This window comes from Morus notabilis, unplaced genomic scaffold (genome assembly GCF_000414095.1).
Source record: "Morus notabilis unplaced genomic scaffold, ASM41409v2 Scaffold1568, whole genome shotgun sequence".
Classification (NCBI taxonomy): Eukaryota; Viridiplantae; Streptophyta; class Magnoliopsida; order Rosales; family Moraceae; genus Morus; species Morus notabilis.
Genome location: NW_010368046.1, coordinates 347,279 through 401,046, shown reverse-complemented (window position 1 = coordinate 401,046; position 53,768 = coordinate 347,279). Strand labels below are relative to the sequence as shown.

General features: G+C 35.6%; 3 protein-coding genes across 5 annotated transcripts; 2 read left to right on the top strand and 1 right to left on the bottom strand.

Moving 5' to 3' along the window:
* The first annotated feature begins 2,751 nt into the window (after positions 1 to 2,751).
* LOC21397014 (general transcription factor 3C polypeptide 3) lies at positions 2,752 to 30,600 on the top strand. Its single transcript, XM_024176092.1, has 18 exons — positions 2,752 to 3,179; positions 3,266 to 3,368; positions 4,259 to 4,366; positions 5,572 to 5,753; positions 6,432 to 6,627; positions 6,888 to 7,145; positions 8,105 to 8,251; positions 8,842 to 8,920; positions 16,238 to 16,351; positions 16,450 to 16,619; positions 18,453 to 18,571; positions 19,026 to 19,140; positions 19,242 to 19,313; positions 19,501 to 19,624; positions 19,726 to 19,840; positions 28,871 to 29,061; positions 29,154 to 29,266; positions 30,128 to 30,600. Exons 1-18 carry the CDS (start codon positions 2,842 to 2,844, stop codon positions 30,389 to 30,391), a joined length of 2,808 nt encoding a protein of 935 aa, XP_024031860.1. The 5' UTR covers positions 2,752 to 2,841; the 3' UTR covers positions 30,392 to 30,600.
* A 4,375-nt stretch (positions 30,601 to 34,975) lies between these two features.
* LOC21397013 (lupeol synthase) lies at positions 34,976 to 40,649 on the top strand. Of its 3 annotated transcripts, XM_024176095.1 has the most exons (15): positions 34,976 to 35,176; positions 35,555 to 35,740; positions 35,869 to 35,972; positions 37,242 to 37,470; positions 37,619 to 37,703; positions 37,842 to 38,197; positions 38,278 to 38,391; positions 38,490 to 38,729; positions 38,815 to 38,913; positions 39,023 to 39,079; positions 39,186 to 39,232; positions 39,361 to 39,682; positions 39,879 to 39,959; positions 40,102 to 40,185; positions 40,458 to 40,649. In XM_024176095.1, exons 1-15 carry the CDS (start codon positions 34,976 to 34,978, stop codon positions 40,572 to 40,574), a joined length of 2,322 nt encoding a protein of 773 aa, XP_024031863.1. In that variant the 3' UTR covers positions 40,575 to 40,649. The 3 variants fall into 3 exon arrangements, with proteins under 3 accessions (XP_024031863.1, XP_024031865.1, XP_024031864.1); XM_024176097.1 differs by lacking the exons at positions 35,555 to 35,740; positions 35,869 to 35,972 and adding an exon at positions 36,868 to 37,053 and having other exon boundaries at positions 37,183 to 37,470; XM_024176096.1 differs by lacking the exon at positions 35,869 to 35,972 and having other exon boundaries at positions 37,183 to 37,470.
* A 5,134-nt stretch (positions 40,650 to 45,783) lies between these two features.
* On the bottom strand, positions 45,784 to 53,650 carry LOC112094630 (beta-amyrin synthase-like). Its single transcript, XM_024176080.1, has 16 exons — positions 53,432 to 53,650; positions 51,573 to 51,758; positions 51,002 to 51,091; positions 50,669 to 50,866; positions 50,272 to 50,356; positions 49,792 to 49,958; positions 49,436 to 49,627; positions 49,237 to 49,350; positions 48,381 to 48,500; positions 48,151 to 48,273; positions 47,947 to 48,045; positions 47,715 to 47,771; positions 47,392 to 47,582; positions 47,071 to 47,248; positions 46,024 to 46,188; positions 45,784 to 45,907 (listed from the first exon to the last, which is right to left on the bottom strand). Exons 1-16 carry the CDS (start codon positions 53,630 to 53,632, stop codon positions 45,788 to 45,790), a joined length of 2,286 nt encoding a protein of 761 aa, XP_024031848.1. The 5' UTR covers positions 53,633 to 53,650; the 3' UTR covers positions 45,784 to 45,787.
* Between the last annotated feature and the right edge of the window lie 118 nt (positions 53,651 to 53,768).

Sequence of the window (53,768 nt, the reverse complement as noted above, 5' to 3'; positions counted from 1 at the left end):
CCGAAATTTAAAAGAGAGAAAGGAAGGAAAAATTTTTCTCCAAAAATTCCACATCGTGCATGTGATGGTGTTTGTGGAAATTCGAGTGTTTATTGTAACCCGTTTTGTCTCATGTGTGCCCACACACACGTGTTCGTGGATTCTAGGAATTGATGTGGAAGACATTGGTTTTCTAAACACAAAGATTGGAGCAAGGACTGTTCGTGGTCAAAGAACTCAAGTTATCATCCGAGTCGGCTTCCAGGTATTTTTCCTGTTTGAGTTATTGATATATATAAGTTAATGAGATTAATTTATTCGTGCATAAATTAATATAATCTATAGAGTATCTCAAAAGTTTTATGAAAATTTTTGTTATACACGATCCGCCTCTTCCCCGCACCACCGCGCTTCCACATCCGGATTCGATCCGGAGACCAACACATAAAATATAAAAAACGTCATATAGAGAACATGCTTAATATAATCGAGTAAGTTCAACAATTTTCTTATTAAAAAATGTAGTCTCAAAAACGTCCCAAAATATAGGGTTATTTTTGTTTTTAATAAAAAGAAAAGGAGAGAAATAACATAATTTAAAGATCATTAATCTTTAGAGTTAGCGAGTAAATGAGATGATATCTATAAATTCAAATTAATCATGCTGTAAAATTCTAAAACTACCCCCATTTAATCTCCATTTTAAAATCTAATCTCTTTTTTTTTTTTTTTTTTTGCTTTAATCCAAAATCCTCTTTCTCTCTCTACTCGCTGATTTTTTTTCCTATTCGTTTGAACCCCCTTCTCTCTTTTCCCTCTCTTTCTCGACCTCCCCTCTCTCTTTCTCCATCATCTCCTTGATTTCTCTTCTCCATTGGGACGATCATCGTCATCTTGACAAGCTCATCATTGCAAGGTCGGATCGCGAAGCCCGCAACAATGGATCGTCGAAGAAGACTAATGGCGCCACGCTGTCTAGCTGTTATCCTCGACCGCTGTTGAGAAGTTTATAGATCGATATTCCAAAGGAGAGAGATAGAAGAGAGAGAAAGAAATGAGAGGAGGAGAAATAGGGGTATAAGCGCATGAAAATACACTTGAATTGTTCATAATTGCTAAATAAATTAAGTTTTATTTAAATATTTTTGTGGAATTAATTTTTTGTGAAAGTATTTGATTTTAATTTAAATTAATTTGTTTTGTAGGGAAATAAGACATTTGGGCCAAAACTAAAATAAAAAGAGAAAGAAGCCTATCAGCAGCCGTTTGCCGAGCCAAGCCGAGCTGAGCCGAGCCGCACCAGTCCTCTCAGCTCCGCCACGCGTCGTTTTATGGTGCGCTGCAGACATGTGGGACCCAGCTGTCCCCTCGTGCACGCGCATTTGGCGTGCACGATTTCCTCCCCCAGGCAAGTTTACTCCACGCGTGCGTCAGTCAATTGTCTATTCACTTTCGTGTGGGTCCCTCCAATTGATTTTATTCACAAGTTCTTCAAATATTTATTTTCTGATTGATTGTTTGGGATGTGAAACTTTCAATTGAGTCAATTTATGAATCAAAATCCAAATAGGAGAACAAAACATATCGAGGATTCTTAATGTCGTACCACTTTTAATTATTGAAATTTCTCCATTTTATATTGCATAATCTTAAAATTAAATTGTTCAAAAATCATTAAAACACTCATTTCTCTTATTTGTTCGATTGCTTACTTCTCTAACGCTTTTAGTCCACTAATCTCTTTTGTTTGTTTTTATCGTCTCATCGTATGATCGACCGTCTTAATTGTGCTATAATTGACTGCTTATTTTTGTATATGTTTGGGTGTAATCAATCAATATGCAACATTCCAAGGAAGAGAGAAAGAAATGAGAGGAGGATAAATAGGGGTAAAACTGTAAACTACAAAGGAACAATTTTAAAATATGCTATGTATTTTCATTGTTTTAAATTATGCTATTTAGTTAAAATGGTTTAATAGAAAATGCTATATGGTACAATTTCTTATAGATACACAAGAAGAGAGGATAGCTTGAATTGGGTTTTGTAATTCAACTTTTAATCCAATGACTCATATTAACATTTTTTTTTTTTACCTTGTATCAATGGTTAAGATTTCTCCACTTGGCCAATCCATTCTCCCACACCTCACATTTCTATATTTACAACTTTATAACTACTAGGTTGCCAATGATAATTTTGACATCTCTTTGCTTGTATGCATAAACAAGCTCGTATAGTTTACCTTTCCTGAGACACCAATTTAAGATGTATCAACAGTGTATGTATACATATATTTTTTTGAAAAGAATAGTGTATGTATTTGATGATGTAATATGGTGTATTTGAATTTATAAGGGAGGAAAATTAATATTTTTTCTTATATAAAGAATTAAATATAATTTCTAATTCTACTAAAAGAGCAAAAAAAATTTTTTTTATATAATTTCATTTTCCAAGTAAGAAGAAAATAATTAGATATAAAGCATTATTTTATATAGTACTATTAAATGATATAAATTGACACAAATATTATTCTAATCCAATGTTAAAAATTGTAATATTATATTTATTACTGTACGCACGTCCGACGGACGTGCATCAAAACTAGGGGCGAGTAAAATTGCCAATGTTTAAAGGTATAGGGCCGAGATTGTGAAAGTTAAAACTGTAAGGACCACATTGCCAAAGTACGAAAAGTATAGGGGGGGTCTCATTATTAGCGATATAAACAAACCCCTTGTTATTTGGTTATATGCTCTCTGAGGATTCATCTTTTTTGTATGCATAGTAAATGGGCGTTTAATACGGGATAATCTCGATGATAGCTAGAATTTCAATCTTTACAAACTTGAAATAGTAATGGCGGAAAGTTCGGACGCATTGGGATTGGGTAATAACTACGAAGAGGCTGTCGAACAGGACAAAACCAATGTTCCTGTTCAAGAAGCAGAAGAAGGAAAACAAGAAGAAGAAGGAGAAGAAGATGATGCAGATGACGACAACAATGGAGATTATGATGATGAAGAAGAAGAAGAAGAAGAAGAAGAATACAGTTTCAGATTCAAGGAAGGAGTGAATCCTTTGGACTTCGTTGAAGACAATGCGTTGAGTGGCCAACCTTACAAGCAATTCGAGCGACTTGAGTATGAAGCTCTTGCTGAGAAGAAAAGGAAAGCCCTTGCCGATTCCCACCGCCGGTAAACTCTTATTGAATTAATTTTTTTCCTTTTTCTGCAATAATGATAATTTAATTTGATGATTTTGAACGAATTCTTGATAATAGTGAAGGATCGATTAAGAAGGCGAGAGTTGAGGATGCTTCTAGAGCTACCATGGAGGAAATAATGAAAGCCATGAATTATGGCGTTCGTAGGAAATCAAGAGAGGTACATTATTATCTTTTTTATTTTCACTTTTTGAAAGATTAACCTTTTTTGCTCTTTATTTTGTTAAACTTTAAGGATTTTTTTTGCTAAGTTTATTCCTTTGAAAATTGAGGATTTTGTTGAAGTGTGCCTAAAAACACCCAAAATAATATACCAGAATATCTAATTAAAGAAAATGTTCAATTCAAATAGTTCTGAAGGAAAGGGAATGCATAAACTGAACTGAGAAATCAATGACTAGATTTCATATTCAATGACTTCACCATTTCTTTCTAACTGAAAGAGTATCAATTGTGATTATTGTATCTTAGATTGGTAAATTTTTTTTTTTTTTTTTTTTTTTTTTTTTAAATTTCATTACACCTGGATTTAACCGTTGTTAGCGGGAGAAAAGGTTCGAGAAGGATGACAGCATTTTTATTAGTTTTTGTTAGATGAATGGAGAGGGCGGCAACTGATTTCAAGTAACTCTGGCACATGCCAACTCTGTTGGCACACTGAAATTTCAAACCCCCGACTTTAATTTATTAAAAAAATGAAAAAATAAAGAAATTACAAAAGATTTATATTAACGTAGAAATCCAAATACATTAAGAAACCTAAAGGAAAATTCAATAACCCCAGTGTTAGTTTTCATTATTTTTGATCCAGGGAGAAAATTGGGGTCTGAAACTGAAGAAGCTCTTGAAAGTAATTCTTTTGAAGTTCATGGGGGACTATATATAGCATGTCATTGCTGTCAATTGAGAGGCAAAAAATTGATATATTTCCCGTTTGAATCATCTGCCGGTGATTGTCTAAAATTGTATTTTTCTCTTTCATTTTATTTTTTAACTTTTTATATTTCCTTTCGCTGCTTGGTTACCATTCTTACCTTGTATCTGATGCAGCCTAAGAAAAGAGGTAGGCAGAAAGGATCCAAAAACAAACCCAACCGTGAGGTAGTACAAAAGCTTGGTGAAGCTACTCTTTATTATGCACATGGCCGTTATGAAGAGGTAATATGCTCACTGAGATGAGTTCTTCTGTTAATGCGGCATAGTTTTGTTTGGTTCTAACCTGAGGATTCCTAACAATTATCTAAGAAGAGCCAATTCTTCCCTGTTCATTTGGAAAGTTTTTTCTCCCTCATAATATCCATCTCTCTCTCTCTCTCTCTCTCTAGTCTCTCCGCATTTTACCAGTTGAGTCACATGTAAATTTGTTATTTTTGTATTAGCTTTTTATTTTACTCAAATGGCATGGCCAACCTACTTGCATTTCTCGTCTCCCTTTTGCAACTATTCTCAGATTTTCATATCTCATCTTGGTTTGGCATTGTGGTCTTACTCGGTAAGTTCTTATATTTACAATTAAACCAAGTTGTTGTAAACAGGAATATTGTGTAAGAATATGGAAACATCATGTAAGAATAGGAAAGAAAGACGAACTGCAAAAAGGAGGTAGTTTAAATGCAAGAAAACGGTAACTAGCATGAATAGGTTCTCCTAGTATCGTCCTATTAAAAAATTACATATGCCCAACTTATTGCTGAATATACAAAGCTAGAAACTCTTATTTTCCTTTCTTTCCAAAGATATGATTTTCTACACTGCACTAGTTGTGTTGAAGATAGCTACCGTTTTCAAAGCTCCAGCTCAAGGTTTCATATAGACCTCGACAAACCCTTGGTGAGGGTATCTGTTAATTGCTTCTCACTTGCAACTATGGGATGAAATTGATCTGTTGTCCAACTTTTCTTTGAATAGTGTCTCTCCAAGCAATTCTTACTTCAAATATTAGTGTCCTCAGCCAAGACAACTCGCAGATTTGTTCTGTTTTTGCTCTAGTTTTAGCTCAGCACGAGATCTTGTTCCACCAGATATTGCTTTCTCCCCCAAGTAGTTATGTTCCCTCAATGAGCGTACAGTATCTCAATCAGCAAGTGTAGGAGATTCTAGTTGAGGTTGATGATTTTTATGAGAGAATTGGACTTCTTCTAAGAGTTCCTTTCAAACAATTTGGATGTTGCGCACCTTCCATATGGACTATCCATGGGGAATGCATAAAGTAACTACACTTAGAGTGGATGCATCATCAAATCTAATTGGTGACAAACTTTTTTAACAGAAAGTATAAAAGTGTTATCACTACACGTTACATATTTATGCTTGCCATCTTTGGTTTTGGGACCCATCTGAATTGTTCTGCATGCACTTTGCAGGCCATATCTGTGTTGCATCAGATTGTTTTGAAAGCACCACATTTACCTGATGCATATCATACACTTGGACTTGTCCACACTGCAATGGATGATACTGAGAGAGCCTTAGGTTTCTATATGCTTGCTGCACATCTAATGCCTAAAGATTCATCGCTTTGGAAGTTGCTAGTTTCTTGGTCAACGTAAGGTTTTCTGCTGTTGGTATAATTCTTTTACGCTACCTTATTTATCTGCGTACTCATTTGTTACCCTCCATTGCTCTCTTTTATGGTAAGATCTTTGGGTTTCTACATTTGCTTCGCAATTAGTAGTACAAGTATTTATCACTTTGCAAATTTTTGTTATCCTAGGCAAGGGAAAATATTTCGACACTAACCTATTCAATTTGTTAGGATTGAAGCCAACAATATGAGCTCTCTTATGTCATATAAGAGTTTCACTGAGATGGTGTCAGAAGTTGCTCAACCAACTGAATTGATGAGTGCTTCATGCCAATGTTTTTGTTACCGGATTTTTGACAAAACAAAGTTATAGAGTGAGAGAAAAGAATATTAAATAGTTATGAAGAATTGGCTTTTTTATAAAATACAGTTAGATACTTGATTTCCTTAGGGGTTTCTACCTCAAAAGAAATTTGGGGAATTTATTTGTCTATGAATTTATTGGATTGAGGTGTTCTTTAGTGCGTTTTTAAATAGGCTGGTTGTGCTTTATAGAGGACTCCTTATTCTATAGTATTGCATGTTTTCCTTTCTGAAGTTCTTTTTTTTTTTTTTTTTCCTTTACTCAAAACAATCAAAAAAATGAAATGGATATCAACTTCGTGAACAAACTGAATATATATCATGTATCAACTGCAGTGAAAAGGGAGACATTGCTCAAGCTAATTACTGCCTTACTAAAGCGATAACAGCTGATCCTAACGACATTCAGTTAAGATTGCTACGTGCGTCACTCTATCTTGAGCTTAGGGATGCTCAAAAGGCTGCTGAATCATATGATCAGATATATCAACTTTGTCCTGAAAATGTTGAAGCCCTTAAGACAGGAGCAAAGGTCTTACCTCGTTTCTTTTTATTTATTTTTTCTCCGTCTTTAGTTGCTGTCTTGTAGTTGGTTGATTTATGTCCTTGATGTGCTACAGACTGGTTTCGTGTTAATGTTCATATAGTTGTTTGGAATATTGTAGGTTGGACAACTGACTACACTTTTATAGTACTTGTGACTGTTCCCTCAATCCTAAAGATTCTCACAACTATTCTTGTGAATTTTACACGTTTAAGCAAAATTGATTTCTCTTGCTTTCTTTCTCTCAGTTGTACAAAAGATGTGGTCTGGTAGAACGTTCCATCCATATACTTGAGGACTATCTTAATAATCATCCCACTGAGGCTGATTTAAGTGTGATTGACCTGCTGGCTTCCATACTGATGGAGACCAATGAGCATAGCAAAGCTCTTCAGCATATTGAACATGCACTTTTGGTGTACTGTTCTGGGAAAGAGTTGCCTTTCAATTTGACCGTTAAAGCAGCAATCTGCCACATTTATTTGGGGAATATGAAGAAAGCTGAGGTTTGTTGCTTGCGTATTTAAGTATAAATTACACAGCCGTTGCATTTATTTGTTACTAGATAAGAATTGTGTTGAATTAGTAGAAACGAGTAAAAAATAGAACTGATGTGGCTGAGTATAATACGTTGAATCTGCTATCATATAGAAAATTAAAAACAGATTATATGGAAAATAAATAACAAATTATGCTTATTTCATATTTAAAGAAATGGTTACTGTCTTCCACTCTTCCTTTCTTCTGAATATATGGGACAATTTGTGGAGAGAGAGAGAGAGAGAGAGAGAGAGAGAGAAACAAGAAACCAGAAAACCAGAGACCAAAAGATACTAAAATGAAATTCTAGCAAGTTAAAAAAAAAAAAAAAAGAACAACGTTTGGGACCTATCCTTTTGGAACACAACATTTTGGCTCCAATAATGGTGAAGGCCTTGTGGAAAGTATGGTGATCTCTTTGTTGTGGGCAATTTGGAATTAAGGGTTTTTGAGGATAAAGAAATGGACAAGATGGACCTGTTTGAGAAAAATATGGTACTTTGATGTGGGCTTCAATGCATGAAACTTTCAAGGATTTTCCATTCTCATTGATGGTGTTCAACTGGAGGAACGGTGTTGGAAGTTAGTGTCTTTTTTCTTCGTTTTCTTATTTCCTGTGGTTTGTTTTCCTTTTTTATTTTTGCTTTTATTTTTTTTTATTTGCTTTCTCTGGTTTTCTGTTCTTAGAGAATTTCTCATCCTCTTTCCTTTGTACTTGATTTTTGTATCAATGAAGGGACGTTTTCTTATTAAAAAAAAAAAAAATCACTGGAAGTTAGTTTCTATATTTGACTGGCTTTTAGTTTAAGTCATTTATTTGAGGGTTCTAGTTCAGTGGCTTGCAATTGTGTATTATAGTTTATTACCTCTGTATTCGATTTGTATGAGTAATGTCTCTTACCTACGATTGTTCTGTGTTTTTTAGATGCTTTTTGGTGTTCTACAGACAGAAAATGCTGCTCATCATATTCACTTTGGCATTGAAGTTGCAGACACATTAATGAGTCTCGGGCATTATGATTTTGCATTAATGTATTATCTGATGTTGGAAGGAATACCTGGTAGTGACAAAGTAATAAATCCTTGTTTTCCTTTTTCTTGTCCTTTTTTAAGTTTCTTTGAGGATTTTCCGTGCCACACATAGACAAATGCATTTGCACATTATTTTTGCTGACAATTTGCTTGGACAATTGGAGTTAATTTATTCTTCATTGTTCTCATTAAAATGCTTCCCGTTATTAACAAATCAATAAAATTCTGTTGCATTCCAAGTCAATGGATACCCGTGCTTACTGATTTGTTTTCAGCATAAAGGGTTTTTAGCAGCTAAAGTTGATCTTGATTGTTAGTAAACTGCATCAGTTTGCAGGTCTTAATAGTAAGTATTACTTTTTTTTTTTTTTTTAATAGTAGGTATAACATGGCTTAGAAGTTTATTCTGTGATCATGAGAGATGCCGTAGACCTGTTAATTTGACAATCACATATACTTTGTTTTGCATTTTGCTATGATTAACATTCATTGCCTGCTGACATTCACATCACTTTTGTATTTACCAAGCGACTCATATTGGGATTGAACACAATTAATTCTCTTGCGTTTAATCTTAGTGAGTCTCTTGAGGACAAAGAAAATGCATGTTCATTTCTATTTTTCTTGCAGGGCTTTTTACATCTGATGATAGCTCGTTGTTACATATCCTTGAAGGATAGAATACATGCAATTATATTCTTCCAGAAAGGTGCGTAATCTCTCTCTCTCTCTGTTTGTTTTTTTTTTTTTTGGTAAGGAACATAATAGTTTATACTGAAAGAATCCGAATTCATGCAATGTCGGGCCATTACTTGGCTTAAACTTGATTTCTTAACTTTCAAACATTTTCTTGGTTACTAGAATTTTAGATTTTTTAAAACTTTAAAATTATTAATTCGAACATACTCCGCATAATTATCAGAATCAGAATAACAATAAACTAAGCAGAAACTTAATTTGGAAAATACTTTATTCAAGGACTTGTACTTATAAAAACGTACCTTGCTTAATAGTTACTTAATATGCTAAGCATGCATAAGGTACGGGTTTAGACAGTGTAAATCATTAAGATAAGAAAATCCTTAATATCATTAACATAACACGCAGCTGAATATTAAAATCCTTAAAGGTCACATAATTACTTAAAACTTAAATTCAAAGATAATAATTATCATCAAGTTTTATTATAAAACTCATCTTACTTATTTACAATAATTTATAGCAAATGACATCTTGAATATGTTGTAAACTTTTGTTTGAGAAGCCGAAATATTTAGCCTCTCTCTAGACATCGACTGACACATCTTTCAAAGACTTTTCGCTTTCTTTAGTCGCGCTTAGTTGGGAAGACATTTTGTTTTAGGGTGCAGGGATGGTATGTTTATTTCTTTGTTTTTGTTGTTTAGTCCTGTTTCGTTTTCTGTTTTTGGGGGCATTTTGCTGTGTCTCCTTTTGTTTGTTGTGGATGGATATGATAGACCTCCTGTGCACTTTACTTGCGCACGAAGGAAGAAGGGCAGGATGAATGGTGTTGCTCAAGACAAGGAACTTTAGAAAGACAAAGGGCAAGGCTCGGTTCAGGCTAATGGAGCAAGTGTGGAGCAGAAAGTTGGATGATGAAGTGGGCAATTAGAAGGTCAGCTTGGCAGGGAATGTTGGGTCAGGCTCTGGCTTGGGTCCTAATTGAGAAGGAGTGATGTCAGCTGGTGTTAGGGTCCTAGGAGTTTGGGAGAATTCTGTTTGAGATGCAACAATGGGCCGGGGTCTGTGGGCCGGCCCAGGCCCATCCTGACACAGTGACGGGCATGGCCGGCGCGGCCCGTCACTGTTCAAGGCACGACCCAGCCCATAAATATTGGTGGGTTGGGCTGGGCCAACGTATATCGGCCCATGGGCCGGCCTGACACGGCCCATGAAAAAATGGGCAAGGCTGGGCTTGGGCCGGGCTGGGCTGGCCCGTCTAGGCCCATGATGGGCCGGCCCGTCTAGGCCCATAATGGCTCGGCCCAGTCCAGCCCATCTAGGCCTATAATATTTTTATATTTTTATATTTTTTTTAGTAATTTTGTAAACATCTTATGTATAATTATCCTTATTGTACTCTTTTTTCCTTACTAAGGTTTTGTCCTATTAGGTTTTACTTAGAAAATTTTTTATTTAATAAGGTAATCGTAAATAAAATATCCCTTTCCATATTTCCATTAACTATTCAAACTGATATATTTGTTAACTTGTTTAAAAATTCAAAAATAAAAAATAAAAAAAATTAAAAATTGCATGGTTAGATAGGCTGACTCATCTAAACCCATGATGGGCCAAGATGGGCCTTGAGTGGACCGGCCCATTCACGGCCCATGGCACGGCCCATCTTGGCCCGCGGCACGGCCTAGCCTGGCCCATGTAAAATTGTCACGTGGTGTGGGCTGGGCCGAGGTCAGCCCGGCCCCCAAAATTCGTGGGTTGGGCTGGCCCGCCCTGTGGCCCGCGTGGGCCTAAGAAGAACAGGCCGGGCTGGCCTGTTCTTGCATCCCTAAATTATGTTAGAAAGTTTGTTAGTAGAGTGATGAATAAAAAAACATGAGCTGGGTTGGTGTGAGAGGCCATCGATCATTTTGGTAAGTGAGAATTAGACGGGCTCAGGCTCTAGAGAGTGCAAGGGTCTCTTGAAAACCCCATATCATGTATTCATTCCTAATTTCTCATTAGTAATATCAGTTTAATTCCAGTTTTGATTGATCATTTGCTTTGTTTAATTGCTTGAACCTGATAATTGATTGCTGGTTCCATTAAATTGGTATAAGAGTAACCGTCTTAGATGGTGCCACCAAAGAAGTCCGAGGAAAAGATCGGGGAGGGACCTAGGAGAAGGACGGGCCTCGAGAGGAGGGTTCGAAAGAGATGGAGGAAATTAAGGAGTTGCAGAAAATTCCCAAGCTGGAGAAGGGGCTAGAGTTGGTGTTGGGAGGAGTTGTTGCGCCAGCGTGAAGAGCTGAGCCAATGGCGGTCATCTTCGGTGACGGGATCATCATTGTGGATGACGGGGGGCCCAGCTGCTGGGGAAAAGATTTTTTAGAGAACGGCGGGCGGAGGGATTCTTTATAATGAATCGCACTGGGGAGACGGAAAGGCTAGAGGCTGCGGTGGTGAGCCTTATGGCATCGCCCTTGATTGGTTCCAATGGGAAGACAGAGGGCGAGCCATCCGCAATTGGGGAGAGCTACAAACGCTGATTCTTGAGAGGTTTCGACAGACCCAAGATGGAAACCCATGTGAGAAGTTCCTGGCGCTACGACAGGTGATGATCGTCAGGGAATATCGACGGCAATTCGAAATCCTTGCCTTGCCGCTCACTAAGGTGTCTGAGCAAGTGTTGGAGGGAAACTTCGTGAATGGCATGAAGCCAAAAATTAGAGCCGAGGTCCGGTTGATGTAACCCATTGGGCTTGGGCGGATAATGGAACTTGCCCAGAGGATTGAGGACCGTAATACCTGGGTGCAATCCACTAAGGCCCAATACTCAAGCTCTAGTTGTGGGCTAGAGGCCCAAATTCGGGTAGTCAAGTTGGGTGTAAGGGAGTTCTGCCAACCCTAGGACGAAACATGACCTCACTTGACAAATAGATGGGTGGCGGAAACACTCCCTTCTGGAGGGTGACGTTGGTACAGCTACAGGCTAAGCGAGACAAAGGGTTGTGTTTCCATTGCGACAGAAAATACTCAATCGGTCATCGCTGCCTGAACAAAGAATTGCAGTTATTGCTGGTCAACGACGAGGAGGATGAGTCCGATCTTGAATAGGGCAAGGAAGTGGAGAGTGAAGGGGGTGAAGTGGCGGAGTTGTCTTTGAACTCGGTGGTGGGTTTGACTGCACCATGGACCATGAAGCTTTATGGGTCGATTGGGCCCCAAGAGGTGGTCATATTGGTCGATAGCGAAGCTGCGCATGATTTCATTTGTCGTGGACCTCGTTCAGAAGCTAGGAATTCCATTGGACAAGACTGAGGATATGGGGTGGTCATGGGAACAGATCTATCAGTGAGGGGAGATGGAGTTTGCCGAGGGGTGGTGCTTTCACTCTAATCAATTGAGGTGGTGGAGGATTTTTTACCGTTGGACTTGGGAAGCTCGGATGTGATATTGGGTATGAAGTGGCTGGAGACGTTGGGAGCAATGAGTGTCAACTGGAAATCATTGCGGTGAAGTCCAAAATCAGAGAGATGCAAGTTGTCTTACAAGGAGATCTCGGACTCGGCAAGTCGGCGGTTACTTTGAAAGTGATGAAGGGGGTGTTATTGGAATTGAATTGCACCATGGTGGAGCTCCTAAGACTGGGAGGAAAAGGGCAGATAGGTGTCAGAAGAATTAGAAGAAGTTTTTGTTGGTTTTCTAAACGTTTTTAAGTGCGGAAGCATGGTAGTGTAGATCGTGTATAACAAAAAATTTTCACAAAATTTTTGTATACGCTATAGATTATATTAATTTATGCAATAATAAATTAATCTTATTAATTTATGATAGTAAATACCTTGCCGACGATTAGGACTATATCTTGAGGTCTTTGGCCAACGAATGTTCCTCGCTCCAAAGCTTTCTTAGAATACCAAAGTTTTCCTCGTCTACCCCTTGAAATTCACAAGACGATGAGTGTGGGCCCAATATATGATCATCGGATTACTCGCTAATTTAGTATTGTTCCACTATCAACACATGTATGTGAAAGAATTAGGAAAATTGAAAGATCTTTTCTTCTCTTTTCTCTCTCAAATTTTCTGCCAACTCTTAGGAAATTAGGGAGAAAACTTTTTCTCCAATTTCCTATTGTCTCCCATTTATAGACAATTAGGAGAAGCCTTTGCTTGTAGACAAAGCAATAGGAAATTAGTAGTTACTATATTTTTAGTCTCATTAAAAATACTGTTTCCCTTTTAATATTAGAAACAAACTTTCCTTTCCCTTTTGCTTATAGGGTGGGCGGCCCACATTAAGGAAGGAAAGAGAAAATTCCTTTTTAATTCAGTTTCCATATCTGGCAAACCAATCTTTAAGTCTGAGTAATTGCGGGTTAGGTAGAGTTTTATTTTTAAAATCAAGGACCTTAGGAAATGATGAACTAAATCCCAATGGAATTTTTTCCAGTGTCACGCCCCCTGTGGTCCCACCACAGTGTGACAAAATAATTAAATAATTACATTATTTAATATATAATTAATTTTTAATTAATTATTCGCTAGTGAAATAAAATCTCAATAGTTCATCTTGTCTTGCAAATAATACAAGGATGACGTGAAGACTTATGGACCTATAATTCCGAGCTCTAATAAAATTAATAATTAATTAAACTCTTTAATTAATTAACTAATTCTATTAATTCTAAAAGTTACTCAACTAAAAACTTGGAATTGCACTCTCAAAATTATAAACATAATTTACTTCTAAGAACTTGAAGTGTCAATTTGATATAGTCACTACATATAGATCGATCCTCCATAAATAATTTATAATTAGAGCTAGGAAAAATCCGTTAACCTCTCTAATTACATCTTTATCCTTGAGTACCATTGATTCTCTAATGAATAGTATATTCATAAAATACATTCATGAATATGAGCTTGTTACTTATACAAGTACCGAATCAACCCTCAAGAGAATTATTTATCTGTTTCTTCAAAGAAGAAGGAACATATTCGATCTTGTATATTAGCATTCCTAGATATTCATAAAGTATTCAACAATGCATACACATAAAAATGAATAAACTATTTTATTAATCAAATAATAAAATATCTTTATTACGTCTCATGCGTTAAGGACACCTTTCCCAATAGTTTTGAAGCATTTGGCAGAGCGGAGGTTTTCGAAATGCCAGCAACACTACCACTACCTTGGGTGCGGGATCATGCAATTGTTCTCAAGGAGGGCACCTCACCTATCAATGTTCGACCTTACTGCTACCCTCAAGCTTAAAAAGATGAGATTGAAAAGTTGGTCAAGGAGATGTTGGCGGCAGAAATAATCCAACCAAGTGTAAGTTCTCGAGTCCTGTACTTTTGGTTAAGAAGAAAGATGGGAGTTGGAGGTTTTGTGTCGATTACCGAGCTTTGAACAGGGAAGCGGTTTTGGATAGGTTTTAGATTCCGGTAATCGACGAATTGCTCAATGAGTTGTTCGACGCGACTATCTTTTCTAAGATCGATTTGAAATCCGGATATCACCAGATTCGCGTGCGTGGGGAGGATGTGCCGAAGACGGCTTTCCAATTGCACGAGGGGCATTACGAGTATTTGGTCATGCCCTAGGGTATAACGAATGCCTCGGCGACTTTTCAGGCCCTCATGAATGAGGTATTTCGGCCCTACCTCTGCAACTTTATATTGGTGTTCCCCTTAAACAATAAAATGTTAACAAAAAAACTCCATCCGTTATGTTTTTTTTAAGGGAAATTGACATGTAATTTGTTATTTTGGATATTTTGGTAGCTCTATTATTTAAAATTTAGTTTGATTTTAAAAGTAATTTAAGTTTGAACTTTTAATTATGATACATCTATTATTGATTGAATCTAGTAAAAAATTTTATGAATTTTTACTGGTATAATAAAAAAATTTTATGAAGTTTTTTTTGAATATTTAAATTAGTTTATATTCAAATTAAATTTTAAACCATGAAATTATCAAAATGCTCACAAAACCTAACGGAAGAGGCTTTTTTGTTAACATTTTATTGTTCAGGAGAACATATGTTACGTTTTAAAGATCAAAAGGCAAAGTGTTACATGGAGTATATCCTTTAATTTTTTTAAAATGTCCAAATTATTCTTGGGTATCTCATATAGTTTCCAAATTTGTGCTGGGCTATACCAATTTCCAAATACCCCTCTTATATGTTTTTTTCCTGTTTTGTTGTTGAAGTAGGCCTCTTAAGAAATTTACAGCACCAATTTGAAAAAGTTTTATTTTTTATTATTTTTTATTATTTATTATTATTTTTTTCATTGTAATAAGAAAGAGAAATCTTTTTTTGAAAAAATATGTACTTCTATATATATATATATATATATTGAAATTCTATTTGGCAAAACATAACGAATTTATTTATTAATTTGAGGTGATAGTGTATTTGTAGTGCATAATAAACCAACTTGCTAGAATTATCTAGTACGACTACGTGACAAAATGTTTACATCTTTTTTTCTAAGATTTCACTTTCTTACTAAAATTAAAAAAAAAAAACTTGTTCAAATTAAGCTGTAAATTTTCTAAGAGAGCCACTTCAAAAAAAAAGAAAAGAAAAAAAAACCTTAAGAGGGGTGTTTGGAAGCTAGTATAGCCCAACCAACACAAATTTGAATAGTATATGGGATATTCAAAGACAATTTGGTCATTTTAAAAAAAACTGAACCAGAAAATTTAAAAGGAGGGATACTTTTTGTCTTGTTTTTTTTTTTTTTTTTTTTTTTTTTTTTTTTTTTTTTTTTTTTTAACACGGGATTCTTTTTTGAATTTTAAAAATCTCAGGGATAAAAATTGTTTTTAGACAAAACTGAGGGGATACTTTTTGGATTTTCTCTATCGGTTGTGTTGAAAAAAGATGCTGGAAACTCTGTTGAAGTGTTGTCCTTATGTGGAGCAGAGAAGGTAGAGAGAGAGAAGAGAGAGAAACATGGGTGATAAGAACTGAGAAATCTTATTATTGAAAGCAAGAAGAAAACACGATTGCAAGATAGATTCGCAGACTTTCAATAAGTCTGGTAGCTCTCCCAAGAGTTTCTCCAAATTCACATTGATTAGTCCCTACCCATATCCCTTGCCAATTCCCCCTTTGTAGTACTAATTCCCCTCTAACAAACTACTAACAATTACTAATCAGTTAGACTCTTAACAACCCTTACTAACCATTACCATATATCCCAAGCCTATCATTAACGAGTCCTAACAACGGGCTGTTCATATTGGTGGATTGGTTTCTTACCTTGGCATTAATAAGATTGTTTATACTTTGCTCTGGTATTGATAAGTTTTATTTTCAGCCCTTGCAACACTTCCAGACAATATTGGTGCTCGATTAACCTTGGCTTCCCTCCTCCTTGAGGAAAGTAAAGACGACGAAGCTATTTCATTGCTATCTCCTCCTATGAATTTAGGTATCTTTTGCTTTCAAACATTGGCACCTCTCTCTGTTTCTTTTAGAAACATTGAATAATCATGTGTTGATATATCATCTTGCGGCTCGTACATGCAGAATTTACTGATCAACATTCTCAGAAATCTAAGCCATGGTGGCTTAATGAAAAAGTAAAGCTAAAGATTTGCAATATATACTTAGCTAAAGGGATGCACGAGGACTTTGTGGATGCAATTTTTCCTCTGGTTCGTGAGTCATTATATTGCTGTGAAACTCATAAACAAAAGGTAATTTCGAGGAAATCTCAAGACTTCAAAAACTTATGCTCTTTATGTTCTCTGTATTTCTCGCTGATATATATGGTTTTTGCTCTGTAAATATATATATTTTTTGAAACTTGTTCAGCAGATCTGAAAACTGGCTTGAATTTACACCTGGGTTTTCATTGGAATATATTGCAGCTCTTAAGTTGTCGGTTTTGCTAAAGATATTTTGATCATGCAAAACAAAAATAGCAACAAAATTAATGAAAACAACCAACCCCCCCCAGTGAAAAATGACCAAGAGAAGGGAATATCCTTGAATTCATCTATAGATGCCCATTAAAAGCTAGATATATGATTCTTTTGTAACGACATACTTTATGCTCCTCCGCCTAAAACATTCTGCTAGTTCTTTCGATCCATATAACCAAAAAGGTTGCCAAGACCTCGCACTGTTACATCACCGTTGCCATTTCCCTGGTACCAAAACCAATGGTTTTTTAACCAATATATAAACAGCCTTTTCAGGAAATAAAATACGTATTCAAACTCGTCTCCATCAACAGTCTGTACTCTGTACCATAATGCACTGGCTACATAACAAAGCAGTGGCAGAATGATCAGTGGTTTCAGAACTTTCTTTGGACAGCTCAGAACTTTCTTTGGACAGCACACACCAGGAAGGAGAAGAACCCAGGATTTTTCTTTGCATGCATGAAAGAACGATTTGCAGAAAAAACCAGAAGGATCACAAGGCAGCTTTCTTTTTTCTTTTTTTTTTCCCCATCTTGAATAGGAGGTTTTGGCATAAAATTTTACAGAACTTCCAACAAAGAATCAGATTGTTAGTCTCCCTATCATTTTAATTATTACTGCCTAATTTAATGAACCAGAACACAGAGATTAATTAGGATCATTCTTGAAAGAAGTTAACCCATATACCTTGGAGAGAAAGGTGCAAAATAATGAGGTCCTCCCCACACATCCACACATTCTCTTTATTCTCTTATTTTAACTGACCTTAGTGGCCCACAAAAATATAGTCGATTTTATCCCAAAGGGGAAGGTAATCTTGGTATTGGTCTTTCAACAATCATCCCATCTCTTTCCAACCCAATAGCCAAAATAGAGATAAAATCACACACCTTTAGAACCTTTACCGTCTTGTGGCCCCCAAAAACCTTGAAGGCACCATATTAGAGGAGCCTGCTGCCTTACCAAGGGCGTTATGTGTAGGAAGTCAGTTTAAATAATGGTGCATCCCTTTCTGTGTTTTGTACAATAGGCTACCACCATTTCATCTTTGCTTTCAGCATAATTACCTTAGGATTCATGGACCTAAGATTCTTCTCTATGTCTGAAAGATAACTTTTTCTTGAATATTTAGGCTTTTATTTGTGAAAGATGAATGGAAGATATTGTTTCTTATTGAGTAATACAAGGAAATAAGATTTGGCACCTGGAAAACAATATTCTATAGGTATTAGGATATTAGAATTGAGCACGATTTACTACATTAAGGAGATTCAGATTGAATATATAGTGAGCTTGAATTGTATTTTTGTATTTCACAAATAATCAGTGTATAGGTGATTGTCATGTTTCCCATCTCAGTTTTGCTTTCTCTTTTATGACCCTCTATATATTTGTGTTATTGTTTCGGTATCGCCACTATTGTGAGACTTTTTTTTTTCTAATTATTTTTACGAAAATTTTTTCATTGATACTGAAATCAGTACAAATGGTCTTAGATATCCTCAAGAAAACTATTATCGGACTCCTTATTCTTATTCCTTGTACTTGTAGATTCAATACATCTACTTATGGTGTTGATTCAAATATGGTTTATCAATTTAGGTTAAAGTGAGAAGGCGGCTCAAAACGAGAGATCTGAATGAAAGAGTCAAAGTACTAGATACACATGCGCCTGATAACTTATTTGGTGGATTTAGACCTGTAGCTTCTAGCTCGGATCTGTGAGTGGTGAATTTCACTATTTTCATTCTCTATTGCTGTAAATTTTCGTGATGCTATTTACGAGAGTAACCATCCTGGGTTAAAATTAAAAGGTAAAGAAAGACGTGATGCTTTTGTGCATGTGCTTGTATTGCAAGCATTCGAAGGATTCATCTGCTTGATTGCTAAGGTCTACGTTGTGCTATCAGAAATGCGTAGAGTTGAATCATCTAATTCTGTTGCTAATGCGTGTCTCACTTGGAGCCACTAAGTTTCACATACTGATATCGTGCATATATGTTTTATAGTTTCTTCTTTGTTGCACATCATCTGAAATTTCGTTCTCTATGTGTTGTACAAGTTTTTCATCATGGAGATGTCTGCACATTACTGCATATATGTACGCAACTTTCCCTATTTGTTATCTATTTGTTATCTGATCAAATCGTCCCCATTCAATTTGATAAAAAAAAGGTTGAAAGCCTCCAGAGCAAAGAAGTTGCTTCAGAAGAAAGAGGAGCAGAAAGCGAAGGCAGTTGCAGCAGGAGTAGACTGGCAATCTGATGATGGTTCAGATGATGAGCCTTCGGTATGCTAATTTACTTGTGACTTGTGAAAGGTCAATATTTTGAGTAGTGAATTATTGGACTTGGGCATGAATGAATTAACTTATAATTGTCATATTTTCAGTTACGAGAACATAGAGAAGCTCCATTGCCAAATATCCTTAAAGACGAAGAGCATCACCATCTTATCGTCAATGTTAGTACTATTTCCTTCGTTCGACCTTCTTACACAAAGAATTCATTATGGAATTTCTCATGCGTGTAAATTGTAATTTATGTTTTAGTGATTTGGTGTAGGATATAATAGTGATTATATTGATAGGTTGATGACAATACATACATATTTATTTACTTATTTATCTGGTTTGACGCATGCTTCATAGTTGTGCAAGGCATTAGCCACCTTGAGACGATATTCAGATGCGTTAGAGATTGTAAGTCTCACTCTCAGATTGGCAAATAACATTTTCCCTGCTGACAAGGAGGAGCTTCGGGTCCTTGGAGCTCGTAAGGCTTCTACTCTTTCCTGTTTTGATTTTCTGTGAAGGTTCGTTTTCACTAAAAGATGGCTTTACCTGGTCCTAAAAGTACACATACTCTCAATACAGAACTAGCATACAACATCACGGAACCTAAGCATGGATTCGACTATGTCAAATACATTGTTCAACAGAAACCGTACAGCAATGCTGCCTGGAACTGCTACTACAAAGTAATTTCAAGGTACTGAATAGTATAATATGAATTTGCTGCCTGAAATGCTTTCTTCTCTCGGTAGAAATTAATTCTAGAGGTAGTTAACGAAATTAAAGATATGGTTTTAGTTTTCCCCTCTTGAGTTATTCTCTGTGGGACAAGAAGTGATGTGTGTATAAAGTCTAAGCTTAGAAGGAAGCTTAGAATTCAAGTAAGCCATGTGAAAGTTGAATTAGCTCATAGAAGAAAGTGTTTGTCATTCAAAAGATCATCATTAGATTGAAGAATTTCAAGACCATTCTGGTAACTGAAGGGGCTAATTTCTATACAAAAGTGTTTGATCTTTAATAATTGGTAAGATTTAGAGATTAAAGCTTGTCCATATCAGTGGTCTCTAATTCTGTTGTTTTTCCTTCAGCGTCTGCTAGAAAGAGCTGGATATTATTTCTCTTTCTGAAAGAGCATCTTTGTGGGCTTGTACTGATGAAGTCTTTTAAAGACTTTGCCTTTTCTTTGACTGTATTGAGTTGGATCTGATGTGGCGTTAATTTGCTTTGGTTTTCATAGTTTTTGTTTTCCCTTGAGGACTTCTTGTCTTCTTTCTCATCATATTAATTTTTTGTTTGGGTAATCGGCACAAATGGTCCCTAACCTCTTGAGTAGGTGACAGTTTGGTCAATATTTTTTTAATTTTGGCAAAACGATCTCCAACCTCTTTAAATTGGTGCAATTATGACCTTTCTGTTAAATTATGTTAATTTTTTAACAAATTTCACCACGTGAAGTGCATGTGACATTGTTAAAAGGGGTATTTTAGTAAACTTCATAGAATACTTTCTTAACAAAACTCAAAATACAACAACAACAACAAGCCTTAATCCCACGCAGCTCTGCTTGAAATTAAACTTTCCTGAAGGCTTAGATCTAGAATGTCTTTCCTAACTACTTCTGTCCACATAATTCTTGGTCTACTCCTCCCTCTCCTAGTATTAGGTATAAGAATGTCCTCCCAAGCACGAATTGGTGCTTCTAGCGGTCTACGTTGGGCATGCCCGTATGATAAGCCACCGATTCGTTTTACATATGCTAGGCGTGCTAAGCACGTGTCTTAGCTTGGCCTTGTGCTGAGGTCAGAAGGAAGTGGGAAAGCGGTCTGTGCTGGCAGGATTAATAGAATTAGTTAATTGTGAATGAAAAAGAATGCAGTTAGGCAAGTTGTTAGCTATTTAAAGGGTGGGGCATGTGCGAGGGGGATTATCTTGGCATTTTTTGAGTGTACTTGGGAGAGAGCTAGTCCTCTCGAAAGACCAGTACTATCTTGTATTTCCCTTTTTGCTATCAATAAAACTTTATTCTAGATATTTCTTCCTTCCTGTACTTGGGCTCTATCAATTTGCTATCAGAGAATTCGATCTTTTTTTTTCATGGCTAAGCAACTGGAACCCCGCATTGCCGCGATGGAGGAACAGGTTGGATCCCTTTGTTCCGATATGCAGCGTCGGGGCCCAATGGAGCAACATCTTGCCATGGTCATGGATAAGCTTTCCATCCTCGATCAGGTGGATAAGGCTCTTCAGCGTTTGGAGTCCCCGCTTGTCGCTGGTAATCCGTCGTCCTTGGAGGAGTCCAGTGGGGTGGCCCGACCGGGAGGTGCTTCGGGAGACAACGGGAAGTCGGTGATGTCCTCGGATATTCCAGATCTTGGGCCGGGGAAGGCGGACGAGTTTCGGGAGTCTCTGATTCGTGGCGATCTGGGGGTGCGCCGGTTGGAGATGCCGTTGTTCGAGGGCGACAATCCCGAGGGTTGGCTTTTTCGGGTGGAACGTTACTTCTCGGTGAATCGTCTGACAAAGGAGGACAAGTTGAGTGCTGCTGCGATTTGTTTCGAAGGGGAAGCTCTGGCTTGGTTCCAATGGGAGGATGGCAAGAATCCTGTTCGTTCTTGGTTGGAGCTCAAACGCAAACTTCTCGATCGGTTTCGATCTTCCCAAGAAGGGTCAGCTCTTGACAAATTCCTGGCTATTCATCAGAAGGGAACCGTGCGAGACTATCGCCGTCTCTTCGAGGCATTGGCGGCTCAGGTGGTCGACGTCCCTACTCACGTGCTAGAGAGCACGTTCATCAACGGATTACGGCCGGAGATACGGGCGGAGGTACGCATGTATCACCCGGAGTCCCTTGACCGACTGATGACCCGAGCTCAGCTAGTGGAGGAGCACAATAACATGTTGGTGGCCCACCGCCAGGGCCCATCGGGAATTGGGCCTCGGGGCCCACCTCAAGCCCAACAGTCCAGTGGAGCGAGCGGAGGGCCCAATCCCTCTAAACACGTCAGGTTTTCCATTCCTTCAAATTCTCATGGTCTTACCCAGCTCCCTTCATTCCAAAAATTCTAGGCGCCGTCGGCAAATCACTCCGGTCCTTCGAAATCGCCAGTCGTCTGTCGGATGTCTGACGCCGAGCTTCTACAGTGCCGCGCGAAAGGGCTGTGTTTCCGTTGTGACGAGAAATTCTTTGTTGGGCATCGTTGCAAGAATCGCGAGTTACATGTCTTGATGGTGGACGATGATTTCGATGCTGTTGAGCCACCACCCCAGGAGGACGACGCGGAGGGCCTTACAGAGCAGGCCGTCACGGAGGTTGTCGAATTGTCCATCAATTCTGTGGTGGGTCTTGCCGATCCACGTACAATGAAGGTAAAAGGGTCCATTGCCAAGCAGGAGGTCGTGGTGTTGATTGACTGTGGCGCGTCCCACAACTTCATTTCCATGGCGGTAGTAGAGAAACTTGGGCTGCCGTGCTCGGATACCGCTGGGTACGGGGTGTTGATGGGCACAGGGATCACTGTCAAGGGCGCTGGAGTGTGTAAGGGGGTGGTCCTGATGTTGCCTTGTGTCGAGATCGTTGAAGACTTCTTGCCTTTGGAATTAGGGAGCGCAGATGTTATCCTTAGGATAAAATGGTTGGCTTCGTTGGGTGGTATGCGTGTCGATTGGAAGGCTTTAACCATGCGCTTCCGGGTTGGCGGGACGGGCATGACTTTGAAGGGGGATCCGACCTTGTGTACTTCACGGGTGTCTTTGAAAACCATGATCTCGACTCTCAAGGACGATGGGGATGGTTACTTGGTCGAGTTGAGTCACCTTGCAGCGGTCACGCCGGATGCGGGAGAGTCTATTCCCATGGCAGTCCAACTTGTTTTGGATCAATTTTCGTAGGTGTTCGCTTGGGAAGATGGCTTGCCCCCAACTCGGTCTAGGGATCATGCCATCGTGCTCAAGTCTGGTTCGGAGGCCGTTAACGTCCGGCCATTCCGTTATCCATAGGTGCAGAAGGAGGAGATCGAGAGGCTGGTGCAAGACATGGTCACGGCAGGAATCATCCAACTGAGTGTGAGTCCCTTTTCGAGTCCAGTTCTTCTGGTACGTAAAAAAGACAGTAGCTGGAGATTCTGTGTGGATTATCGCGCCGTGAATAAGGCTATGATCGCCGACAAGTTTCCAATACCCGTGATCGATGAACTGCTTGATGAATTGCATGGGGCCCCGGTGTTCTCCAAGCTGGATCTTAAGTCTGGTTATCATCAAATCTGGGTGAAATCAGAGGACGTGCACAAGACAGCCTTCCGCACGCACACGGGTCACTACGAATTCCTGGTGATGCCCTTTGGGCTCACAAATGCGCCGGCTACATTTCAGGCGCTCATGAACGACCTCTTTCAGGATATCCTCCGCAAATTCGTCTTGGTTTTCTTTGACGACATTTTGGTGAACAACCAAAGCCTTGAGGACCACTGTGAGCACCTCCGGCAAGTGCTGCAAATTCTGACCTCTCACCGCCTATTCGCTAACCGGAAGAAATGTGTGTTTGGCCAGGAAAAATTGGAGTATCTCGGTCACATTGTGTCCTGAGATGGGGTGGCAGCTGATGAGGCTAAAGTGGCAGCTATGACGAACTGGCTACGACCTCGCTCTCTCAAGGAGCTACGGGGTTTCTTGGGGCTTACCGGGTACTACAGACGTTTTGTGGAAGGGTATGGACGGCTGGCTTGGCCCTTAACTGATCAATTGAAAAAAAGACAATTTTCAATGGTCCGACAAGGCGGAGGCCGCTTTCCAAGCATTGAAGGACGCTATGGTAACGGTTCCGGTATTGGCTCTTCCGGATTTCTCAGCCCCCTTTGTGGTGGAAACGGATGCGTCGGGGCATGGGGTTGGGGCGGTGTTGATGCAACGACAACGCCCAATTGCTTTCTTCAGCCGGGTGTTACCTGAGCGCACACGGACGAAATTTGTCTATGAGAGGGAGCTCGTGGTTGTGGTTTGGGCGCTGCAAAAATGGCGGCATTACTTGCTTGGCCGCCACTTTGTTGTACGCACCGATCAACGGAGTTTGAAGTTTCTGTTAGAGCAGCGAATGGTCAGTCCGGAGCACCAACGCTGGTTGACCAAGTTGATGGGATTCGACTTTGAGATTCAATACAAGCCGGGGCTGCAAAACAAGGCAGCTGATGCCTTGTCACGGGTTGTTTCAGAAGCGGTCCTCCTAGCGCTAACAGTGCCTTGGGTAGTGGAGTTTGAAGACCTAGAACAACACATTGCACAGGATGACAAGCTCCGGAGAATAGTGGAGGCCTTGCTTCGGGACCCATCTTCGAAACCAAGATACTCCCTTGTCTAGGGGTGGCTAATATACAAGCAACGTTTGGTCATTCCTAAGCTGTCTTCACTTGTGGGGGCCTTGCTGAAAGAATATCATGATGGCAATTTGGGGGGACACTCAGGTTTTTTGAAGACTTGGAAGCGGTTGGCAGCGCACTTTTATTGGGAGGGCATGAAGGGCGACATCGCTCGCTACGTTAGCCACTGCACCGTGTGTCAGCAACAGAAAAGTTCCACGTTGTCCCCGGGCGGCTTACTCCAACCCCTTCCGATTCCTTTGCAAATTTGGGAGGACCTTTCTATGGATTTTGTGGAAGGGTTGCCTCAGTCGGAGGGCGTTGATACAGTTTTGGTTGTGGTGGATCGTCTAACCAAATACGCTCATTTCATCGGCCTCAAACACCCGTACTCAGCTCCAGGGGTCGCGGTTGCTTTTGTCAAGGACGTGGTTCGCTTGCACGGAGTTCCACATTCGATAGTGTCGGACCGGGATAAGGTGTTCATGAGCCGTTTTTGGTCAGAACTTTTTAAACTTTAGGGCACCAATCTAAAGCACAGTACCGCATACCACCCGTAGACCAATGGCCAAACGGAAGTGGTGAATAGATGCTTGGAAACCTACTTGCGCTGCATGGCGGGTGGCTGTCCTCGGTAGTGGGCAAAATGGCTCTCCTGGGCTGAGTATTGGTACAATACAACGTATCACACAGCCACCAACACCACTCCCTTTCAGGCGGTATATGGCCGACCCCCTCCCTCGCTGCTCCGTTACGATCAGGGGACCACTATCTGCTCGGATGTTTGACCGGTTGTTGAAGGAGCGGGATATCATGTTAGACGAACTACGAAACCATCTCTTGAAGGCCCAGAGTCGCATGAAACGGGTGGCTGACTCACACCGGCAGGATGTCCAGTTCAATGTGGGGAACTTGGTATACGTGAAATTGCGGCCCTATAGGCAGCGCACAGTGGCGTCTCGGCCCTTCGAGAAGCTGAGCCCGCGTTTCTTTGGACCTTTTCCTGTTGAAGCTCGGATAGGACCAGTGGCGTATAGACTGACCTTGCCTTCGGGGGCGGCTATCCACCCTGTCTTCCACGTTTCGCAGCTCAAGCAGGCCATCGGGAGTAAGGAGGCCACTCCGACCTTCCCACCTCAGCTTAACTTTGACTTGGAGATGTGTGTGACGCCTGAGGCTGTTTTGGGCCTTCGTGTAGGAAAAGGGGGTCCCGGCCATCATTTGGAGGTGTTGATCCAGTGGCAGGGGCTGCCCTCCTTTGAGTCACAACTTGGGAGCCTTATGAACTGATTCAGGAGCAATTTCCAGAATTTCACCTTGAGGACAAGGTGTCTCTATGGGCCGGGAGTAATGATAAGCCACCGATTCGTTTTACATATGCCAGGCGTGCTAAGCACGTGTCTTAGCTGAGGTCAGAAGGAGGTGGGAGAGCGGTCTGTGCTGGCAGGATTAATAGAATTAGTTAATTGTGAATGAAAAAGAATGCAGTTAGGCATGTTGTTAGCTATGTAGAGGGTGGGGCATGTGCGAGGGGGATTATCTTGGCATTTTCTGAGTGTACTTGGGAGAGAGCTGGTCCTCTCGAAAGACCAGTACTATCTTGTATTTCCCTTTTTGCTATCAATAAAACTTTATTCCAGATTTTTCTTCCTTTTTGTACTTGGGCTCTATCACCGTACTACCTTAAGCGGCATTTGCGCACCTTATCTTCTATTGGTGCTACACTTACTTTACTACGAATAACTTCATTTCTTATGCGATCCATTCTCGTATGGCCACTCATCCATCTTAACATACACATTTTTGCCACACTCATCTTAGATATATGTTGTCTCTTAATGGCTCAACATTCACTATTATATAACATAGTTAGGCGGATTATAGTCCTATAAAACTTTCCTTTCAACGTAATAGGCATCTTGCCATCACATAAAACTCTCGTAGCATTCTTCTACTTAACCCATCATGCCTTAATCCTACGTTGAATATCCTCTTCTATATCTCTTTCGTACTGCACTATAGACTCAAGGTACCTAAACTTCCTAGAAGCCCCAATCTCCACACCATCTAAAGAAATTCCATTACTCTGATTACTTGAGTTACTAAACCTACAATGTATGTATTCAGTTTTCGTCCTACTTAACTTAAATCCCCTCGTCTTGAGAGTCTGTCTCCACAGTTTTAACTTACGGTTAACTCCTTCCCTATGTTCATCAACTAAAACTATATCGTCCGCAAAAAGCATACACCAAGGAACTCTATCTTGGATTTCTCTTGTCAGCTCATCCACCGCGATGGTGAAAAGATAAGGACTAAGAGCAGATTCTTGATGAAGGTCGATCCGAATGGGGAACTCTGCCGTGTAGCCTCCAGCAGTTCTCACACTCGTGACTACCCCGTCGTACATGTCCTTAATTACCTTGATATACCTCACATGCACTCCTCTCTTTTCTAGCACCTACCATAAATCTTCCCTCGACACCTTATCATATGCCTTTTCTAAATCTATAAAGACCATATGTAGGTTTGTTTTGGCTTTTCTGTACCTTTCCATTAGCATCCTAAGAAGAAAAATGGCTTCCGTGGTTGATCTGCCTGGTATGAAGCCAAATTGATTACTTGAGACGGTAGTTGTGGCCCCAAATCTCCTTTCAATAACCCTCTCCCAAAGTTTCATAGTGTGGCTTATTAACTTTATGCCCCTATAATTGTTACAATTCTGCACATCTCCTTTATTCTTGAAATGGGGACGAGAATACTTTTGCTTCATGCATCAGGCACATGTTGCTTCTTTAGTATCTCATTAAAAAGCTTAGTGAGCTACACAATTTCAACATCTTCTAACGCCATCCAAACCTCTATTGGAATATCATCTGGCCCACATGCCTTCCCTTTTTTCATTTTCGTTATGTAGTTTTAATTTCTGAGACTCTGATTCTTCTTGTATACATCACATTAGGTTTTCCTTATGACCTAAGATCGTCAAAACTCTATCGCATGATAATCATTATAAAGCTTCTCAAAGTAACTTTTCCACCTTTTCCTAATGTCTTTATCTTTTGTCAGAACCTGATCCGTATCATTCTTAACACACCTCACTTGATTTAGGTCCCGACACTTCCTTTCTCTTATCCTAGCTAGTTTTTATATATCCTTCTCTCATTCTCTAGTCCCAAGTTTCCTATATACCTCATCTAAGTAAGTAGAACGAGCATTACTAACTGCTCGCTTAGCTTCTTTCTTCGCTTCTTTGTACTTATTAAAAGTTTTAACATCCTTACACTTTGGTAAATCTCTATATAAATTCCTCTTGGTCCTAATAGCCTTTTGAACTTCCTCACTCCACCACCAGGTTTCTTTTCCTGGGGGCCTTTATCATTAGATTCCCCCAGTACCTCCTTTGCCACTTTTTTAATGCAGCTGGCCATGACATCCCATATAGTATTTGCATCACTTATAAAACTCAAAATAAAATAAAATAAAATAAAACAGGAAAAAACCATTTTCCATTTTACCTGATCTTGAGGGACAACGATGGATTCTCCGGCCTCGCCCAACCCTAGTAGCCAAGCCCCAGCCATCGCAGAAGTAGAGGGGCTCAAAGGAGAATGCTCTGCCGTCGGATCCGAACTCTTTGCCCCCAATTTCGAAGCACTCGCCGGCGATCTCCACCCGCAAGTTGAAGAGCCCGCTTCCGCTGCTACCACCGTCGTCAAACCCTCTCAAGTGGAAGCTTAGCATGGAGACGTTCCCGAGAACTCCCTCATTGGAACCTGCAAATCTGGTGTCCAGATATGGTTGGGTGTGGATTTTCTTTTCCATTTTTCAAATTGTTTGCAAAATTTGGGGTTTCAAATTCTTTTGTTCTTAATTGATGCAAAAAAGATGAGTTTTCCTTATGAATTAACTTCCAATATCCAATGATTTGGCGATTTCTTTGTCGATTTGGATCGGATTTTGTTGAGGATTCTGCGTAATTTTGATTTTAGGGTTTGTTGTTGCGGTTGGGTAGGGATTGAAGGAGAAGAATGTGAATTTAGTTTGAGGAAGAAGTTGCGAAGCTTGAGTGGAAAAGAGAGCCGGTAGAACTTTCGAGTGGGTGAGAGTTTTGTTGCGTTGAATTTGAAATTGATATTTCTGGTTCCATGGGTCTGCAATGGGTCTGATTCCATGGTTGAATTCTTAATAATTAGGGTTTAGCCTTGTAGGAGAGAAAATAATATTTATTGATAACAAATTTGTGCTTATTCTCTTTCCACGGAAATGTCTTAATTGCACCAGTTTAAAAAGGTTGGGGATCGTTTTGCCAAAAAGATAGATTATTTATCCTTTATTTTTTTTATTATAATTAATTAAAGAGTGTCCTTGCTCTATTCTAGATTGGAGAATCGTGATACAAGACATTATAAGTTTCTACAAACTATGCATGGCAAGCTCAAGGATTGTGTCCCCCCCATTCTTATTTCTGCACATCAACTTACCATTGCTAGCCATCATCAAGATGCTGCAAGGAAATATCTTGAAGCCTATAAATTGCTACCGGATAATCCCTTGATTAGTCTCTGTGTTGGTATGATTTATTTTTGAGTTTTTGTTAAAGTAGTGTAACATACGCATAAAAAAAAAAAGGAAGAAGAAGAATAAGCATGTCTTTTCCTGCAGGTTCAGCTTTGATTAACTTGGCATTAGGATTCAGACTTCAAAACAAGCATCAATGCATTGCACAAGGCATGGCCTTCCTATACAATAATTTAAGGCTCTGTGAATCTAGCCAGGTTTGATTTCACCACCATTAATATTTGTTGATCGCGTAATCATGTTTGATCGTTTCTTCTGTTGATAATATGAAGCTTCTTTTGTATGATTGTGATCTGTGTTTGAGGGGTTGGGATTTGGAGAGAATTTGTTCCAAAGTGCTGCCTGTTTCCGTTTATGAATTCCGCAAGCTTAAAGAATTTCGGGGGAGTACCTCCATTCGAGTAGTTGTAATCTGCAAAGTTCATTTAAATTTGTTCAATCCTTTACAAGAGTTGTGCATTCAGAAGCGACTCTTTGTGCTTTCTAAATTGAAAACTCTTTCAGTTTTCAATCATTTTCAATCATTTTATTTTCTGGTTTTGATATTCTAGTTAAGGAAATATCATCCTAACACATGCCTACGAGCTCACAGGCTCACTGACATGACCACAATTACTCGCACAAGCGCGGGTGCACACACGCACCCACAAAGAAATACATGCACTGTTAAAGAATGATACTCCCCAAAAAAAAGGAAAAAACATATTAGGTAAAATTGGGGAAAAAAATATCTTCAAATGTGCAATACACGCACAGAAGACGGGTCAAACAGGGAAGAAAATTTGATGTTGTCATGAAAGGCAAGCTCAAGTATGGGCGCATATGTTTATTTTGGACAGACCCTCATTTACATGTACTTTCTTTCCTTATTCTGAATCCTCATTTTGTGTGTCACCATTACTTTTTATTTTTATTTTTTTTTAATTTAATTTCATCATTTTCATTGCCAACTTTTTTTAAACTCTAGTTGTATAGCTTTGTTTACACTCCATTTAGTTGTTGTCCGCCCCCCCCCCCCTCAAAAACTCATTTCCAACATTATCGATCGACATCTGTAGGAATCCTTATACAACATTGCCCGGGCGTACCATCATGTCGGCCTTGTATCACTGGCAGCTACATATTATGAAAGAGTTCTTGCAATTCATGAGAAGGATCATCCCATTCCTAAGCTTCCCAATGAGAATCCAATCTCAAAAGAGCAGAGACCTGGTTACTGTGACCTTCGCAGGGAAGCAGCGTTCAATCTGCATCTTATCTACAAAAGAAGTGGAGCTTTTGATCTTGCTAGACAAGTCCTTAAGGATCACTGCACCTTTTGAGTCTTCATGCCGACGATACTGAAGAATTATCCGTCGACAGAAAAAGTCAATTCGATTTTTTTTTACTTTTAAATATTTGATATTTTTAGACTTCTAGAAGGAAGTTGATTTTGATGCAGATACAACAGTTGAAAAACTAGTAGTGCATTTTTCCATGTTCTAGCCCATATTTATCATAGCATACCAGATTTAATTTCTGATTGTTTTGTACCGGATGATGATGATGATGTTATTATTATTATTATTATTATTATTATTATTATTATTTGCATTGGAGGTTATTTCCTACAAATAAGTCATGAAAACTTGATGCACATAAATGAACATTTACCGAGTTAGTTAACTCTCCAATTTATTATTTTTTTTTAAAGAAAAAGAGGGTGAAATTACTGCACGTTAACTAGTGCACTATACTCATTAAAACGCTCATGTATCAATCAAATGAAATATCCCAAAATTTTTTTTTTTAATTACATAATCTATATGAGGTAGTAAGTGTGCATTACAATTGTGATCATGTTCCAAAAGATGCTAGTATTTAAGTTCTAGCGGGTGATCTCTGGAAATAGCAAAAAAAGGTATCTTGTCATTTTAAAAAATATCTTTCAGGAATCCTAAACCTGCGTTTTGGCATTGAAATATCCAACTTATACTTTTATTAATAAATTCAAAATAAACTTTTTTAGATTATTAGATAAAATAAAAACATTAATTATTAAAACAGGAAGAAATCCATACATGTAGTTTTGTTGGATGTGTTTTGTTTTATTTTTTATTTTTTCAAAATAATTTTACAAAATTCATTTGGGGTTTTCTAATGAAAAAGTAAATTGGAAAATTCATGTCTCAAAAAAACATGCTACGGATTTCCAAATTATAATTTTGCAGAGCACGAGGTGTCTCAAAATTTTCAAAGAGTGGTTTTTTTGATGGAGTAAATAGCATCGTTCCATCTTGAATTATTAATTTTTTTATCGTAATGAATTCTGAACTTTTAATTTTAGCAAAAGGCACAATGAACTTCAAAATCAGTTGCAAGTGATGTTTAATAGCTAATGTCGTTATCAAATTGACAGTTCGAGACACAAGATTTGTATGTGATATGGTTTGTAAAATGAAGATCTTTGCCTTTTATGCACGATCATGTGTTTTAAACTGTCAATTTTAATAATGTTCGTTAGTTATTAAACTTAAATTGCTACTAATTTTAAATTTTATAATGCATTTTGTCAAAATTAAAAGTCCCGAATCTATTATACAAAAGTTGAATAGTTTGGGATGAGAATAGTGCAATTGATTCCTCTAATATAATTTGAAATTATGTAAAATAAATAAATAATAATAATCATATACTGCGACCCCATACGAAATTTATATTTTTACTAATAAATTTTTCTCAAAAGTTTGTTCATGGAAACAAATTTCTTCGGTGTTCTGAAATTTTAAAATTTCTAAGGTCCCACAGAAAGTTTGTTTAAAAAATAATTTCTCTCAAATTTTTTCAAAAATTTCGATAAATATCAGAAAAATTCTTTTACATCCAAAGGATATTTCGGGGTCACGGAAATTTTGATGAAAACTTTAGAAATATGAGAGAAATATTTGTCCGTGATCTAAAAATACCGTCACCTCTACCTAACAAATAAATTTAGGTTAATTTCTAGCTGTATTAGTTTTTGTTTGTTCGATTCCTCACTTATTTTCCAAGGTTATCACTATATCTCTTTTTGTCTATATCGGTACGTGTAGTCTAGTCCCCTTCAAGTTATAAACATTCTTATTTTATTCATTAGTTTTTGTTTCTTTGTTTATTTTCAAAGGTTATCAACATATAGGTCATTATGTCTTTTTGTCTCGTTTAGTCACCTTCTGTTAATGGTCCAAATGATGGTATAGATTTCGGCCGTTTAATAGAGCTTTTATTTTTATTTTTAATCGGTAAAAGAAGAGAAGCAAAAGTTGTGATTTTTCAGTAAATATTTAAAATAAAGAGCTTAATAGATCAAAATAATTTTTAAATTTTTTAATAAGCAATAAAAGTGTTAGAATTAAGTTTATAATGCCTTAATTAAATTATGGTACAAGTTTCAAAATTTATTTAAAAGTGATTTTTTTAGAAGCCACAATTTCTAGATTTGATTAGAAGCTCTTCTAAAAAAGTACTTATAACAGATCATCTAAATACTTCTAAAAGTAGCTTTTAAACATAAAAGGTCAAAAACATCTTTTAAAATTTTAGAAGGAACAAACGTTGTGTTTTGAAATTGTTGAATAATGCATACCTTAATAAAATTTTACAAAGATGAAGGATACCAAATTAGACGGCACCAAAAATGATGTTTTCCCAAAAGATTAAGAGCATCTTCCAAAGGGTGCCGTTTTAATCCCTCTTGGTATGCATGAGGTATCGGAATGAAGCTCCAACTTAATTATTGTGGTTTTCATTTAGATATATAAGTAATTAGTTAGATATTTGTATCTTTCTGATTGTCTGATCATATGATCAAAAGTTTAATAAAAAAAAAATCATGTAAATTTTACAGAATATTTAGGGGTTAATATTTTGTACCCTACAGTAAGGTTCTCTATAATTATCGTTCAAACATTTTTGTTTTGAAAGGATTCAAACACTTTCTTAATTACAATAATGACAAGATTGTTGTAAGCATAGCTAATTACAAAATGCTAGTGGACAATTTGAAATCGCTGTGTATATATGCCGTCCGAAATCTAACTGTAGTTTAATTTGTTATTTGTAGGCTCTAGCCTAGTTATTTGAAAAGCAAATGCTCCATTTATACAATAAAAAGTCGTTCATATATATAAACGAATGTTCAATGTGTATATATGTGTGTATCTAGATACATGCATGACTATACACATTTTTTTAAAGACGTACATAAACATCTATAAACACAAACAATAAACACCACTTATCACCTATTATATCTCTTATTGTGACGTAATTAGAAATGGACAGAGCTTTTCTTGCAATTAGCTGAAAAAAGGGAATGAGGAATGACAGCTGGGAAAATAGTAAAAAGGATTTGACACCTATAATTTTTTTTTTTGGACATCAAAAACATTCATTTCTTTACTTTCTATTTTCTTTCTCTTACCAAACTTGGCGACATAATTAACTTTGTTGCTGAAGAAGTGGAATTGCAGCAATGGCCATGGCCATACACAAACACACACACACATATATGTAAATATATATGCGTGTGTCTCAACTCTTCTAGCTTTTGCATTTCATAACAAAACTATATATACAACAACATACAAATCAAATTCTTCCAAAAAAAAAAAGTCAAATTATCAAGGAAGTAAGGCTTACAATTAAGTTGTAGTGGCAAAAAAATTCATTTAATTAGTTCTGGCCCCCATAATTATAGAACATTAGAAAAGAATAAGTTGACCTTTCTTTAATTTTGTTTTCGAACCTAATATTCTAAAATATTTTTTTTGAACATCAAATATATAAGTTTTAATGTTAGTATTATTTTATCTAAATTAATATATAAACCGTATAATTATATACATAAACATATTTATACACAATCTTATGATGTGAATCTAGCTTTGCCTAGATATCCCAAAATATAGCACATTGGGATTGTCGGTTTCCTAACGAAGTTGGTTACAGAATCTTTGTTATATATACTAGATAAGTTTCCATTAACTTTTCAACTCTTAACATTTTGCTGCATGATGTACTTTTCCCAGCAAATGCTTCTATATGTATGTATATATATATATATATATATATATATATATATATATTTGGAAATAAGCTGTTTGATCTTTTTTCAAGGGGAAGGGACACGTTGGCTGTCTCAACTATACATACAATATATAAGTCAAAACTTTTGAAGACTAATCCATATATATGTATATATTAATATATTTCTGTTTTTGTGTAAACACCACCTCCTTAACACACACTCACTTAAGCGAAAGACAGTGACCAACACAAACAAAAAATTTAATATATATATAGTGGGAGTAATTTATATTTTGCAATTTAGTTACAAAAAAAATTTATATTTTGGAATTAAGGTATAGCTAGGTAGGTGTGTATAAATAGCTAGGTAAATTGGGTATTCCATGCATCAAATTAATAGACTACACTCTGATCTCTCTCTCTCTCTCTCTCTCTCTCTTTTCTCTTTATTTTCTCTCTATTCTCTCATTCTAGACAGTTTCCTCCTTTTCAGTAAGCTCCTGAAAGAGTTCCATCTTTCTGTAATTCTCTATATATATTGATATAACATTGTTTTTTTTCACAAAATAGAAGTTTCGTATTAGTTCGTGACCAATTTTCTCTAGTTGAAGGACATATTTTAAGTATGTATGAATTGTGCGCGCTCATATACATATGTATACACACATATATGTATATATGTGTTTTAGTATATTTATCTTTTGTGTATAGATAAATTTTCTCTTTGGACTTGTGTTTATAAAGTCTCTCACACACAGATATATATATATATATATTTATAAATGTATAATGATATCGCTTCAACTTGCAGGCACTTTGGGTTCTCTACACTAAGGAAGCCTTACAAGGAATTTGAAGAAATGTGGAAGATTAAGTATGGAACGGGTGCGGAAGATCCATATTTATTCAGCACAAACAACTTCTTGGGAAGACAGATATTCGAGTTCGATCCGACCGCAGGAACGCCGGAAGAGCAAGCACAAGTTGAGGAGGCTCGCCTGAATTTCTACAGAAACCGTCACAAGGTCAAGCCCTGCAGTGACCACATATGGCGTCTTCAGGTATATATGTGTGTGTGTACGCTCATCAAACTTATTACAGTGAACCAATACAAAATGTAAAGGAAGCAGTTTAATTTTGTTGTAACATTCCGATTCATTTCTCTAAAACCACTGCTTTGAAATTTAAAGTAGAGAGGCTAGCTATACTGGTGATGTGTACATTTTTGTACAAATGATTTGTTAGTAAGCAAAACCTATTCATGATATTCTATCTATGTCACACCAAAATCAAATATTTGAGGAATACTTTATTCTTTGATATATGTATTGGTTATTTTACGATATGTACCTCCCACGAAATTATAAAAAAAAAAAGGAATTATTCAACTATTGGGTACAGAAATCAAGGATATTCAAATTATTATTGACAAAATGCAGATGTTAAGAGAGAAAAACTTCAAACAAACAATTCCAAAAGTGAAAATTGAGGACGGCATGGAAATCACATACGAAGCAGCAGATGCCTCGATGAAGAGGTCGATTAACTTCTGGTCGGCTCTGCAGTCACCACACGGCCATTGGCCGGCGCAAAATGCTGGCGTTATGTTCTACATTCCTCCCATGGTACCGACTACTTTCAATCAACTTAATACTATAATGACCTTAATTCAATCAAGTAATTACTCATGCAACAATTGTCTTAATTAATCTATTTTCTCACGTGAACAAATTAATTAAATGCAAATATGCAGGTGTTTTGCTTGTACATCTCGGGTACTTTAGACAGTGTGTTAAACGAGCATCACAAGAGAGAAATGTTGTGGTACATGTATTGTCACCAAAATGAAGATGGAGGGTGGGGATTACACATCGAGGGTCCGAGCATGATGATGTGCACGGTGCAAAACTACCTCGCCATGCGCATTCTCGGAGAAGGCCCCGATGGTGGCCTTGACAACGCCTGCGCTAGAGCTCGCAAGTGGATTCTTGACAATGGCGGTGCAATGGGCTCCGGCTCTTGGGGAAAGACTTGGATGGCGGTACGTCTATAAATTTGTACATATTGTTATCTTCATTATGTGACAAACTGATCAACAAAGTTCAAAATAAAATGAAAATAAAACTAAAGTCCTAAGTGCTAACGAATATTACTAATAATAATACACAACTCAGGATGTTAATTCAAAAAAAAAATCAAATTATTGTGGTGGCAAATTACACTACTTTACTATGTATCTAACAAATTGAGAATTAATTAAGACTAATGATCGAATTTAATGATTTATGTTCTGTATCAATTACAGATTCTTGGTGTGTACGACTGGGATGGATGCAACCCAATGCCACCAGAGTTTTGGTTCTAGGATTACTATATTAGGATATTGCTTCTGCTGGTAGGCCACGACTAAGCAGCCTTAGAATTAAATATATATTACTTGCAAATAGGCAGTCCAAAAAACATCGACTTTAACGAATGAATAATATCATATATTAAGCATACACGTGGAATATGCTCACATGATTTAAATTAATCAACATTTTTGTACAAATGATTTGTTAATAAGCAAAACTTATTCATGATATTCTATCTATGTCACACCAAAATCAAATATTTGAGGAATGCTTCATTATTTGATATATGTATTAGTTACTTTACGATATGTACCCTCCCACGAAATTATAAAAAAGGAATTATTTAAGTATTGGGTACAGAAATCAAGGATATTCAAATTATTATTGACAAAATGCAGATGTTAAGAGAGAAAAACTTCAAACAAACAATTCCAAAACTGAAAATTGAGGACGGTGTGGAAATCACATACGAAGCAGCAGATGCTGCGATGAAGAGGTCGATTAACTTTTGGTCGGCTCTGCAGTCGCCACACGGCCAATGGCCAGCGGAAAATGCCGGCGTTATGTTCTACATTCCTCCCATGGTACGAACTACTTTCAATCAACTTAATACTATAATGACCTTAATTCAATCAAGGGATTACTCATGTAACAATTGTCTTAATTAATCAATTTTCTCACGTGAACAAATTTAATTAAATGCAAATATGCAGGTGTTTTGCTTGTATATCTCGGGTACTTTAGACAGTGTGATAAACGAGCATCACAAGAGAGAAATGTTGTGGTACATGTACTGTCACCAAAATGAAGATGGAGGGTGGGGATTGCACATCGAGGGCCCGAGCATGATGATGTGCACGGTGCTAAACTACCTCGCCATGCGCATTCTCGGGGAAGGCCCCGACGGTGGCCTTGACAACGCCTGCGCTAGAGCTCGCAAGTGGATTCTTGACAATGGCGGTGCAATGGGCTCCGGTTCTTGGGGAAAGACTTGGATGGCGGTACTTCTATAAATTTGTGCATATTGTTATCTTCATTATGTGACAAACTGATCAACAAAGTTCAAAATAAAATGAAAATAAAACTAAATTGAGAATTAATTAAGACTTATGATCTAATTTAATGATTTATATTCTGTATCAATTACAGATTCTTGGTGTGTACGAGTGGGATGGATGCAACCCAATGCCACCAGAGTTTTGGTTCTACCCCTCAGTAGTACCACTTCATCCGTGTAATAATAATTATCATCTAAATATTTGTTCATTTTTAAATTTTTGAAAATTTTATGTTTCTTTATAACATACCTAGTTAGTGTTGTTAATAACTCTCATATTAATGTTATATAAACATTTTTGAATGAAAATTGCAGCAAAAATGTTCTGCTATTGTCGATTGACGTTCATGCCAATGTCTTACTTTTATGGGAGAAAGTTCGTGGGTCCAATCACACCTCTCATCATGCAATTGCGAGAAGAAATCTACAACGAACCTTACAAACAAATCAAGTGGAGCAAAATGCGCCACGTTTGCGCTAAGGTTGATAACTACTATCCCCATGGTAGAGTACAACGTCTCTTGTGGGACAGTGTGTACTACATTGGCGAGTCTGTTATCAATACTTGGCCCTTTAACATGATAAGAGAGAGAGCAGTTCAGAAAGCAATGGAACATATTCATTACGAGGACCAGAATAGTCGATATATCACAATTGGATGTGTTGAGAAAGTAAGTAAAATTCTAGGACCAAAAGTGTTATTTTTATTTAAGCATAATTTATAATTCATGTTCAATTTCTCATCATGTAGCCGTTGATGATGCTTGCGTGCTGGGCGGAAGATCCTAATGGAGAAGCTTTCAAGAAGCATATTCCAAGGGTTGCAGATTACTTATGGGTAGCCGAAGATGGAATCACTATGCAAGTCAGTGAACTCATAAAACTATATTTTTATAACTAATATATTTTTCAACTCAGTAAACTCATAAACTCACAGAGGACATGTTTTCCAAATCTGTGCAGAGTTTTGGTAGTCAATCATGGGACTGTAGTCTTGCAGTACAAGCTCTACTTGCTGGCAACATAAATGAGGAAATTGCGTCCGTACTGAAGAAGGCACACGAGTTCCTAAAGTTGTCTCAAGTTAGGGAGAATCCTCCGGACCATTTAAACCATTTTCGGCATATTTCTAAAGGAGCGTGGACTTTCTCCGACCGAGATCATGGATGGCAAGTCTCTGATTCTACCGCAGAAGGTCTAAAGGTAATAAACACATATCAATACTTAAAAACGACATTACATATATTTGTCTCAATGACATTTGTGTTTGTTGTAAATGTTTTTGCAGTGTTGCCTATTATTCCAAATGTTGTCACCAGATATTGTCGGCGAGCCTATGGTAGCAGAGCACATGTATGATTCTGTTAATGTTATACTTTCTCTGCAGGTGAGAGGAAAAAAAGGATTTTTTTATTTTTCAGCTACTTGGCAGTAAGTAGCTCTGGACTTATTATTTAGTATTGTGTTTTTGATCTCCTCTGTAAACATAAAAACAGAGTCCAAACGGAGGTGTGTCAGCTTGGGAGCCAACCGGAGCACCAAAATGGTTGGAGGTAAATACTAAACATCTTATTTCTACCAAATAATAACTGAATCTTACACTTGTATCTCAATTAGTATTAAGAGAAAAATATTTTATTTTATTTTTGCCCTGTGTAGTGGCTAAATCCTGTAGAATTTTTGGAGGACCTCGTTATTGAATATGAGTAAGTAAAATAATTCTTAAGCGTATCCTTTCAATTATTTTAATTAGCTCCAATCATTTTCATCAACTATATATATCAACTGGAATCCAAATGATGATGTCCATATATATATATATATATATATGCAGGTATATAGAGTGCACATCCTCCTCAATCCAAGCGTTGAATTTGTTTAGGAAGTTACATCCAGGACATAGAAGAAAGGAGATTGATAATTTCATAACCAATGCTGCTGACTACCTTGAAGGCGTACAAATGCCGGATGGATCTTGGTACGGAAATTGGGGAATTTGCTTCGTCTACGGCACATGGTTTGCTATTGTTGGCTTGGAGGCTGCCGGTAGGCACTACTACAACTGTGAGGCTGTCCGTAGAGGCGTTGAATTCTTGCTCGAAACGCAGAGAGAGGATGGCGGTTGGGCAGAGAGCTACACTTCTTGTACAAATAAGGTTGCCAAATATTGGTTTCTTTCGCTTGTACTTAGGCTTTGTTCATTTCACTGATTCAACTTTTCAATTCTAATTTTATTACAGTTAAAAGCTCACACAAAATATCATATCTAACTTTTTCTGCTATAATTAAAAGTTCTTATATAAAGTCACATCTAACTTTTTTTATTTTTCTGGTGATTTGGTGATCGAGCAGGTGTATACACCTTTTGAAGGAGATCACTCAAATTTGGTGCAGACTGCTCTCGCATTGATGGGTTTGATCCATGGTAGACAGGTAATTAGTAAATTGTTTCAACAAATATGTAAGATTAATTCACGTACGTTCGTATTCCTCATCATCTATAATTGTATACATACACGGTATTCTAATACTCATGTTTCCTTAATATATACACATTATGTAACATGTAATATAGGCTGAGAGAGACCCCACTCCAATTCACAGAGCTGCAAAACTACTGATCAACTCTCAATTGGAAGATGGCGATTTTCCCCAACAGGTACCAATCTAATCTAACTTTGTGCAATAAAAAGGGAAAAAAAAATAATTAAAAGTAATTTATAAGCTATAAGAAAAGAAAATTAAAGATGGTTAAATGAATCAACATTTCTGAAAGAATTGATGATGGTTTTAGTGTACCGTACACATAAAAATTCTAATATTTTTGGTGTAGATCTCGTGAGTATATAAATAAAAATTAGTCTTGTCTCAAAAATGTACTCTAGAATTGTGAATCTTTATTGATCGTTTGGTAAAATTTTATGATGGCAGGAACTTATGGGCGTTTTTATGAGGAACTGTATGTTGCATTACGCAGCATATCGGAATATCTTCCCTCTTTGGGCTCTCGCCGAATATCGGAATTTGGTGCCGTTGCCTTCTAAATGAAGAAGAAAGTCATTATTGAATTAATAGTTCAATTACACTGAATATAATTAAGCAAAAAGGGAGACGTATCTTTATTTATTTCTTCGTTTGTTCCTAGTACTTATTAGGTGTTCCAAGCTTCATCTATATTTATAGGAAAAAAAAAAAAACAAAAAAGCTTCATCTATAGCATCTTCCTTGTATGATACATGATCGTGAAAAATTCAACAACAAAAATGTATACATAAAGGATTTATTTATTATACTGCTAATTCGACTTTTTCTTACTTTTGGTGAAGAAAATTGATACGTTGTGTTTAAAGCGAATTTGATTTTAAAAATTTTATATAAATTAAAATTTGCACTACTTTTATGGAAAATAATCAAGAAAACGTGAAGAAATTTACAAATTAATAGTATCTCTTTTCACATTCATTTACTCCCTCCCGGCTTGAGTGAGCACCCTCGACAACTTGACTCAGTCAATTGATGATGAAATAATTCGTTTAGGTTAATCATACTTACGATAAAATAAAAGATGATCATAAAATTTAAACATGACTGAAGTTTGTAAATATTCCATATATATGGCTCAACGTGGTTGTGTAATGACATTCTTAACCTTAATAATTATATTTAATTTTTTATGAGTTACAGTTTTTTTGTTATCATTAATATTAAAGTAAAGACAAAGTCATTATATATTAATATTAGTAAAATAAAAATAATAGGCAAAATGTTAAGTCTGACAGCCGTACAGTTAAGCATATGTAATTTTTTTATATGCCCGTATAACATCATTTGTACATAATTTTAGCGCTCAGTTTGCTTAAGTTTAATGCTCAGTTTGCTTAAATGTAACACTCAATTTGCTTAAGTGCCTGACTGGTTCGTGTATTGAACTTAAAGACAACTCCAAAGATAGTATTTAATATAGGAAAAATAGTCAAAAAAACAATGTCAGTAAAATAAAAATAATATTATTGTACAACGTAGGATTGAACATCAATTGAAAATAGAGAGTTTGGTTGGTATGGTCCGAAACTTTGTTTCTAGAAATGTAAAAGCGAAGTTGAGCCAACTTTCTGCTTGTTCAATGATAGTTTTCAACCGATGCGAGATCGTTTTTTAGTGGTCGGCTTCTGGCACTTCTCAGTTTTAGTAACAATTAAGGCCGTGTAAAAATCTCAAGATGAGAACTTACTTGGACTAGCAACAGTAGAGAGAATAACAAATATTGGAGGGTAGATGAAGCTGTCGTTAGGGGCCAACGGTGTCAGTTTCTTCTTAACTTGTTCTTTATGTTGCATCGTTACTAGAGTTCCTAAACTATCATTTTCCTAAACCCTCGAAACAACGTGTTTCCTTTTCTCTCAAAATTGTCACTCCTCGCCTTCTCTTGCCGTCACCATCACGCCTCACCCTTCTCATTGCCATTTGTAATACTCGAGAAATTCACGAGTATAAATCTTAAAGTTAATTTAGATGATAAATTTTTTGGCATCTTCTCGATACATATCGATGCATTTTGTGATGAGATACATGACTTATATGCCACACTTTTGTCGAATTTCAATATTGATAAATAACTACAAGATTACGTTATGTATGAGTTACAATTTTGGATAATGAGGATTTCCAGAAATTCCAGCAAAACCTATATGAATGCATATAAGGGAATTAATTTCTATAACGCATGAAATTACAACGGAAATTCACAAATTTCCATTTATGATAAAAAGGTTTATATAGTCACATTAATTTAATTAAAATCATATTGCGACTACAGTAAACATTAGAAACATCCATCATTAAATGTTAGTTGGTGAAATTAATGTCATAGTTAACAGTAACGGTAATTTTCTTGAAAGTCTTGAAAATGGTAAATTAATGTCATTTGTTGAATAGGTATGGTGACATGACTTGTAAGTCTTGAAAATGGTAATTTTCTTCTCAAATAACCATCATGGCCAAATCTTAGAGGCCCTCATCAGGAAGAAAATTTCGCTTTTACCCTTTTTAAGTCTTTGCCAATAAATAGGTTGGGTTAGTGAGAGAATTATTCCTTTATTTTTCCTTCCTCCAATCTTCCGAATTTTTTTCCCCTTTTCATTTACATTGGCTGAATTGTTTCTCCCTCTCTCTCTCTCTCAAAATATTTTATCAATCAAGCTTAAAAATATCTCATTTCATCTGAGATCTAGAAGATCGAGTATTATAGAAAGTCCATTTGGTAAGGAAATGTAGTTTGAAGATTTCATTTTTAGTTGAGTTTTCAAAAGAAGCTTGTGGTCTTTAGTTAGGGTTATTGGCATTTTGAGCATATTCACATTTTAATCTCCGAAATTTCAATTTTAGCATATTAGTCTCTGAGATTTTATTTTTGATAGTTTTGGTCCCGGATTGACTAATAATTTTTGAAATTTAATAAAGATAATGATATATCCATCGGATGATAACTTTAAATGTTACAGAATAATTATGTTGCACACAAAGTTTTCTTTTTATTACTATTAAAACTTATAGAAACTACAATATTCTGCTCTTATCTATGTTAATTTCAAAAATCGTTCGTCAATTTAAATGTTAAAGACCGATACTGTTAAAAAATAAAAGTTCAGGGACTTTTATCTTAAAATTAATAGTTAGACTTGCATAGACTTAAATATTGAGAATTTTGGTAGTTGTTTCCTTAGTGGCATTTCTTTAGGTGGATTTGGAAATTTTAAGTCTCATCCTCTGTTCGGGTTAGGTCGGTAAAATTCTATCCCTTCTAAATGATGTAGCAGAATAGAGAAAGAAGAATTTTTTTAACCTAAAACAAACGACAAACTAATAACAAAACAATGTTAAATTAGTAATAAGGTAGAATAAACGACAATGCAAAAATATGTAACCGATTGTTATATCTAAAACCTCCTACATCATTTGGGCTTCAACCCATGTTTTTATTACTTTCCTTTTCCATCTTTGCTGACATTTCCTTATGAATTTGCCTTCTTGTAGATTATTCAAAGTCAGTTAATTGCCCTTCACGAGTTGATTGTGTGTCCTTACTTCGTGATTGCTATGGATTTAGTTTTGTTTATGCGGATGACTACATATCCCATCTAATAGGAGTGATTCTTCTGCCTTGCTCGTTTCCCTCTTGGCGCTTTTGTTTTTTTTTTTTTTTTGGAGCTGATCTAGGCATGCATTTCATGCCCTTTTTGGATGATTTGGCCACCATTTTCTCGTCAAGTTCTCACCAAAGGTCGTATCTCCATCTTGTGATGAGGACCTGTGAGAACGAGTTTTTGATGAGTTGATCTGGCTTGTTAGGGACTTGCTATGATTCATTTTTGAATATTTGAAAGATGGTGATTTTCCCCACCAGGTGCCAATTAATTATCTTGTTTATACTATCTTAGTAATACGTTACATCTAAAATTAACAGATTTAATTACTAACTTTTTTTTTTTTTTTTTTACAGAAACAGATTGTAGTACTGTATATTTATTCCTTGTTAATATTATATCTTACTCATTGTTGGTCATTACTTTCTACAATAACAGGAAATTATGGGCTTTTTTTTATGAGGAACTGCATGTTGCAGTATGCAGCCAATAGGAATATTATCCCTATTTGGGCTCTTGCAGAATATCGTAATTTGGTTCAATTGCTTTCTAAAAATACTTGATTAAACAAAAAAGAAAAAAAAAATCGAGCAGATGATATTATGATGACAATGAGAAAAAGAACCTAGAAAGGCAGAAATAATTACTATCATTTGTTGATGTAAAATGTTACATTATAATATAACCGAAGGATGAATATGTGAAAGTCAAACTATTTATGTTTCTCCCCCATAACTTTTAACCAGTACTTACAAATAATTTAATTAGATTTCAAGCAACAAATATTATCAAATATTGAAACTTACGAAGATCACAGAAAACTGTCCTATTGTTATACATTAATATGGTTACTTTACTTTTCTTGTCCTGAAAAAAATATATGCCTCCCTGCCTGCTGTGAGTGCCAACGTTGAATTCCTCACTTCCTTAAACATACTCACCACTATCCTATATCATTTTGGTATTTTGTAGTATTTTCTCTTTGTTGTTCGTCGTTGTTGTTATGTTTTGTTGGAAATATATGCCCTCGCAAAACAATCATATGGTGACATTTCATTTGATAGATGACGGTTTTTAACGTTATATTCAGTCGTAATAGTGTAGGGCTCATGGATCGCACTTCAGAAATAAAATCTTTAAAATTTAAACTTTACTGAATACACGTACACACTCACGCACTCTATCACTTGAGTTAATCTCAAGTTGCTAATATATGGTTTTAGTTAAAATGCAGTTGCAGAACTTTGGAATTTAAACAATTTGACATATTTTGGTCAAGAAAAAAGGGTTGGGGAAGACTTTTCTTTTCTCTTCCTTCCTATCCACTCGTACAATTTTGTAATATAGAAGATACATTGGCCGTATTTGAAGTTGGTTTTATTTTTATTTTTCACGTTTTTCAAGAAAGAAAAATAAAGACGGAAGAGAAACGGCGTTTGACACAATTAAAGACAAAAAACGGAAATGAAAAGGATTTTTTGATTTAGTGTAAGATGAGAGAGAAATGAAAAAAGACTAAAAGTCATTTTTAATTTTTTGTTTCTGTTTTCTCCTCTCTCGATCATAGAGAGAGAGACATTAATGAATTTTTTTATACTGAAAATAATCTCTTGATAAAACTACCAAACGCATTTTTAAAAATAATTTATGTCTGATATTGAAAACATTTTCATTTCTATTTTCATACAAAAAATAAAATTATTTTAGAACGAGTTCCAAACGCACCTATTACGTTTCTATTTTCTGAAAATACAGGGTATAACTTTTATGTAAGATCAAGAAAAAAAAAAAGGCGAGATCAATATTTAGCGTTCACATACATAAAAAATAAATGGGCATGTTCATAATAACGCGTGACTAAAATTTATGCTTACCAATTTAAAGATTTTATATTCTTTTATAAATTAATTTCGTACAATTCTCTTACTTACATAACTTTAGAGATACAAGATTTTCTTTAATTAACATTCTACATGACTGACAAAATTAACAGAAATATCTAAGCAAAAATTACAAACTAATTATTTTTTTTTGAAATTACAAACTAATTATTTGAAAAAGGTAAAACTTGTATTATAATTGAAAAATATATATCACTTTATTATTTAGGTGATTGACTTAGGCTTTGCAAGATAGTGGAACCCGCCTACGATATTCTGCCAGGGCCCAAAGTGGGTAGATGTTTCTGTGTGTCGGATAATGTAGCAAAAGGGTCTTCATGAAAACTCCCGTTATTTCCTGTCCATAGTTAGTTGGTTGGAAATCCATTGATGTAAATTATGAACCTCGAAAAAAGAAAAAAAAAAAAAAAAAGAGAAAAAGAGAAAAATAAGAATAATTTAAAGATATCTCACCTTTTGCAGAAAGTCACCATTATCCATTTGAGAATTAATGATCAACTTTGCCCCACGGTGAAGAGGAGTTGGGTCTCTTTCTGCTTGCTCTCCGTATATTAGACCAATCATCGCCCATGCAGTGTGTACTGGATTTGATCCATTTCCTTCCAGAGGTATATATTCCTGCATAACACAACACAAATCAATAACAGATTAATTCCCCTGGGGAGATAACTTAGTAATTAAAAAAATCTTTAAATTTTTTTTATTTACATCAGGAGCTTAGTAAGTAACCATGTCCACTTTGGGCTTCCCACCTAATTATGGTTTTTTTTTTTAAAGGGAAAAAATTATGCATACGCCAATAAAATGCAAAAGTTTTACATTTATGCCATCTAGTCTCTCTTTATCTTCGTTGGTTCTGATATTCTATCAAAATACTCGGCCAAAACCAAAGTTGGAGACGTCCAGTAATCTTTATCGAGAGAGGGGAAAAAAAAAAGAACTGCTAGGATATCCTATCAGGATAAGGATTTCTTCTAGTGAATTAAATGGTATAGATGTTAAGTTATGTTATCCGGTGATGAAAATGTAAATATAATGGCCGTGTTTAGAATTGATCCCGTTTTTATTTTTCACTTTTTTTGAGAAAAAAATAAATTTTTTTTTAAAATGACGTTTGGCGTAATAAAGACAAAAAAAAAAAAAAAAAAACAGAAATGAAAACGTTTTTTTAATTTAGTGTAAAATGAGAGAAATAAAAACGACTTTTAGTCGTTTTTCATTTTTTGTTTTCGTTTTCTCCTCTCTCTCAAAAGAGAGATAGAGATATTAATGAGTTTTTTATATTAAAAATAATCTCTTGATAAAACTACCAAACACATTTTCAAAAATGATTTCTGTCTAAGATTGAAAACGTTTTCATTTTTATTTGTATACAAAAAATAAAATCATTTTAAAACGAGTTCTAAACACACTCAATATCTATTGAGTTGTATTTTTGCACACCCTTTTCAAAGATGCATCTACACAAGAAATTGGCATCCTTTTTCACATTAATGTTACCTTTTTGGAACATGAAAGGAAGCTTTCACCCCAGCCCCCATCATCACTTTGTGTTTGGAGTAAAAATTGAACGGCTTTTCGTATACATGAACTATCATTGTAAGTCTTGCCAGCAGCTGCTAATCCTCCTAATCCAAAGCATGTACCGTATATGAAGCAAACTCCCCAACTTCCATACCTATATATGCCACATGTAAATATTGTTAATTTGTTGATTACTGGTTTTGTTTCTTAAATATGTAGTATATATAATTAAAATGAAACTTTTTCCCTTAATCATATATATATATATATATATATATATAGGAAAAAAAAACGTACCATGATCCATTAGGCAATTGTACGCTTTCAAGGTACTGAACAGCTTTTGTTATAAAATTTTCAATTTCCTTTTTCTTGTGACCTGGGAATAACTTCTTAAACAAAACCAGAGCTTGGATTGCTGATGAGGTGCACTCTACGTATTCATGTTCAATAACAATATCCTCACAGAACTCAATAGGATTAAGTACCTGATGAGTTTAAATTACGACATTGAAATTAAAATTCCAAAACAACTTAATCAAATGTGATTCCAAAAAGCACAAAATCAATTGAAACATCTCAATAAAGATACGGAATAATTAAGAGATTAAAGTATTTACTTCCAACCACTTTTGTGCTCTTACTGGCTCCCATACTGCTAGACCACCATTCTTATTCTGTTTATCAATTGAAAATAACGAGTTACTTTGATTGGTGGTTTTGTGCAAAACTGTAGATGAATATTGTGCCTTGGAGAAGAATTAATTAAAATGCTACGTTATGTTGAGAGATAGTGAATTGATTCATTCATTTCGTTAAAAAAAAAAAAAAAAAAAAATCAAAAAACCTTACTTGTAAAGAAAGTATAACATTTACAGCATCGTAAAGCCGTTCAGGTTGAACTTTTTCACCAACAATCTCCGGTGGAATCGACGAGAGCAATAAGCAACACTATAAGAAGCATATTATTATTCAGTTAATTAGGGATATATGTCTACATAGAAGATGAAGTGAATAGCTAAACTCAAATTAATTATATCTTATTAAAGTAATCACCTTTAAACTTTCTGCTGTGCAATCAGAAACTGACCATCCATGATCTTGATCAGAAAAAGTCCATCCTCCTTTAGAAATGTGGCGGTACATTCTTTGAAAGTCACCAGAAGGATTTTCTTTGATCTTTGCATGTGTTATATATGCAAAAACTAATTAAGTTAGACAATTACTCCTTTAATTAATTGATACTACATATTAAATTTTTTAGCTAGCTAGAGACACGATTAAACCTGAGATTTCTTTATGAAGTCAGAAGCTTTTGCAAGAGTCGGTCCAATTTCATCTGTAAGATTACTAGTAAGCAAAACTTGAATTACGAAACTAGTATCCCACACCTGACTTCCGAAACTCTGCAAATCATTTTTTTTTTTTTTTTGGGAAAATGTTAGTATTCAAAAAATTTTCATTCTATTTCAACAAGCTACATGTCTAGAAATTAGATAGAGAGAGGGAGGGAGGGAAGGAGAGAAAAGAGAGAGAGAGAGGGAAGATGGACATACAATTGTGATGCAGCTCATATAGTAAAGAAATCAATATATATAGGATAATTATTGTGCATGAAAAGTCAATTCTATTCTTAGGAGCTTTCAACTAATTAAAGTAGTAATTTTACAGTTAGAAAAGTTTCATTTTTTTTAATACTTTAATCTAAGAAAGTCAAATTTCATTTTTCTCTTAATGTTTGGGTCAAATATAATCTAATTTCCTTTGTTATTTTGAATTTTCAGAATTATTTATTTTTCTGATTTTATTTGTAGTTTCTCGTTATCATTTGGGACAATTTTGATTATAAATATGTTAGGTAGAAATTTTTTATGAATGAAACTTGAGTGTTTACACTTCTTATTTTTTCAAGTTTTGGTATTCTTTATAAAATCAACGAATTTCGCTAATTTTAGTTATTTTGTGTGAATCAACGGAATACTTTAAAGAGATTTTTTGACATTCTGTGTGAATCAACAGATTAACTATCTATCTCTTTTATTTGTGTTGTTCTAATTTTTTAATTAAGCTTCTGCTACATCAAATTAGAAATGAAACTATTAAAGGTGAAAAAAAAGGAGTGTATATAACATGTATAATTACCTGCATCTTCATGCCATCTTCAGCAACCCACATGTAATCAGGAATCCTTGCAAGGTGCTTTTTAAAATAGTCCCCATTTGGATCTTCAACCCAACATGAAAGCATACATAAAACCTATTCCATGCGATCCTTATAAGCAACTAAAATATAGCTGTATAATTCATCTATACATCTTGAAATTAATTGATATAGTTTTTACCTTTTCTATACATCCAATAGTAATGTATCGACTATTTTCGTCTTCATAATGGATATGATCCATTGTTATTTGAAGAGCCCTTTCTCTAATCAATTTGTTTAAGGGCCAACGAGTGAGAAGAGGTTCAGTACAATTGTATAAACCATCCCAAAGCAGATCTTGTACCCAAGGATGGGGATAATATATGTCTTCCTGCAATAACATATATATAATGCTCATAATATATACATATATATATGTACAATAATCTGCAAAAATATGTGCACATGCAATAGTGTAGGCTGATATTACGTATAAGAATATATATATATATATATATATATATATATTAGTTGGTCTATTGGATATCTGCTCACCTTTGCACATAGGTGACGCACTTTCTTCCAGTTTATGTCATTGTAAGGTTGAGTATGAAGTTCCTCCCTCAATTCTAAAATAAGAGGTGTGATTGGAGCAACAAATCTCTTCCCATATAAATATGACATTGGCATATAAACCATTCTAGAGTAGCACCACATTTTGGCTGCATTTTATAGAGAAAAGTTGTTAAGATCACCGAAGATAATTAATAAGTCAAATGGTATAGATGTATATACACAAGAATTTTACACTATTGCTTGAAACCTTTATTTTCTTTAAAGGAAAAAAGGTCGAAATAATTTCATGTAATTTAATTAACTTTTCTAATTGTATTTATAACAGGTTATCAAAATTATATAATTTGTTTATTTATATAAAAGATAAAAATTCATGACCATTATGAAAGAAAAAATTGGAGAGCATAATCCAAACATTTTGATTTGTTTGTTCAAAATAAAGAACGAGATTATATTAACCTGGATGCATAGGAAGAAATGAAGGAAGAATCCAAAACTCGGGAGGCATTGGGTTGCATCCAGTCCAATCGAAGATGCCCAGTATCTATAAAAAGAAATTGGAACAAATACGTGCATAAGATTTAATAATATTTGTGGTAACAAAATTTTAAAAAAAATTAACATCGTATATATGTAAAGCATTATTTTCACCATAACATCTTAAGATGATCTTAGGGAGCTTCATTGGTAGGACAAAAAAAATAAACTACTGATAATTATGTATGTCTATTTTACGCATTTTTTTATCTATTGTGATTTTAACATGATCTAACGGTCAAAAATTAACACTACCAGTAGGACTGTCCTACCAGAAAAACTCCCTCATCTCTTAATCTTTTAATTTTCTAAACATTACCGAAAGCCAAATCTTTCCCCAAGAGGGTAAATATGTTACACCACCATGATCAAGAATCCATTTTGTTGCTTTTGCGCAGGAATTGTCTTGACCACCATCAGGTCCTTCTCCAAGTATACGCATACAAATGTAGCTCAGAACTGTACAAAACATGATGCTATGGCCTTCCACATGCAATCCCCACCCGCCATCTTCGTTCTAAAATGGACCACATGATGAGCATTGCTAAAGTTCTAAATAATGAATTCATTTATCCCATAATTAAATAAATACATATGGTATAAAGAAAAAAAATTGTATATATATATATATATATATATATATAATATGGACCTGATGATTGTATATGTAGCGAAGAATTTCCTTACGATGCTCTGAAGTGAATATGGTATTAAGGTGTCCTGTAATGTATAGAGTCATGACCTATACAAATAAATGACAATTTGTGTCAATGTTACCTAAATTCACTTGCTCAAATTATTATATAAAAAGAAATGTTTATATTACAGTTGGAACGTATATTTAATCAGATTTTTTCATGTGGTACAATTACTCATCTGAAATGTTTTATTGAAACAAAAAAGAATTTCGACAGTGTGATCACCTGCTCTTTTTAACTATCTATAAGTACTTTACTTATATTTTAACTATTTTATTAAGTTATCAACAGTCTGATCTATGTTTATAACAGTACATGCTTCGCATGTTATAAATTTTTAACGTTGATATTCACAAATTAAACCGTTGAAATCTTAATGAACAGAATCCAATAGTTAAAGTCGCAGTTTATAATCTGACGATAGAAATTATGACAATTCCTATCGCAGCAATTTTCTAAAAAACAAAAAAAAAAACAAAAAACAAAAAAAGACAATAGACAAGACGATTACGCTCAGTTACCGACCAATGGAGGAAGGAAGAACAACGGGCCAGTGTTTTCAGCAGGCCAATGCCCATCACTAGCTTGCAATGCTGAAATATAGTGTACGGCCCTTGTCATTGCGGCTGTGGTCTTTTCATATGTGATAATCTCACCATCTTCAATCTTAACAGGAGGAATTCTTTGTTTGAATTCTTTTTCTCTCAAGAACTGGATATCAATAGTGTAAATAAAAAACGGTTAAGTAATGTAGTTTTTTTTAAAAAAAAAAAAAAAAAAAAAAAAAAAAAACAAAATATGATTTAATTATCCTCTGTGTTATGACGCATCCACCACTAACATGTGAGCACTCCACTCGATTTTGATATGTAGAAAGTAATTTTCAGCATCGAATAAAGACAAACTGTCGACCTTTAATTTTTATTTAAAGTAGATTAATTGTTTTTTTAAATTGTATTATTCCCCTCGTTTTTCTTTTCTTTGCTAAAATATTTCCCTCTAATTCATTTTTAATGTTTGTCATGTAATTATTACTTTAGCAATCAATTGTAGTACCATAACGTTGTTTAAAAATATATTAAAAAAAAATTGCAGCACTAGTGAATAGTCGTAAGCCGACAATATATAAATGATATGAAAATTGGAAATTGCTATAAATATATATTATATTATATGTTTAACGATTAGGAAAATATCACTTTTTGTGGTAGCGTCATTCAACTCTACGATTTTTATGTAGAAGTTTGAAACATTCATTGAATAAAAAGACAGTTTTATTTTAGACAACCAGATATGATTAATTATTGATTAACTAGAGTTAATCAGTTAATCAACAACCATATATGATTAATTACTGATTAATTAAAATTAATTATTGATTAACTCAAATTAATCGGTGATTAAGTGAAGGGTTCATAATTTAGATATATATATATATATATATATATATAAAGTAAAACAGACTTTATACCAGTTGAAAATAAATGAATCAAGAAAATAAAATAAAATGATAAAAACCATAATCATCTCTTAAAAATGATATATAGTCAAATTAACTGATACTATATTTTATTTTAGGCTTCATCAATTTGTTCGGAACTTTTTCCCTTTCAATTACTCTTTTAATTTTCCCCCACCGATATTTTTAATTAGAGTTTTTATGCAGATTTTGTTTTTTTTTTAAATGTTTCAATTATTAATCTCTGAAATTTAACTTTTAAATATATCCAGATTTATAATTTCTTATAATGTTACAATTTATACCCATGGTTTTTATTTTTATTTTTTTTATTTTTTAATATATAACATTAGTTTTAGTACCTTTTGATATTAAGGGCAGGGAAAGACGAAGCAAGGAATGATTCTATTTCCCATCTAATAATGTGTTTACTTACAAAATCAATATTAAAGATTTAGTGAATCTCACATAATATAGAGAATGAGAAAAGGAAATATCAGCTTTACACCCCCTTAGTATTGATTCCTCATCAAATGGAATGAATGTTAAATTTATTTATATATCTTTAATGAATTATTATACAATGAATAATTATTTAATTATATAAAAAGACATTTTAATAATTACATTCATAATATTATTATTGTTAATTTTTAAAAAAACACATTAAAGAAAATAAATGACATTTAATTCTATTTTTTATTTTTTATAATTTTATTATCTTTCTTGTTACATTATTTTACGATCTGGAAAACGCGTCAATAGTAAATATGGAATGATTGTTCTTTTAAAAAATAAGGATAATTGACCACCGCCGTTCTAATATGGAAAACAATAACGTTAATAAATTGACGTACATTAAACTATAAATGTTTAAAGACAACGCATGTCCTAATTAAGTTAGTTATAATATAGTTATAATTACCTGCATCCGCCAGAGGAGGTCTCTGCAGGGCTTCACCTGCCGGTGGTTATTGAAGAAGTTGCGGCGAGCCTCTTCGACCGCCGCTCGCTCCTCCGGCGTTCCGGCGTCGGGATCGAACTCCCAAATCTGCCTTCCCACAAAGTTATTTGTGCTGTATATGAAAGGGTCATTTCCACCGTCTGCTATCTTCAGCTTCCACATACTCTTTTGATCTCTTCTTTTGTTGCCTCCTTGCTTATAATAATTTGCATTGTCCTTCTTATATAGATGAATAAAGTAGTTGCATGCACATTTGTTTTTTTTTTTTTTTTTTTTTTTTTTTTTTTTTTTTTTTTTT

What these genes read in the sequence shown, in the direction of transcription:
- LOC21397014 (XM_024176092.1), top strand. Translation starts at nt 2,842, where the DNA reads ATGGCGGAAAGTTCGGACGCATTGGGATTGGGTAATAACTACGAAGAG. An exon ending in CTTGCCGATTCCCACCGCCG is followed by an intron (nt 3,180 to 3,265) that starts GTAAACTCTTAT and finishes TCTTGATAATAG; the next exon opens with TGAAGGATCGATTAAGAAGG. An exon ending in GTGAAACTCATAAACAAAAG is followed by an intron (nt 16,620 to 18,452) that starts GTAATTTCGAGG and finishes TTATCAATTTAG; the next exon opens with GTTAAAGTGAGAAGGCGGCT.
- LOC21397013 (XM_024176095.1), top strand. Translation starts at nt 34,976, where the DNA reads ATGTGGAAGATTAAGTATGGAACGGGTGCGGAAGATCCATATTTATTC. An exon ending in GGGGAAAGACTTGGATGGCG is followed by an intron (nt 37,471 to 37,618) that starts GTACTTCTATAA and finishes TATCAATTACAG; the next exon opens with ATTCTTGGTGTGTACGAGTG. An exon ending in CTACCGCAGAAGGTCTAAAG is followed by an intron (nt 38,730 to 38,814) that starts GTAATAAACACA and finishes ATGTTTTTGCAG; the next exon opens with TGTTGCCTATTATTCCAAAT.
- LOC112094630 (XM_024176080.1), bottom strand. Translation starts at nt 53,632, where the DNA reads ATGTGGAAGCTGAAGATAGCAGACGGTGGAAATGACCCTTTCATATAC. An exon ending in CTATTGGATGTATAGAAAAG is followed by an intron (nt 49,351 to 49,435) that starts GTAAAAACTATA and finishes CGCATGGAATAG; the next exon opens with GTTTTATGTATGCTTTCATG. An exon ending in CAATTGCCTAATGGATCATG is followed by an intron (nt 47,249 to 47,391) that starts GTACGTTTTTTT and finishes TGGCATATATAG; the next exon opens with GTATGGAAGTTGGGGAGTTT.